This window comes from Cibotium barometz, chromosome 33, assembly GCF_041138505.1.
Source record: "Cibotium barometz isolate CiBa-2024 chromosome 33, ASM4113850v1, whole genome shotgun sequence".
In the NCBI taxonomy this organism is placed as follows: Eukaryota; Viridiplantae; Streptophyta; class Polypodiopsida; order Cyatheales; family Cibotiaceae; genus Cibotium; species Cibotium barometz.
In genome coordinates this window covers 9,702,360-9,774,448 of record NC_141078.1, presented here as the reverse complement: position 1 = coordinate 9,774,448, position 72,089 = coordinate 9,702,360, and the positions used below count along the sequence as shown (strand labels likewise).

The window sequence follows — 72,089 nt, the reverse complement described above, 5'->3', positions numbered from 1 at the left end:
CCTATTGGGAGAATGGCTAGATGGCATTACCCCATTGACCTTTGGAGGATTACATACCCGATTGACCTATTGGGAGAACGGCACTAATTCCATTCTCCTCTTGGCTTATGGAGAATGGCACTACCCCTTCATTATAAAAGGATGACACTAGTGCAATTCTCCTAAAAGCAAAGGGGAGAATGACACTAGTGCCATTCTCTAGTGGCTCTTGAAGAATGAGCAATTGGGAGAATGGCACAAGTGCCAATCTCCCTTGGATTTTGGAGGATGGCACTAGTGCCATTCTCTCTCTCTCTCTCGCTCTCTCCCCCCCCTCTTGCCTTCCCCCTCCCTTGCCTTTGGCATGGAAGCATGGAAGAATGGCACTAGTGCAATTCTCCCGCATTTTGCTAGAAAAGGATGATATTACCTCAATTATATATTGGGAGAATGGCATTAGTGGCATTCTCTTCTTAGCCTATAGATAATGGCATCAGTGCCATTCTCCCACTCTAGATGACATTACCCTATTGACCTTAACATTACCCCATTGACCTATTCGAATAATGGCACTAGTGCCGTTCTCATCTTGGCCTATGGAGAATGGCACCAATGCCATTCTTTCCCACTAGATGACATTACCCCATCAACCTATAAAGGATTACATAACCCATTGACCTATTGGGATAATGGCACTAGTGTCATTCTCCTCTTGGCTTATGGACAATGGCACCAATGCCATTCTCCCCCCTTCATTATAAAAGAATGACACTAGTTCCATTCTCCTGAGAATAGCACAAGTGCCATTCTCCCCCAATGGCTATAAAAGCATAAGAAATTGGGAGAATGTGCCATTCTCCCCCTTGCCTTTTGGCATGGGAGAATGGTTGGTGCCATTCTCCCATGCCATTTTGTTATTGGGAGAATGGCACCAAAGCCATTCTCCTCATAGCCTACTGAGAGAATGGCACTAGAGCCATTCTCTTAGCCTATGGGAGAATGGGATCAGTGCCATTCTCCCCCTCTAGATGACATTACCCTATTGACAATGGAATTACCCCATTGACCTATTCAGATAATGGCACTTGACCTATTCGGATAATGGCACTAGTCCCATTCTCAACTTGGCCTATGGAGAATGGAACCTGTGCCATTCTCCACCAGTAGACATTACCCCATCAACCTATGGAGCATTACATACCCCATTGATCTATTGGGAAAACAACAATATATAGTGCCATTCTCTTCTTGTCTTATGGAGAATGACACCAATGCCATTATGCCCCCTTCACCCCATTGACCGATTGGGAGAATGGCACTAGTGTCATTCTCCTCTTGGCCTATGGAGAATGGCATCAGTCCCATTTTCCATTTCATAGCTTTAAATAAATGATATTACCCCCATTAAAGAGGAGAATGGCACCACTGCCTTTCTCCTCTTGGCTTAGGAGAATGGCACTAGTGCCATTCTCCCCCCCCACTAGTAATGTAAAAGCCAATGGGCTATTGCCATTATCCCCCTTGCCATTTAGAGAATGGCATTCTCACCTTGGATGGCTGTTAAAGGTGTGTTTTTTAACACCTATGTGTTCCTAATTTAATTTTTCATTAATGAAATGATAGGGATGGCGGTTAGAGGTGGGGAGAAGGTCACCATGTTGGTGGGGAATGAAGTATTTGCAATTGGTGCAATTTGTGTAACCGCCATAATGGCTATTGTAGTGGTGTGAAGATTGTGACAAACAATGTATGAGTAATAGTGAAAAAGGGTATCAAGAATGACATGATCTTCCCATTTTCCACTGTGGATGAAATAAACATTGGTGAAGCACTTTGGAGTGTTGTCACAAGTGGCCTAAGAGCTCTGTGCATTGTTTTGGTGTCGCTTTAGATGAGATAGTAGCTCAAGAGGCTACAGGATGTTGAGGCAATGCCTGTTTTCGTTATTGGAAAATGACAACCAAATCTGTGTCTTAGAAGGAGAAAGGTTGTCTTGTGGAATGAGGGCATGACACAGACCATTAGGGAGGGTGTGGTCCTATATGTTTACCCATATGACTCCATAAACTTTGATGTATTGGGTGAAGATTGCCTAGCTGTTGGTATTGAGAAGAGAAACTACAATACATCAACTACCCCAACGTGTGCTCTATGCAAGACATTGGTAGTGGCCTAGTTAAGTGGCGAATTAAGAAAATTACCATGCCGGATGGAAGCCCATTGCAACGCTATGTGCCCATGCCCCAAGACGTTTATACTGACGAAGTGGTAGACAATGGAATGTTGGCACATGACGATGCCCCACCTTCAAAGAAACGAAGGTACCCTTTCATTAAAAGGAAGCCCAAGCAAAGAGAGCCACCAACATCATTGTTCAAAATGTCATTGGAATCATGTTGTGAGAGTAAGTGTTGCCAACATACTGATGGAGACATGTAAATGAGAATATGAAAGAATTTTTGGGGCAGCTTCTTGGAATCTCATACAAACTATGTGTATGACATGTTATCTATGGCTTTGCATCGTGATTTAACAGGGAGAGTATGCTATAATTTCAGGGTGAATGGTGTGGTGGTATGTTACAAATCATGGTATGATATACATGGGTATCAAAAACATCATTTTATCGATACAAGGAGAAGTTTGAGAATGGTGTGCAACAATATGTGCATGGGAATACAAGGATTGTGAGGAGGACTAGGGAGCACACATGTATGGGTAGGGCTCTAATGCAAGACTTTGTGGAAAATAACTCAGAACGTATGCCTCACAAGAGTAATGTTGGATGGTTCTAAAGAGACACAATTGGTGATACCTAAAGTATATACGTAGGTAGACATCCTACGTGAGATCAACACCACACTAAACCAATGGGGCTATGAGAGGCTATCCACATCTACCTTCAGTAGGATTTGGAACACAAACTTAAGAGATGTTGCCTTGGCACAGTGTAGTGAATTCTCTAAATGCAGTTTGTGCAGTGGAATCAAGGCCCAATTGTTGGCAATCACAAAGTGTCAAGAGGATCGCTATATGTTGATGGAGGAAAGAAAGAAGCATATGATACAACAACAAAGTTACAGGAACCTATATTATACATGGCATATGCACTTCAAGATAGAACCTTGCAAATACCTATACATAATCCATGATAAGATAGACCAAAAGAAAATAGTGATTCCTAGACTTTGAGTGAGATTAAAAAACACGGATTCTGCATGGCAATTACAAGTGTCACTAATTAGAATGATGCCACATGAGCATGGTCACTATGGGCACTTCACCCTCAATGGTTTGTGGCTTTCAGACCGCAACCTCACTATTGGCTCCCTATCATTTTGTTTGCGCAACTTGGAGATAATGGATACACATGACCTTAGGGACATGGCTACTACTGGGATTCCGAGAAGCAATGTTCCACTTCGAAATGCTCTGAACTCAAGAAATGCATTGGACTATCATTATACTTCTGAAGGTAGGAAACTTATCAGTATTGGTGGCTCATGTGAATTAGTAGATGACACTCATAAATGTAAACCTAAGGACCATGGAGGCCACAACTTCTATTAAGGAGGTTACAAGTACATGTAGGGATCCCATGCCATCACATGCATGTGGAAACTCCCTCTCTTTAGATGCAAATGCTGCTATTGACCACCCATTCCGTAAGTTGCCAGAGAACTTTCTACTCCAGTTAGATAACTATGCACCAGAGAACAAGAACCGATACTTATTTGCATACCTTTCTCTACTTATAGCAACAAGGAGTGTTTTCAAGACAATTCAATTGGGCTTCTTGATGATAGGGCACACACATGAGGATATTGATGCAATGTTCAACAAGTTTTCTGAGAGACTGCGAGTGGGTCAAACATTCACTTTCCCACATCTCATGGATACTTTTAGAAAATCCATATCATCCTGATTGCCAGCACCATTTCTTCTTACCCCGAGATTCCTAACTTCAAGCATGGAGTGATCTTGGGATATATAGTGTTCAAAAATGGTATTTCTACAGATGAGGAAAAAATCAGTCATTTTGGACTTATCGTCCACTACCCACAAACTACAAGGGAGTTCAAAGATTTATGGGTCATGTTGGCTACTATCGACGGTTCATATTATTCTAGGTTGAGATAGTTAGACCTTTGTACAAGCTACTCATTGCAGATGGAGGAGTGTCAAGAAGCCTATGATCTATTGAAGCAAGCCTTTGCTAGTGCTCCAATCTTGCGCTTGCCAAATTGGGACGTCATCTTCCATGTGCATATTGATGCTTCTAACTTTGCAATGGCTATCTACATGATGGACAAGACATGCTAGTGGGTCATTCAAAACCATTACATTTTTAATTTTTTCATGAATCAATGATGCAGTACAAAGTGCATGCAAAATAACATAACTGGATGCCTAAAGAAGGGGGCATTGAGTTATGGAAGAAAGATAGTGAGGGACACCCATTGCCGCCAAATAGGATCAGCAGATGTACTGTCGATTGGCTGAATTTGTAAGGACCACTCACAAGTAATAGTAGGGATAAAGGATTACATTAGATTTTGGGAGAAGTGTGTAACTAGAATGGGTATTTTTCATAATATCATATTTTACAAAAGTCTTTGATCAAATTCGTTTCTCATGGTGCAGGAAAAAAGTGCAAAATCAAAGGAGAACATACTTTAAATGGTGTTTATAAACACCACCCTCTTCCGTGCAATCCATTGTATCCCTGAACGGTGTTTATCAACACCACCAATTTTTTTATTTTCAATCTCTAGAAACCCGTCACATCGACACCATCACTACTATATTTCCATTCCCAAAATTAATGTAATTTTCTAAAATTATCAAAATAGTCTAAAACTAACGAAATTCATCCAATTTTGAAATTCTCAAAATGCTTCTTCTCACAAATTATCTAATATGGTCTTGATGTGAAGATAGGGAAATATTGAGTGATGACCAAATTTTATCAAAAATTCTTACGTGATTACATGATCCTCAGTTACATGATCATGTAGTAGCCAATGGATTAGAAACATAGGATGCTTCTTGTTGTCTCGCCATTTCGAAGTGCACTTACACTTCAAATTTTCCTATTTTTTAATAACACAAATAGTTCAAGGTAGGTTTTTATGCATTTTTTACTCGTTTTAAAGAATCATTATAGCCAATTTTGTTCCACGAATTTCTTCCCAAATGGCCTAGCACTATGCTTTTTTAAGAATGAATTATTGTTTTAATTCCACTACTAGTAGGTTGGTCTTTGTTCACGATCCAATTGGCGACCCGGTTGGGTCATAGCCAAAGATAGAAAATAATTCATGTTGGCTAGCAATATGTTGTTGAAAATACAAGTGAATAGGATGTGTGTGGGAACAAGCTCTTGGATAGAGGCTGTAAAAGAGGAGATGTAATTGTGAAAGAACCTGTGAAAAGGTTAGGAGAATCTACTGGGAGAGAATAATGGGTAGCATGAGGGAATTTAGGAGTGTGGAGATATTCTGGGAGATATTCAGGGAAAAGAGAAGAGGTGGAGAGAATCAGGCAAGAGGTGGAGAAATTCAGGGAATGAATCATGGAGAAATCAATGGGATTTGATGCTTGATGTAAACACTATAAATTGAGGCATAGCCCTAATGAGAATTTGCTGGTTTTTGAGTATCCATGCCTACATTAATCTATCTGCTAATTATTCACTAATTACGTCTTAATCATTTCTTAATCACTTTGTTAATCATGTTGATTCTAGTGTATGATCCACCCTAGCTCATCATTTTGCTCAAATTTCAACATGGTATCAGAGCCATGTCTAGAATCAACCAGATTTATGAGCCCATTAGTGAATTAATCAGGATTAGTAGGTAATTAGCAAAAAAATCAGGTTTTAGTGAGTTTTTCATCTTCCCCTTCACCCCCAGCCAGTGGAGGGTCTCTAGCATCTAGCACACATCAAATTAGGGCAAAAGCTTCTAGCCATAGCTAGCTAAGCTCCTTAGCTTCAAGCCCATCCACTCCACGCAGCAAACCGCCGGCGGAAGCAGCTGATTTCACGATTTTTGCAGGCGCCGTTTTTCTACAGAAGAATTAAGATTTCTCTTTGCTCAGTTCAAATGTCTTCAATTCCTCTTAGCACAAAGGGTAATCAAGCATGCTCTACAAGCTGGTGAAGACAGAAATCAATTTCATCAAGTCTACAGGGAGATCAAAGCTCTTCATCAAATCTGCAGGTGACTTTGGTAAAACAGAGATTAAGCTTTCATTATTTGGTCAAATCTTGTGTTTCTTGGCTTAATCCTCTACTAGACTCATTGCTATTGATGCCTTTCAAAGCATTTGAGCTCATTTGAAGTGGAAGGCACCAGATCTGAGCTCCCCGCATACTCTGTTTTCTGCACACAAACCAGAGCATTAATTTGCTAATCAGTGTGATTAATCAGTGCTAATCACTGTACTTTGGTGCAATTGAGGGTTCAAATTAACCATTAGGTATCTAATACAGATCCCTGAAGCTTCAGATTGCAAATCGGAGTTGGTTTGATACTCCAACCATCCCGTACAAATTGGTTACTCTCAATTTAATGTAATTTCTGGTGATTTTATGCTGATAAAATTGTTGTAATCATCTATTAAACACCAGATTGAGTTGTAAAAGGGTAGACACTGCCCTTGAATCTTGAATTTGGATCAAGAGGTAAGACCCCCTTCACTTCACCATGAATTCAGCACAGGAAATAGCCAAATTTAATGGAGAACAGTTTTATACATGGCAAACAAAAACCATGTATTTGCTGATGAGGAAAAATCTGTGGGGATTAGTTGAAGGGAGAGATGAATGCCCAGAGAGAGGGGAAAATGAGTGGAAGAGTAGGAATGAAAAAGCATTGGGGCTTATTGCACTCAGTTTAAATGATGAGATCATTCATCATATCACAGGGATACAGTGGGCAAAAGATGCATGGGATGAACTCAATAAATTATTTGGTACACAAGCAAAAAATTCCAAGATAAATTTGTTAATGCAATTCTACAAACTGGACATGAAGGAAAGTGAACCTTTAATCACACACTTGAACAAATATAAAAGTATTAAGCAACAGCTGGCAGCTATTGGCAAAAAGGTAGAAGATGATGAAGCATTAGCTGTACTTTTGAAGAGTGTGGACAAAGGAGATTATGAAAACATTGTAGCAACACTAAAGAATGTACCTGAACTGAAGATACATGAGATAGAAGCAGCTCTACTAGAGCAAGAGAGCAGAGGCAAAGAGAAGAAAGAGCTCGACTCAACAGCAGGAGAGGAAAAAGCATTCTTCACCCGAGGAGGATTCTCTCGAGGACGAGGACGAGGAAGAGGCAGAGTAGGAGGGAGGACCTTCACTTGCTACAAATGTGGAAAGCCAGGACACATGGCGAGAGACTGCTACAGCAAACCCAGTGAAGAAGGAACGACATCGGCAAACTTCATGGAGGCTCCAAGAGAAGTGGAGTCGGATCATCTTTTCTGAGAGAGAGAGAGAGAGAGAACCCACAACCCAATGTAACCTGCCCCAATAAAGTAAAACCACCTCTGAGCCACCGATGATGTAGGCCAAGTGGTAGAGAGATGTATGTGTGAGCACTTTAGTCAAGGTCGCGGGCACTTATAGTAGCCTTGGACACATAGAGAGAGAGAGTGTCAAGGACTATGGAGTTTAGGGATCTGAGGCACTGGTCGCAGGCTATCAAGTAAGAGAGAAACTTGATATAGGGTCCAGGTGTGCTGAGATAACTTGAGGGGAGGTGTGCTAGACACTAGTCGCAGACTATCAAGTAAGGGGAGGCAAACTTGGTATAGGGTCTAGGTGTGCTAGGCGTATTCACTTGAGGGGAGGTGTTGAAAATACAAGTGAATAGGGTGTGTGTGGGAACAAGCTCTTGGATAGAGGCTGTAAAAGAGGAGATGTAATTGTGAAAGAACCTGTGAAAAGGTTAGGAGAATCTACTGGGAGAGAATAATGGGTAGCATGAGGGAATTTAGGAGTGTGGAGATATTCTGGGAGATATTCAGGGAAAAGAGAAGAGGTGGAGAGAATCAGGCAAGAGGTGGAGAAATTCAGGGAATGAATCATGGAGAAATCAATGGGATTTGATGCTTGATGTAAACACTATAAATTGAGGCATAGCCCTAATGAGAATTTGCTGGTTTTTGAGTATCCATGCCTACATTAATCTATCTGCTAATTATTCACTAATTACGTCTTAATCATTTCTTAATCACTTTGTTAATCATGTTGATTCTAGTGTATGATCCACCCTAGCTCATCATTTTGCTCAAATTTCAACATATGTGGTGTAGCAACAATTAGACATTAGGATGGATATTCCATATGGTACTAATCTCTAATCTAACGCACTTTGTCTCTCTTTATTGTCATCTCACTCTTGTGCTCTCTAGGCCTCTTGTAAACAAGTAAAAAAAAGAAAAAAAACAACAAAAGTGGTCCATACCTAGAAGTGAAGAGATTGTGTGAAGAGAGGAAAACCTTTAAATACACACATCACAAGCAAAGTAACAAGTAAATCATACCAGTAAAAGAGCTTGGGAAGGCATGCAAGAAAAAAATTTTGAAATAAAAAAGGGATGGGGAAAGGGAGAGGAAACAATTAGGAGGTGCATACTAGAGACACACATTCCCTAAAACTGAAACAAGAAAGGAATGGGGGAAGGGAGAGGAGAGAATCTTTGATTTTTGAAGAGGAAAAAATACAAACTATTTTTCAAAAATGCCAATAGTGAGGCACCACGATTCTGTTAAAAATGTCGATATAGGCATCGATATAATTGTGGATATAGCCATCGATGTCTCTCTATACCTCATGTTGCAGTGCCACACTCCTTCATCCTCATTGTTACGAGTTGTCCATCCATGTGTTTATTGGGGACATTATTTTTTTAGTTCTTAAGACGGGGACACATGTGTATCCTGTGCCAATGGGTATATATTCGATTTTGATATTAGCTAAATGATCAGTTAGTGGATGGATTTCCATGTATAGGTGTAGTCACATGTGTTTATGCTAACATTTTAGTTATTTGGTATTGTATTTTTATTGTATTGTGCCCATGTATCATGATATCATTGGGATTGATTGATGTGACTTCAATTGATTACTTATGAATTGCTTAACTAATGTAAATTACATTTATAACTTTTAGGTTATTAGCTATACGAGGGTACGGATAGAGATGTCACACAATGTGAGAGTGACGATTGACATGTCGCATGGATGGTGGATTAAGTGGTGGTGTGAAGATCGAGATTGTGTAACAACATTTGAGTATTCAATTTATATGCTATCTATATAGCCAAGGATTATTGTAATGTACATGTGTGAAAATTAATTTATTATGGCTAAACACACATATACAAAATTATTGGACAAAGATTATTATTGTGTTCATACATTAAAACATTGGACAAAGATTATTTTTATTGAAGAAAGCCCTAGCTTGGAAAAAATGCTATTTATCGCTCCAAGGATGAAATTTATGAATATAATTTAAATACGGCATGTGGGAGTGTAGTCACACACTTAGGGGAGGAGATTGCACCGACAAATGAGTGTCTTGTATCTTCTTGAATATTTTTTGTCAAAAGCGCTAAGTAAATTGTTTTTTTTAATGAGTTTTATAGGAGGTGAGTTTTTCCTCTTAAATAGTTTGTTGAATTAAATCATATATGTATTCATCTTGGTACAATTTAATAAAAATCCTAAATACTTTTGGGTAAAAGAAAAGGATCACTTGTGACCTTTTTGGGCAAAAGCTTTGGCTTAAATCCAATTTTAAAATTAAAACAAAAAGGGTGTCATCCTACTCTCCAACAAAACAGCGAACAGAGTAGTAGAAGCTTTATTAAACGCTTAAATGTTATCAAAGCTTTATTTAAGCGCTTAAATAAAGCCTTTATAAAAGGCTTCAAAAAAAAGCATTTAACGTAATTAAAAGCCTTACCTAGTACAAAACGGTGCTGCTCGCATGGATTAAAGAGAGTTTTAGTTGGATTTAAAATCTTAGTCACACCATGTCATTCAAGTCTTTTATACTCTTTCTAGTGGTTTAATCTGTATGGGGTTTTACCCTTTCCCTTCATACTTTAAAGACACCAATATGTATATATGTATTTGTTAATCTTTGGGATGCATGAATATTAGCTTATAAAACGTAAGCTTTACTCAAGCTTTATACAAAAGTTATTGGAGGCTTCAAAAGTCAAAATAAAAGCCTTTGATAAAGTTTGCCAGGCTTGATTGAAGCCTTAATAAAAGGCTTACAAAAGCCTTTCAGGCCTTACAATCAAGGCACACGTATACATACATACATACATACATGTACGTACGTATATATATATATATATGTATGTATGTATGTACATATATATATATGTGTGTGTGTGTGTGCATGCATATATTAAGGGATCACCTCATAAAACCTTTCTTTGCTTAGGCTTTTTCTCACCTTTTTGTGTTAGATTTTTGAGGTTCCACTAACACACTCATAAACTTTTGAATTAACATAGGTTTTTTACTATTTTTCGGATATTTTAGTACTACCGAGTTTGAGAAATATAATGCGCATTATTTTCATTTTTCTTGCTCCTTACAATAAATTATTTTTCTTTTTGGAAAAAAGGTGTATGCATTTTGCCTCGGGATATTCGTTTTCTTTTGTGTACCAAGCTAATTTGACAGGCATTTCCGGTCAAGTGCAATTTTCCAACAAGATGTTAATCCATACAAGATACATAAATCTAACATTTTTGCTATTTTTTTTATTTCCTTATTGTTTCAAATTTCAGATATGGGCCAACGTCCTACTGTTCAAGACCAACTCGATTCTCTTCGTCATTCTTGTACAAAGAAGGAGAGTGTGTACACATATCTAGGAGTTTTATTTTGAAGCCTCAAATGCCACTTGAACCCATCAGTAGGGACAAGATTAGTGGAGGGCATGCATTGCTAGTATGCTTGGAGAGGCAATGCTTACAAGCCCCAACTATCTCAACCAATCAACCCATCCAACTCGTGGGATCATGCGTAAACATCCACAAAGCAACAATGTAACTTATCTCCTCAATTGTTGGCTTCCTCGATGACGGTCCAAAGTTTGAACATCTAGCCCAATGTATAGTTTTGCCAAAAGCCTATTTGACCCATAGCATGGATTCCTTGTCTCTACATCCAATTACTAATCCAAATATCTTCTCCCCTACCATAATGGTTTGAAAGTTTTGTGAAATGATGAGATCCCGTGCATTTTGAATGCTTACAATGATGTTTTCAGACCAAGTTTGGGAGAGGCCTTGGCAACGAAAAGATCAAACTAACATTGGAGCAAGGATTGTGCAACCATGGGTAAACCACTCTGATCGTAGGCCATCATGATCTTTTCTTGAGTTTTCATAAAGCTTGGATCATTGATTGGCTACATTAAGGAATGTATCTATGTAGGCTTGTAATATAGCTAGGTCAATGACAGAGGAGACTACCAAGGAGAAAAGCCAGAAGTCCTTGGTGTTACAACTGTAGAGAGTATTGTTTGTTTTCCTGAAAGAAACTCAAGCCTAATGAGACACCAACACTCCTTCGTTTGTTTGGGTTGTGTCTTACATTCATCATACTGTCCAATCTGAGTGGTGCCTTTTGTGGCTTTGAGAGAGAGAGATGATGATGATGATGATGACAAGTCTTTTAACACCATAGCCAAGCCAATGGACCACATGATCCATATGACAGCACTATGATGTCTCAATCAGATGCCCAATGTGTCAACCACTAAGCCGGGGAAGGAACCACACACAAACAGGCACAGACAGAGAGAAAGAGAGAGAGAGAGAGAGAGAGAGAGAGACCAAAACATTCCTATTGAAAGAATGTGTTATGTAAATTAGTCCCTTGCATACATAACTTACATACTGAATACTAAACAAATGGCTATATATTAAAACTCAATAAATGCTCTTTAGTTCACAAGATTTCTCCCTTTTCCTATGGAGGGGACTACGTATAAAAATTCTATATGCCAGTTGGTATGCACTATGTATACAAAGAATTTTCATATCTCAGATGTCGGATCCTCACCCAGAAATTTACGAGCCCAAAACTTTGTCTTGCTGAGTATCAAGCTGAGCCAACTCATTTTCTTGAACTTCTCCCAACCTCATAAAACCAGCTCGCCTCCACCTTAATTTCTCTGGCCAGTACCTGTAAATGTCAAGAATTGTGAATGACAATTCATGGCCCTCTTTTCAAGTGTTTAATTGCAAGATATGTTGACACAGAGCTAGAGCCTAGAACAATTATGTGAAGAGTAAACCATATCACATACTGTTCTGTTCTCTCTTGAAGAGTTCGACGCACAGAAGCATTCAGCCCATAAGCAATTGAGTTGAAAAGCCCCTAGAACCACGGAAAGGGATGATAAGTTACATAATTATCAAAAACTTAAACCTGCAGTCTTTTCGCAAAATCACAATTTGACATGACAAGTTGAAAATAGATTATTGATGGCATACGCTAGTATGTTTTTCACAGCATCCAAGCAGATGGTAAAATTTAAAAACAGGAACATTTTTCACATATCATGCAACTTAAACAACATGCTCACGAGCAATAGAATTCTCCGAAAAATGATTCAGGTTTGTAGAAAGAAAGAAAGACCTGAAGGGTCTATGAGACCAAAAAGATTTTACATATGATTCATGAGTAAATTGGATGTCAAGACAACATGCAAAATAATAGCTGCCAAAAGAAAATCAAGGCCTATGTACTATAAAGGCCATGTCGTGCTTGTACGAGCACAAAAATCTCATGTGTCCAGACTGATATGTGTCATCCTCCTCATGGGGCTGTTATATCCACTACATGTGTTGGTGCCTCTTTGTGTCCTGATCTAGAGCTAGTGGGTCTGGATCTCCAAGGATGGAGCATCCAGCTCTCTGGAGGGAGATAGCCCTCTCAGATGACTCCCATTGTGTGTGCACAATGTCTCATGTGTAATCTGTGATCTTCAGCTCTGTCTTGCTGTGGAGGGGCCCATGGACATGTCTAATGTGAGTCAAAGAAATCGTGGTGGAGGTCCAGGTAGGGTCATACAGCTGTCTCCTCTCTATGTATGGCCACATACAAGCCTCTCGGTAGCAGTGCAACCCTAGCAAGTACATACCCAAGCATTTCTGATCTATGTAGTGTATCACTTGTGAAAGAGGAGAAAACCCATCTTTGAAGAGGCAGTGAAGTCTCCCCCATATCTCATAATATACAAGGCATCGAAACAAATAGTGCTTCACAGACTCTATCTCCCCAGTCGAGCATAATCTGAATATCCGAGCCTGCTGTGGAGTACCCTCAGCTCATCCTCTTGCAATCTGGAGTTGGTGAGGAGTTAACTGCAGTTAATAGCAATCTGCATGGCATGAGATGTGTGTATAAAGAGATATCCAGGTTTCTAAATGAAATTCTCCTCTTATGACCCGCAGAAAGTGCTCTCTATAGACCTCAAGCTTCGTAAGTATCAACCACATCTGGCTCGTTGAAGCCGTGTCAGATCAAGACAGATGATGCGGTTCATCTCCTGCCTCAAGAGATCTAAGAAGGGGGAATCTAGGCTTTCCATCTGTAGCCCAGATACCATCTGAGAGTACCAAGATTTTTGCTGTCCCTCCCTCAAAAGCTGCCTGGAGGACTCAAAATGCCAATCTCAGAAGCCAATCCCTGCCAGTGTATAGAGATGAGAGATGTTAGTCATAGTCTAGAAAAGGGCATTGAGGACCAAGGGTGCTGCTCCAAACTCTGCTAAAATGATCTTATGGGGTACTGAAGGCTTACTTCTGATCATGTGTGAGAATATCATCACCTGCACACTCTCTATCCTCCTCCAGTCCTCCTCTTCCAAACCCTTACCCCACAAGGAAGCCGTCTGTATCATAGCTGGTCTTATCAATGTGTCAAAAAGCCAGCTCTTTGTGCATGATTACTGATAGTGGGCCTGACAGCGTTCTCTCTCCAAGCAAGCGTTCTCTCTCCAAGCAAGCTGAGGAGGCATATTCCTCGCTAGTTGTGCCTCGGCAGCCAGTTGCAAAGTGAACATGTGACCCATGAAAGTGATTCCAGGTATACAAGGAAGGGAACCATCTCAACTGCCTCGACTCTGTATGAGAAAGTACATCTATCTCACTGTACCCTGATGCGATGCCAGGTGTCAAAAAGCATAATCTTAGTCTCGCAAAGATTCGCGATAAGGTCCTCTCCTCACAAAATGTTTGAAGTGCATCTACATGATTCTCTAATCCCTCGGCTGAGTCTGATATGAGGACAATGTCATCTACACACAGTAAGATCAGTATCACTGCCTAGGCAAGCTGTAATCCTGTGGCCCCAAGCCTGTCAATGAAATCTGAAATCTCATCAATGTATAGAGAAAAAGAGTGGCAGGGGAACGCACAGTCCTATTTCACCCCATCACAGACTCGTACAAAGCCATCACTCTGTATATCACCCCAATAGTACTGCAGGCCTTGCCAGACATACCCCCAGGTGCTCCTACAGGACCCATCACAGACTCGTACAAAGCCATCACTCTGTATATCATCTCTAAGGGAGCAAAGAGCTCATGGAACAGAGTAAAAGTCCCTCCTAAAATCCACAGAGCAACAATGTTACAATAGACTCGCTGCCTCCATGTTTTCACCACCTCGATGATTACTCCAAGAGTGAAGAAGTGATCCAGGGTGGAGTGGTTCCTCCTGAAACCTGCCTGACCACGGCTTGTTCCTTTTTTGTACACGGTTCATGAGGAGCATTTTCTAATCTCAGGAAGAACCAATGCTCATGAGTTTCTTAGTGTCTTGTATGTACCACCACTCAAAAATGGGTTCTATCACTCAGTTGGGACATCTGCCTCTTCTGCCTTTGGAAGCCCAAAGATTAGAGCCTTTCCCTTCTTCAGCTGAAAGTCTACCTGTGGCAAGGCTGGTATAGCTATGCCTCTGAAGTGGAAATCAGTCTCTCCTCAAAGACTACGTCACAACTCATAATAACGTTCTTGGTCTTTGGATCATAGAGCTTAGAACCCTTAGATTGCAAGTTGTATCCAATGAAAATCTACTTCTTGGACTCTGGCACCAACTTTGAACTTATCTCATCTGGAATGTGAACATGAGCATCAGATCCAAAAACTTTCAAAAAGAAATTGAAAGCTTAATAACTGTGAAGGCCTCTTCCAAAGTCTTGTTGTAAACTGGTTTTGTTGGAGATCGGTTCAGGCTGTAGATTGGTGTTACAATTGTCTCCACCCAAAACGTGTGTGGCATGCTCTTGTTGTGAAGCATAGCCTTAGCCATCTACACTATGGATCTGCTAACCTTAACCAGGGAAAGTTTGCAAGGGCGCTTTCAATAAGTTTGGTGGCAACAAAATCTCTCACAATCACCCCCGTCACCACCAAACTGCTTCGAAATCCCTCCATTGTTTAGATTGGTTTGTTCAGATTGATTCAGGTTACTTTTGCAGTCACCCATGCAGAACTAGTCCCTACACCTAAAGCCCATTAATGCATATCTACCAACACTTCCCTCATCTTAAGAAAGAAAGTTCTAAACAAGCACTTAGTACAAAAAACTTTTTTTCCACGTTATACTTAATTAAAGGAAAGGGGTGGGCAAATGGCATACCATCAATGCTGCAGTTCCAACATCCAAACAATACAACCAAAACAATTGCTCGTGAGGGGCCACAAAATCATGTATTCTATTGATCGTTCCAAATGTCCAAGATCCTATCAAAATCAATGGATAATAACCCCATCTGTTCATAGCCTGAAGCAAGTAAACAGAGCTAAATTCAGTACACCATCTAAAAAAACTAGATAGAACTGGACAGCACAAACATAAAAAAGAGAGTGTATTCCGGTAGCCATAAATAGTAACAAGGAAAAAAGGGATTCCTTTGTTTCAAAATGTATAAAAGTAATGTTTAGAATAGAAGCTTCCATCCTTCAATTCCTGCTGAACCTTTGCTGCAGTGATTATTTTCTACTAAGTATATTTTCCATAGAGTTAATTTAATGGCTTTCTTCTTCACCTCCCAGCCATGAGGTAAAGCTTCATGAGAGAGAGAAAGACAGGGTTTATTAATGTCATCAGGGAAGAGGGGAGGGGGCCACGGGGGCGGGGGGGGGGGGGGGGGGGGGGGGGGGGGGTGTTGTTGTGGGGGAGGGGAGATGCAGAGGGCATCCCCCATAACCTAAATAAAGCATAATGAAAATGAAAATCGGATTCCAAGAAGACACTGATGGACAATGAAGGAAAGATATGTCAAAGCCTGATAGAGCTACATAGCACCTTGTCCAGAGGGAAACCCAAACTCATGGCAAAAATGGTCCTGTCCTCAAAAAGGAATGTGTGTTTGCGTATGGTGTTGAATGGTTTCTACTGAGCTTTGGGTCTTTCATGTGTTGTGTGTGTCATCGCCTAAGGGCATCTACAGCAGATAGGTGTTGGGACCTCAGGATAGAAACTCCATGAGGCTGCAATCCCACTGTGTGAGCCCTAATCTGGTGCACTTGTGTCTCTCCTCGTCATCTGGCTCTCGAAGAACCTCTTTAGATGGTTTAGGACACATGCTACAGACGGAGGTGGGCATGCTGGTTGAGGAGTTTTGTTTGGATTTTTCTTCACCTCCTTTTTTCTCCCTCTTTTTTCCTCTGTACAGTATGTGCTGTGCAAGAGGTTTAGAGTTGAGACTGAGGAGCATGCCATCCTTCAATGCCCAGCATACTATGAGATTAGAGGCTGGTTTCACTGCCTATTCAGAGAGGAATTTGGTCCTCTTCATGGAGTCGTCGAGTATGAGGACCAAAGGAGTGTGGCACACTGTCTGCATGAGATACAGAGGCACAAAGATCAACTCATGAAGGGACAAAGGAGGCAAGAAGATTAGAGCTAACGATGGACACTCCCTACATCTTTACTCCAAGGTGAACAGCACTGTGCAGATGGCCCTAAAGAGTTTGTACTCAATGTCCAAAACCGTTTGCATGCATCTCTTTTGCTATACTTTTTTGGTTCATAAAAGAATTGACATCAAATACATAATTTTCATATATTACATAATTGCATACTCTTAACTTACTTTCACATCTGCCTTGACCTCTACTTGGCGTTGCCGATCAGACATTTCCACAGCCATCTGCATCGAAACAATCAATCAACTCTCCGAGTCTTTATATATTACAAAATTTTAACTGCATCATTTAAAAACTAGAATCAACAAAATTGTAATACGCCTTGACGAACTTTCAAGGCCTATTTTATAACTGCTATGATGAATCAAAAGATATCCTTTTAGGAAAACTGTGGCTGATTTGTATACTCCGTAAATATTCATAATCTCCTGAATGGTCTACTCTACACTTATTCTACTTTGGAAGTACATCAAAATGAGCACAAATTTACACTAAAATGGTAAGCTTTTGAGTCATATTAACAAAATACGCCAATCAAAGGGTGAAGGCGTCGACGGTTGATTGTACTAATAATTAAGTAGATACAAAATGAGTCATGACTCAAGAGTCAGGACTAAGCCTTAAGGAGACAGAATACATGGACGGACTCAAATGAGTCAATGACAAAAAGTGCTAAAGCCTAGAGGCTAGAGGCTAGAGGCTAGAGGCTAGAGCTAAGTAGTAAGGCCCATGAATCATGATCGATGAATGATCACCCACGTGAAGAGCTCGCCTCATGGTCATGGGTAGCTTGTGAGAAAGGAGCATCAAGCTCATCCTCACTGGCATGCTGCTCCTGCACCTCATCCTCTTGTTGCTCTTCTTGGAAGACTCAAGATGCTTGAGGCTTGAGGGAGAGAGAGAGAGAGAGAGAGAGAGAGAGTCTAGATTGGAGACATCACTTAACTTCTTAACTATTGGAAAAGGGCCAAAACTACGGAAAGAAAGCTTGGGACAACGTTTGCCCACTTGTTTCAATCTCTGTTTCATGATACGCAAATAGACCCAATCCCCTTCCTTGAAGTGGACATCTCGTCTAGACTTATTTGCATGTCTGCTATATGCTTCCTGAGCTTTGGTCAAGCGGTCCTTGACTGACTCAATGATCTCGAAAAATGCTTCCGTGGTTTTATTAGCCTCTAAATTCTCGTTAAAAGAGAAGAAAAACGGCGACTAAAGGCTGCTTCATATGGAGTCCATCCGACACCAGATGAATGAGTGTCATTCGAGATACCTTGGACCAATGGAAAATAATGTTCCCATTTGGACTGTTGGTCATGACAGTATGACTTGAGAACATCAAAGGCCAACTAGTTAGAAATTTCTGTTTGACCCATAGTGACAGGGGGGACGGAGGGACGTCCACGTGGGACGTGGGAACGCCGTCCCGAGCAGAGAGACCTGCACACCGGACTGGGGACGGCCAGGGGGACGGGACGGAGGGGACGTGACCAAGAGACGGGCGTTCCCCCCTGTGGGAACGGGGGGACGACGTCTGCAGGGGACGGGGACGGCTACAACAGCTAAATCTTCAGGCATTTTTTTTCAAATAAACGGCTACTAGCCGTTAACACTGGCCATTTGAGAGAGAGAGAGAGAGAGAGAGAGAGAGAGAGAGAGAGCAACACAACTATATAATGGGCTTGGAGCCACTCCTCTTCTACTCAAGCCTTCCAAGACTTGAGTTCCTCTCCACGATCTCCCTCTCCTACTCAAGCTTTCCTCTCCACTATCTCCCTCTCCTACTCCACGGTCCATCACCTTCCTCTCCACCCTCTCCTACTCACTACACCGTCCCCACCCACCCCGTCCCCGTTCCCTACCTTTAGCTGTCCCCGTCCCCGTCCCCGTTCCCGTCCCCTGTCCCCATCCCCGTCCCTTGGTAACTATGGTTTGGCCATCTGTCTGCGGCGGATGGAATGCACTAGACAAGTGCAACTTAGTTCCAAAGTTTTCAAATAATGCCCTCCAGAAATGCGAGGTAAACTTGGAATCTCTATCTCATGTTATGGTGCTAGGCAAACCACAAACTAGATATCAATGCTTGAGAAACAGACGGGCTACGTCCTCGGTTGTGGCCATATACCTGCATGGGATGAGCATGCAGAATTTACTAAAGCGATCCACAATGGTAAAACACTGAGTGTTACGGGATCCGGTGGATGCTGGTAGAGGCTCTACAAAGTCCATAGATATGTCGATGAAAGGTCCGTCGGGGATAGGCAAAGGTTGAAGTAAACCTACCTTCTTTGTATGGGGAACCTTGACTTTTTGACAAATCTTACAGGCTTGTACATGTGCATAGACATCACGCCTCATCTTTGGCCAATAAAAGGACCGTTCTAATTTCTCGAGGGTACTGTTGATACCCCCTGTCCTCCAACTAAGGAGTCATGGGCATCGTGGAGAAGAGCGGAACACTTTTCCCGAGTAACGCAGAGACAGTTCTTGTAGAACAACCAACCGCTCTGTACTGAATAGTGACCAGGCTCAGAATTGAGGACCAAACTGTACTGAGTACCAAACTCAGGGGAGTCAACATATTGGTCTTTCATACTTTCTAAGTCCTTCCCCGTGATTTCGAGAATGGTAAATTCTTGGACTGCCTAGATGCTGCACTTTCGACTAAGAGCATCTGCTACTGGGTTATGCTTACCAAGGATGTATTCAATCATACCTCCAAACTGTTGGAAGATTTGACTCCACCTGGCCTGTCGATCACTCCACTGGGCACTTGGCATAGTCTGAAGCCACTTAACTGCTTGGTGGTCTGTTTTCACTGTGAAAGCATGTCCATAAAGAAAAGGCTTCCAATGCTTGAGCGCTGTGATCCCACCCAAAAGCTCTGTCATATACTGAATAATTCTTTTCGGCAACATCCAACTTTCTACTGTAATATGCCACGGATCTATTGTCTTGCTGGAGGACTGCACCTATGGCTACATTGCTGACATCGGTCATGACCTCGACAGGTTCGTCCCATGATGCTAACTTTGATATAGGTGCTTCTGAGGCAGCTTTCTGGAGTGCACGGAATGCATCAAGCCCCTTGCCTATAACTAAGACTTTCTCCTTGCGAGTCTTCACCCCCTTGAGCAAGTCGGTAAGAGGTGCTGCAAGGTTGGAAAACTGATGGACATGGGTACTAAAGGCTTGACAAAGACCTACGAATGAGCGGATTTTTTGGGCGGTCTTAGGAATGTTCCAATCTAAGATCTACTGATCCTTTGATGGATCCAGTCTAATCCCATCGGAACCGATGATGTAGCCCAAATACTGAACTTCCTTAACACCAAAGACAGACTTTTTGGCGTTTATGTAGAGCTGATTATCTCGCAAAAGTTGCAAGACTTTCTCTACATCTTTCTCATGCTGCTCCACAGTGGCTGAGAAGACTAGTATGTCCTCAAGGAATATGAAAACACACTTCCCAATGTGGACTGTGAAAATCTTAGACATCATCTTATTGAAGGTTGCGGGTGCATTTGTAAGCCCAAAAGGCATGACTACAAACTCGTAGTGACCACGCTCTGTCCAAAAAGCTGTTTTTGGAATGTCAGCTTAAAAAATGCGGACCTGATGGTAACCACTCTTGAGGTCGATCTTAGTGAAAAACTTAGCACCGTCTAAATGCTCCAAAATGTACTCTATCCTTGGCATAGGAAATTTATTCTTGATAGTGAGTTTGTTTGATGCCCTATAGTCTACACAAAGGCGTGCAGACTTGTCCTTCTTTTGGACAAATAGGATAGGTGCAGCAAATGGGGAGGAAGAAGGTCGAATGAATCCGGCTCGGAGAAGCTCAAATAACTGCTTTTCTAACTCGCCCTCTAAAGTCTTGGAAAGACGATAGGGAAACCTGCTAGGAGGATCTGATCCACGGACCAAATCAATGTGATGGTCCTCAGGGCGAGAGGGTGGGAGACTGGGCGGGAGATTGTCCCTAAGCATAATGTCCTGATGTCTGGATAGGAGGTCTGCTAACTAAGGGACTGAAGATGTAACGGATGCTACTAATGAGGGAGGGGTTGTTCGAGCACGAACATAAAGGAATGCTCCTTCTGCTTCCTTGCATAGCTCGTTTGGCCTGGAGATGCGAAATCAATGGGATGCCAAGAATGCTTTTATCCCCACGAATCCTGACAGGCTCAGGAAAACCTTTACAAATAGTAAAAGTGTCCTGCCCCCAAACGGGAATAGGCTCGTACTGACGGAACCACTGAATTCCTAAGATCGTGTCACACCCCAACAGAGGTGAGACGATGAAATCTCGTTGAAATGAGGCCTTATGCACTTCAAAGGCAAATTGCTGTGCCTTCTGGGAAATGTGGGTGAGAAGACCAGGTGTAAACCCGTCCACATCCAGATGATATGGGGCTAATGTGCATTTCAATTTATTAGCCAACTGGGGAGAGATGGTGTCTTCAAAACTACCCATATCGAAAAGGACTACAAACTGTCGGCCCTGGGCAAAGCCATAAGCTCGGATAAGGCTCTTCTAAGCAGCATCGCTCTCACCCTCCTGCTTAGCATCAAATACAACGGATGGCATAGGATGCATAGAAGGTAAAAGTTGAACTGCATTTAAGGTAGTAGGCGGGGCTGGAGGAGCTGGGGAGGCTGTGGCAACTGTGGCAGAAGGGGCTTTGGCGGCTTGTGCCGCTTGCCATTTGTGGCAATCCTTCTTACCATGCCCTATAATATGACAGAAAAAACATCTATTTTCTGACTGGTACTTCCTTTGCTCCTCTCGAGGAAGATAACCTCCAGTAATGCTTGCTTTAGCCTTTTCATCAAGGGTTTTCTTAGGTTTAGATTCTTTATCTTTCTTACCTCCTGAACTGGAGCTATTACTGCTTGATTGCATCTTTAGAAGAAGCGTTACCTTTCCCTGTCTGTGCAGCTGATTGCTGCTACTGGGGTTTGGTACTGGACTGAGATGACTGCTTGGGCTTACCCCCGTTCAGCTTCATTTCTTCATTCTGAGCGAGAGTCAGAGCCCGGTCATATGTACTTGGTTCAAAGTTACAAACTGTGAACCGAATGTTACAATCCACGAATGAATTGCTCCATCTTAGCCTGCGCAGATAACCCTAACTGTTGTGCTAAAGTAATAACCTTACCGGAAAACTGAAGCACTGGAAATCCGTTCTGTCTAAGCCCATAGAACTCATCTTTCAGACCGGTCATGTACTAGGGCGGGAGAAATCTGGTCTTCAGGTCATGGAGAAATCTGGTCTTCAGGTCATGGACAAAGATGTCCCAGTCAAAGGCTGTGACACCTGTGGCCTGGTCTGTATGAATACTAGACCAATGCTGCCACCAAGTGACTGCTTCACCAGTGAGATGGGGAGCTACTAAGTGGACTTTATCTTGTGGGTCTGTGATCCTAGCTAATGGAAAATGAGCATTAAACTGATGAATAAATTGATTAACTGATGAATGATCACACTTACCATCATACTTGCTGAAGTTTGGTTGACTCCGAATGACGGTGGTGGATGCTGTTGCGGACTGCGAGCTAGTGACACCTATGACTGGGGAGATTGAGAAGAGTTGCTGATACCTCAAGTGTATGGCCTCCTTGTCCCGTTGGTGCTGGAGTAACATACGTTCTCAATCAAGCTCACGTTGGTGTTCCCGAGCGGCGAGTTCAGCCTGACGCCGGTCTTCATCAATCCTACGTTGGGCTTTCTCATACTCCCGTCTTTCTACTTTTACTTCTTTCCTTCGGGCCTCATCCTCTCTCCTTTGTTGTTCCATCTGAAAGAAGAGGGAGATGTAGTCGGGTGCTGGTGGAGGCAGAGAAGGACGTGCTGCTGCTGCCTCCAAGAGTTGGAGACGCTCCATGAGCAGCTGGTTCGGAGCTCTCACAAGAGCTATGGTGTTTGCTGTAGGCGGAAGAGCATGATCTCCTCCGGGGGAGACGTCTTCCGGCTGATGAGTACTCTCTTTTGTAGACATGATGCTAAAGTCGGTGGTCGTGCGCCGGAACGCAATCTAACCATCCAAGGATGCCCCCACGCTAGGATACGGTGTGTGTGGACAATCTGAATCTAATACCAATGTGATATGCAGCGGAAGTCTTTGTATTGGAAGATCCTATCACACAAATGCTCACACCATCTTCTGTATCCTGAGTTTCGTGAGTTTAGCAATCCACTTTACTACTTCAAACTTTAAAGAGATATGAGAGAGAGATGAGAACTGTACACCAGATCGGGTCCCAAATTACCCACTGAAGGGCTCCCTATCCCGATAACGAGATAGTATTTTCTTTATTACTTTGGAGAGAATGACTGTGGACTGTAGATAAGCCAAATGCAAGATCTCAGAGGATCGGAAGCCTAGCTGAACTGTACACGGCTGTAGAAACACCTCAATGAACTGATCTCAAGCCTATGCACTCTTCCCAAGGGCATGAGGAAGGGCTGCACACCTGAGGCTGAGAAAAGAAGGCGGTGGACTGTTCTAAGCTATGTTACAATGCTGTAAATGCTTATGAATGATAGAATACCTTTACCAGATGACTGGTGTATGCCTGGATGATGCACTGAATGCTGGATACTGATGTAGACTGATGAATCAAGGCTGAAACTGCTGGAAATCTGCAAACGCAGGTCTGTAGGGCTGATTACTGGTGTAGGACTGATGCTGGACTGAAACGCAGACTGTAGGGCTGTTGTGGGACTGTAAACGCAGGGCTGGGCTGCTGTAGATCTGAAAACGCAGGGCTGTAGAGGACTGAACACAGGCGGGCTGGGTTATATGCAGAAAACGCAGATGTGTTTGCTGATTTGGGCCTGTGGATGTGCTGTATGGCTGCGCCTATGGCTGTAGGGACTGCTGAACTGCTGCGTTGGAGAACCAGGGCTGGCTGAAGCAAAACTCAAGTACTCCAAGGGCTGGATGAGACTAGTCCAGGACTGAAGGCAAGAATACTCCTAGGGCTGAGGAGGAAAGCTCTTAGCACACTGAAGACTGAATGAGAAACTAAGCCCTATGCAAGCCTATTTATACTAGATAGGGGTTGGCTGGTCATAATTTAATAAACTTTATGTTTATAAATGACATTAAATGCTAAATAAATACCATAAAATATGGAAAAAATACCAGATAAATCGTAGTAAATTCCCTAAGGCTTCTGGGATGTGCTAAATGATGCACAGGCATATGAATGCATATTATGCAAGATGCAGAGTGCTTTCTGATGCAAACCCTAAGGCTTCTACTGACTCTACATGCATGAATGATTCTCTCCAAGTGGGTTAGGGGACTTGATTGACTGACTGACCTGCTAAGGCTGCGGAATGACCTACGTAGCTCGTGCTTGACGTATCCTGGACTGAGAATGTACAATGGGGTTACGGCATACGACAAATATCATCCTACTGGGTTCTAATAATGTACAAATGTTGCACTGCTGATGATGAGCCAGTTTGTCACCATGCACTGAGTGCAGAGTGCATGTGACATGATAGGACCTGCCCAAGGGCTAAGGGCTAGTGAGGATGAGGTCTAGATTGGCCAAGAGTCAATAAAAAGCCAACTAGAGGCTAAGTATGGCTAAAAGCTTAATAATAAAGCAGTGGGACAATAAAAGACTGGTTATTGCTATATAAGCAAGTTTGGGCTCACTTATGAGGAAGGTGAGATATCCTCGCAGAGAGAGACGGCTCCTAGGCGTGCAAGACCTCAGGGCTAGAGTAGTAGGCACGCAAGCGTACCGGTGGTATGGGACGCCAAGGCCCGCTGTCGGGGCTTGGCTGACTCATAGCAATCTAACGTCAAGCTCAAGGGTGGTTCCGGAAGGGAGCCTATGGCTAGGCGGAGAGCTGCTAGCCACCATCGATCGCAGCCATCAGCATTAGATTCGATACTGGTTGTCTTGACTCTTTAAGGATTTCCAAGTATAAGGCCCTTACATTGATATCACAGACACCCAACCATAAGGGCCGTTCAAGCTCACCCCCAAGCACAGGGGGATAGTAGCATCCGAGACATGGCTCCACGTGCAAAGTCCCAGTGCACACCCATCGAATGTAAGCATGAAGTAGTCTCAGCCTCTATTCCACATCTAAGAAGCTCCCCCTTAAACTAACTCATAAAGTCAGTTTTATAGGCCTCCTATACACCAGCACCCAAATATAGCATGTCTCATAAAAGCTACTAAACCCCCACTTGAGATGCCTAATTCTTAGGCTATGGATAACCTAGCCCAAAAGGTCTTAACCTTGATTAGCCTTCGGACGTAACATACTTCCCCCCTTAAGAACCATCACTGTCCACAGCAATGAATCTAGGAGAGCGACTAATCAGATCACGCATTGACTCCCATATAGCCTGGACCTGAGACCGTCCCTTCCATGTGATCAAGTACTCATAATGGACAGTATGCCGAAACCATCTAGTATGTTGATCTAGAACCATCTCGGGTTCCATGGGAATATACCTGGTCGTGTCTTTGAGCTTAGGGATATCCTCCACAAGCACAATCTCATCACCTTCACGCACACATTCTTTCAAACGAGTGATGTGAAATATAGGGTGAATCTTGATTCCAAGAGATAGTGTTGACCTTTCTTTGTGATCTGGTAAGGACCACAATATCAAGAAGATAACTTTGTAATGCTTGCCACTCCCGATCGTCTTATAGTTCTTTGGGACTTTAAGATACACCCGCATGCCCTCTCCTAAAACTCTCGGGGTCCATCGTCGGTTAGCATAATACTGAGCACAATTGTGAGCACTCTTTACGCTTTCCCTTCCAACTTTCAGCATATCCTACATATCTTGCAAAGAAATCCACTGATGATTGCAACTCGACCCCTCGAAGCCCTACGGCAATGGGCGACTTAAATAGAATGTGGGGGAGAGAGAGAGCTTCAAACCCTAGCAAGCAAACACACATGCACAAGAGAGAGCAAGACACAAGAGAGATGGATGGCTGAATCTTCTTCTATCTTCTTCTTCTCTACTCAACCAACATAACATAAAGATAAGAGTACACACTATATGGGTTAGTACTCAACTACTACAACATACAAGGGTCGGTCAATAATGTGAACCCGACTAAATCAGCTGGCGCTATAACTATGCCAGACTCTAGTAATCCAAAATGATAGTTGCGGAAGCCATCACCCAAGCGGGTCATCAATGTCCACCGTAGCACTAGTTGAGCTTGATATCTCAACACTCCCCCTCGAGCTCAATTCCACACAATGCACTCCAAGTAAGCTCCTAAACCTGTGGAGCTTCTCTGTGCCCAATGCCTTCGTGAAGATGTCAACCACCTGGTCCTCTGTGCTAACATATACCAGATCTACATCTCCTACTAGAACTTTCTCCCTCACAAAGTGATAATGCATCTCAATGTGCTTCGTTCTAGCATGATATACTGGGTTACTGGCCAATTGTATGCTGCTCATGTTGTCACAATATATATAACAACTACCCTATCCACAGGCTCTCCCATGTCACCAAGTAGCTTCTGAAACCAAGCAACCTCACAAGTTGCCATAGCAGCACCCCTGTACTCTACCTCTGTACTCGACAAGGCAACTCTTGGCTGCTTCTTATTGCTCCAACTCACAGCAGCACTCCCAAATGAGATCATAAAACCACTGGTAGATCTCATGTCTGCAATACTACCAGCCCAATCAGCATCTCTGTATCGATGCAGTTGTATCTCTGAACCAATCTCATACAAAAGTCCATAATCAACTGTGGACTTTATGTACATGAGAATCCGTCTAGCCGCATCCAAGTGTGGCTTCCTAGGGACCTGCATAAATTGACTCACAAGTCCAACAGCATAGCTCAAGTCTGGCCTCGTAATGGTCATGTAGATCAAACTACCCACTATGCATCTGTATGTAGTGAGGTCCTCCAAAAGCTCACCTGTATCTACACAAAGCTTTGTGTTCTGCTCCAATGGCACTGAAATAGGCTTACAGCCTATCATACCATACTTAGACAACATGTCCAAGCCATACTGCCTCTGCAATAGCAAAATGCCATGAGGTGATCTCACCACCTCTATGCCCAAGAAATACCGCAGCTCACCCAAATCCTTCATTTCAAACTTCTGCTTCAAAAGCATCCTGACATCATGTATGTCTGCATCACTATCACCAATGATAATCAAGTCATCCACATAGATGACTAATAGCATGATCCCTCTATCTGTCTTTTTCACATATAGTGAAAAATCTGCATTCGATATCTAAAATCCAATGGTAACAAGATACTCCCCAATCTTGTTTGACCATGCTCTGGGTGCCTGCTTCAAGCCATACAAGGCTTTGTTCCATACAGCAAAGAAGCCTCCTCCTCTGCTCTCAGCCGCATAGAGCTGAACAAGGTCATCAAGAAGGACATTGTGAGACTGGATACTCAGAGAACCTAGCATTCCCGCGTTCTTCCCTAGGGATGAAGATGGCCTTCTACAAAGATCATCTTCTTCGCTTGACAGAGGACGGTTTCATCATACACCCGCGCTACATGGACACACATCTATCATTTGGGATGCGATGTGCGATTGGACAGATCCACACCTCATCCCATAAGTTGAGAGTGGAGAAAGCCAGATATTGGCCAGGAGCAGCTCCACCAAAGGACAGGATATGCCATCTTTGTCAAACAGAGGCCCACACTATATGTCAATGCCCGGTATACTATGAGATCAAGGGGACGTTCCACAGCCTCTTCCGAGACGGATTTGGACCACTTTCTAGGATCATGGATTTCCCAAACCAGAGATGCATGGGGCTCTTCCTTCTAAAGCTCAATAGACCCTTATTGATTGCTGCCCAGACTAACTGCACCCACCCGAGGACCAACACAGAGAGCATTCATTGACTTCTTCCAAACTAGAGCTCTAAGAGCAGATCCACCCACTACACTCGAGCTCCAGGTTGATGCAGGAGCCCAGCCGAGAGGAGTGACACTAGACAGAGCCATCAAGCTATGCAAAGCTCGACGCCCCCACCCACGCTCGCATCACCACACGACAATCAAATCCATCATTTCCCACCACCACAGGACTTTCTCACGCCGGCTCAGCTTTATAACATTGGGTACGATGATGCAACACCCTATGCGGGATATTTTAGGGTGATGTGAGAACTTGACACTCTTTGTATTGGGATCAGCTTTGGCATTTCAGCTCTTATTCCTTTCTTTTATTTTTAGTACCCATGATGATGTATTCCATGAACATGATGTAATCTTTTGGTCTCATAGGTCATTTTGGCCTTTTGTAGACGTTAATATAACTCTCTCTCTCTCTCTCTCTCTCTCTCTCTCTCTCTCTCTCTCTCTCTGATACCAACTGGGTTATCCGGTTAGATCTTCTCAGCCTCTAGACACATTGCACATGGATCACACCTCCGGAGCTCCCCACGAAGATGCACTTCTACAGAGATCACTTCCTCACACTCACTGAGGATGGATTCATCCAGCAGCCCGGCTACTTGAGTGTTCACATGTCCCATGCCATGCGGATTGCAATTGGCCAAATACGGGTTTCATCCCACCGCCTCAGAGTGGAGACAGGTAGAGCTGAGCGCATCATCAAAGCCGGGAAGCTCATACGGAGACCTAGAGAGGAGAGGATCTGCCAACTATGCCACACAGAGGTTGAGACCGAGGAGCATGACATATGCCGCTGCCCAGTATACTATGAGATCCGCGGGAGGTTTCACTCTCTATTTCATGAGGGATTCGGTCCACTCTCCAGGATCATTGACTTCTAGGACCAGCATTGCCTGGGCCTCTTCCTGCTGAGCTCCGCAGACACAGGGACATCTTCTTGAGAGAGCCTCGACCACAGCCACCCCGCCCCCTCCCTCGCCAGCAAACCATCACCAGTTTCTTCCGGACCCAAGAGGTGGAGGACACCGACATAGTGGATCTTGTGGACCCTCCACGAGCTGCTCTAGACCTACCTCGCCCAAGAGGAGTTACCTCAGACCGAGCCTCTGCACTCCAGGGTGCCCGACGCCCTCGGCCCCCCCGTCGGCCACAATCACCTCATCAGCTCCAAATCCAAGACATGCTCCACCGCCATCGAGCTACCTTTCCACGTGACATAGCTGAGGGAGACCTCTCGGCCATACTGATTAGCCCCATGCTGTATCACCCTAGTGAGATAGCTATGTTTATGTTTTCTTTCTGTTTTATTTTCCATTCCATGATGAGATATGCCATGGACATTATTGTATCGCTTTGGTCTCATAGGCCCATTGGGTCTTTAGTAGACGCTTAATCTTTCTTTCTTTCTTTCTCTCTCTAAAATCTTTATATTTACAAAGAGAACTCTTTCTCTCACTTCCCTATGCTGTTATTTAAGCTAAGAGAATTACAAAAAAGTGTGCCAATAAGAAAGACGATTAACCGTATTGGACCTTACTCAGTTGCTAAGAAAACCCTAGTCCCCCTAAATCCTAGTTTTGATACCAACTTGGAAATTGCAAAGATATGGTGGATCGTAGGTAAGTGATCAAATTCATGATTGATTAAGAGGTTTAATTAACACTAATGAGAACTAAAACAAACATAGGATGAGCATAAACAAAGCTATAATTTCATTGCTTAATCCCCTCTAAAATGCAAACCATACTATTAAGGCCATGATTTGATAATTAATAAAAGTCAAGAAAAGCAAATCAAGATAGAAAGCTCAAAACAAACACACAATCTTCATTACATCAATGTATAGCTCTCAAATAAAGCATTCAATTCCACAATCATATCCATGAGAATCTCCATCAAATCTCCCAATATCACTCCACCTCTACATGATTCTCTCAATCACATATTCACCTTTTCACCAGCCAAATAACCTTTGGAGATGCACAATTGATCTCACAAATACCATATAAATAATGTTTGCCTAAGGTCCTATAGACCTCTACACACATGCACACACAAGGCTCATGGCCTCCCCCTCAAACACACACCCGTCCATCACCACAATTTCCAACAAAATATCCTCATGTGATCTTCCTTCATCCATTGACTTGCTCTTTAGTATCCTTTTTACTTTGAAGCAGTAACATGATCAGGTTTTTTACATGTTAAGCTTTACTGTAATGGCTTTAAGAGTGTCTTACACGAGTAGCATAATTAAGCATTCGAATGACTTGAAAGTATATCACTCCATTGAACAAGATCGCTCCCCACAAAGGAACATAAAAAGTTAAGAAGCGAACAACCTACAACAAACACATAACTAGTCAAAAGATTTTCCTGAGATAAAAGCTTACATTAAATAAAAAACAGATGAAGAAGCTGCATATGTGACCTTGCAGTATTGGCCTGGTTTAAGTTATTTAAAAAAAGAGCTTGCATAATACACGATGATTTTAACCTAAGCACTGTAAAAACAGCTAAGTATCTTGAAGTTTGAACTAAAAAGTTTCAACATCAAGTGGGACTTCAACATTGCCCACTTTGATGGTGTTGCATCACCAAGAAGTATTTAATGGACCAAACATCCAAACATAGACATTGGTTTTTCTTAGGTTCTTGATCGTCAAGACTACCTACTCAACCAACTATGGCAGCAGGTCATCAGCCTGCGCCCGTTCACCCACTCACTCACACACACACACACACACACACACACTTTTGGGTTGTGCACACTGCACACGATGTGCATTGCACTTAACATATGTGTTTGTATTTGCTCAATCAGTCCCATAGACTATATTTTTGGTCTCCCAAGGACGATAAAACAATCATCATCATCTCTCTACACTCATTGAGAAAACCTCCCTTCTCAGCCCCACACTCCATACTGCAGCCCAACAAGCTTTCTTTTCACAGTCAAGCCAGTCAAGAAAACCTGGAAGGCACCACTTCATATAATGGATGGAATGATGACGAATATAAGACCTTGCGCCAAAAGAAGAATGAGGAACTCTGTCATCACCAATCACACCCCAGCCAGACAAAGAGAGTATAGACCAGAAACGAGAGTTTATTGCAAGAACTGCTTCATATTCTATACAGCAGTACTCCAAAGATTTTTGGCTCCACTTCTTGATAAGAAAATCAACCTCCCCCTTCACTGATCTTGTCACGTGGCAAGCCCACTCCTCAATGTAGCCGATCAGTCCCCCAATTGATATCACAAATATATGCCAACCACCAAGTCTTCTCCCTTTTTACTACCAAGTCTTTTAACCAAAGGGTATTCAATCCAAAGTATCACTCATGATTCTAGCCGGGCTTTATGATGAGTTCATTTTTGAGGCCTAGCCGACAGGTGTGCACAAAGTACAAGAGCTCTAAAGATGTAGACGCTTCATACATTAAAATCACAAGGGGAAAAAAAAAGAAAGGGCGGGGGGGGGGGGGGGGGGGGGGGGGGGGGGGGGGGGGGGGGGATGGTCGTTGCTCTCTAAATATTGAGGTGACCTATGCACGGGCATACTTCACTTGTAAGGATTCTTTTTTGGACTTGAAGGTCCCTGGGAAGTACCTGAGCTGGTGTGTGAACGATACCCTGCATAGAAGCCAAGAAACACAAAGTTCTTAAGACTTGATCCAAGTTAGATCTAGTGGTGTTGGATGGTATGAGAATCAAACTGGGTGTGAGTTCTTGTTGCTGGAGTCCACAACCGTGCACTGATTAGTGTGATTGGGTTTCGTTTCAAGCACAAATATCTTGTTGGAAGAGCTGATTCACTAGTGCCAATGGTCATGAACTAAGGAAGACAACCAATTCTCATCGATGTCCACAGCCACTGGCTACTTTGGTGCAATTTAAGCTACCTCTCGATAGCAAGAGAACTTTGGATCACATCACCATTTGCAACCAAATCCACTTCCTTGATCATGGTATTGCCATTTGTGACTAGATCAAGAGATGGCTTGATTGTGGTTTAGGGTTGAGAGTTTTCTCTCTAACTATTGAGATGACCTATGGTCAAGCGTACTTCACTTGTGTGGGAGGATTCTTTATTGGACTTGAACATAAAGTTATAAGGACTTGATCCTAAGTTACCAGCAAGCCCACAACCGTGTTGATTTAGTGTGATCAGGTTTCATTTCAAGCACAATTGTTTGCATATTTGCGTGGGGTGACAATGTGAGCATGACTTGTTTTTGGACGTGGGAATTGCCTAGATTCATGCATATGAATATCTCTGGTCTTGAGGATGCCTAAAATTTTCCTACGACGTGCTTGTGGGTGTGAAACTGACTTTATGGTTCCCTCTGTGCACTTAAATAATTGGTCTTTTGGGTTTTGCATAAGGTAAGTATGAAACTCGTCTCTTATTTGTCTCTTTATTTAATTACTTATGTGCTTTGATTAAGGCTTTTAAACCTCAGTTTTGTAGGTACTTAAAGCTAAAGAAACAGCTCCAACTATCAATGAGTTGGACAAAGTGTCCTCCCTTCAGCCATCATAATAGAAGCATACAGAGTTCGAGGTGTCCTTATGCAGGAAAGCCATCATTACAAAGAGTTGTACGAAAGCCTTCTGCACTGCCAATGATTGTACGGAGGTGTAAGCTATTGTCTACAACTATACAGCAACATTTGCAAAGGTTGTATGCAAGCTACAGAAGGGGCATGACTACCAGAAGAGGGCATAGGGATGGACGGTAGGAATTGGACAAATGTGTAGCAATTAGGAGCAATCCATCTTCAATTGGTAATAATTGGACAATTGACAGCAATTGAGAACAACTGCCAGCAACTGGAAATAACTGGACGATTGGGGAACAACTGGAAGCCACTGGGCTGCAAGTGGAAGCAATAAGGCAGCCTCGGCACATAATCGTGGTGGTCCACTAGCAAACCGCAACAATTGGGCAGCCTCACCACATAATCATGGTGGTCTAGTAGCATTAGTCACTATGAAACAGGCTGTGGGTAGTGTAAACAAAGTGGCATTGGACAATGTGAACCACGCTGCCGGAATAGCAGTCTCTCCAACAAGAAGACCACTTGCTAAAACAGTCCATACATGTGAGAATCCGTCCATACTCATCAACTCGTGCCATCTGGACACACCTGTTGTAGCTGCCCAACTATTTGCTCACACACCCCAACATATTGTCTTGCCAATTCAAGCATTTATCCATGCAATGAAGCCACGTGATTCTGGGTTGCTTTGGGTGTGGACTAATCAAGTCCCGCCACCCAGCACCCTTGGTGTTCAGTGTTGGTCGGTCAGCTTCCACAGATGCCCACAGTCGCCAGATACTTTTGGCAAGAAGAGCCTCTTTGGAGTTGGTGTCCAGAGCGCACGTGCACACACACACAATTTTGTTACCTGCATCCATGCTCCATTTGCATTGTGTGTGTGCCTGTGCGCGCGCATGTGCATGTGCATGTGCATGTGCGCGTGCGCGCTCTCTGGACAATTTGGATTGCTCGTAACCAACTAGTTTTCAGTCGGCCTCAATTGACAAGTATCAACATTTTCTGTCAATCGTTGCAACAATCTCTACATGATTACTATCAGCTACAGCAGTGAGATGAGTCTCATCTGAATTTGTTTTTCCACTGTTTTTAGTTTTCCACATCTGTGAGACCTCTATTGCTTTGAGGGGGTCTCTCTCTGTACATTTGACCTAATAGAAAAAGTGGTTTTTACCCCCCCCCCCCCCCCCCCCCAAAAGAAAAGTGTCTTAATTAAGTAAATTTCACATTCTAGTATTCCACATGACCCGCCGGTTGCAAAGATGATACTCAGCAGCCTTGTAAGTTGTAACCCCATTGCTTTGACAGAGCCCCGACAACACACAGAGGGCCAGAGCCCATTATTGCTACATAGAACTAGTCTAGCATATGCCCATTTCATCTTCTATTTCTTTATTATTGTGACTTTTAGGGATGCTCTTTGATCATGCAACACTCACTTAAAGCGCATATGTATATATATATGTGTGTATGTATATATATATATATATATATATATATATATATATATATATATATATATATATATATATATATATGTATATATGTATGTATGTATGTATGTATGTATGTATGTATGTATGTATGTATGTATATACATATGTATATATATGTATATATACATATGTATATATATATATGTATATATATATATATATAAGTCATTGTTGTAACCAAGTTTACGGTGATTGTGTATAGCCCAAAAAAAAAAAAAAACACCACCTTTCCAGCGTTTGTTTCGTTTTGTACCCAGCACCAAGCACCTGCCTGTCCATAATCGTTTCCAATCGAAGGAATGATTGCCAAGATTAATGAAGTACCTAGAGGTGGAGTTTTTAGTCAGAATAACAACTTGAAAAGGGTAATACAAAAGAGACATTTCTGAGCACTGACAAATTAACGTAACAACAAGAAGCAGCAGCAATATCATGGGCTGGTTTGAAGTACTCCACAAGAGACATTTCTGCAAGCCCTCTTAGTCTGAAACATTTTCTTTTCAAAGTCCAAGCATGAAGCATGTAGCTGAATGCAGCTAAGGTTGATTATACAGATCTCCCCCCCATTGCAAAGGTGAGAAGTGGGACAGTCCCATCGTGCACAGGGGGCCTGGATGGCCCCTGCTTATATGTGCAACATTGTCTGTAACCACCCTTAGCTGGCTACACAAAGCTCCCCACCCATGGGATGGGTAGGGAAAGACTGCCTGTCCATCATGCACAGGCAATTTGGATGGGTCCCACCAGCTGCCAATGGGCGCACCCTTGTGGGTAACTAACCTGAAGAGCAGTTTACAGTCACAGTAAGAGCTCAAAAACATCTCAATTGAAATAATGGCTCCTCTCAGTTATATTTATTATATATGAATCATCAAGCTTTTACAACTCATCTACAAGAGCAGCACGCCAGAGCAACATGAGCCTCTTAGCCAAAGAAAAAGAAAAAGAAAAACTGGTTGACCTCAACATGTGATCCACTTAGAACCTTGAGGGAAATCACCTACAGAAACAGAGGAAAGAACTCAATGCAGCGGCACTAAAAGTCTACTACAGCTCAGATATCACAGCTCTCATCAAGAATTAGCATTTCCACATGATGTGATCAAAACATTAGTATGCTTTGTTTCAGAAAAACTCTTCAAATCACACAAAAAACAAAAAAAAACAAAAAAAAAACATACCCCAAACATATAGATGGAAAATCGGACCAAGTTCTTCGACATCTGTCTTGTGTTTAACAACAGTTCGGTGGAGAGTGAAGGCTATTGTGGTTGTCCAAAGAAAAGATGCCACAGAAAAGAACTGTGTTGTGTAGCCTTGAACATAACACAGAAATCCCTTGCCTGGATCACTGGAGTAATTTACGCAATTGAATGTAATATTAGCATTATGATGTCAAAACCACAGGCATAAATCAAATATTTAAATCGAATCATTCAATGCTGTGCAAGAAAAGGCAAATGAAAGAGGAAAAAAGGAGGAATGATTATAAATGTTACAGAGGGCTAAAAAGGCTTCTGAGACCAAAATCTAATACGTATGAATTCATCATAAAAGATGCCTAGAGCATCCCCTAAAAGCTCTTGTAACAAAACAAAACAAAAAAAAAAAGATGCCTACAGCATCCCCTAAAAGCTCTTGTAACAAAAAATAAATAAAAAGCAATGAATTTAAAAATGTCATATGAGTGACACACCCGAAGACTTAAACATAGTTAATGTTAAGCATATCCATCAGCCATGTGTGCTCCATGGTGTTTACTTGGTCTATCTCTTACCTTAGAGGACCGCCACTTGCACACCATTAGCAAGTGGGTGTCACACCCCTAATATTGGCAATCAGTGGTTCAATTTTGGGGGACTACCTGTGAGAGAGAGAGAGAGAGAGAGAGAGAGAGATGGGAGAGCAACAAAATGCTGAATGTATTAGAATAATGAAGTTGTGTGTACACAACCACAAGTACAAGGCATAATAATAAAATGATGTCCATATGGTGTCCTTTCACAGCGGGTGGTAAGGGCAAAAAACCCTTCAGTATGGAAGGTAAAAAGTGCCCCTTATAAGCCCATAGTCACACCTAGCAGCACAACTATGAGTTTTCCTACATGTGAGTCAAGGGTTCTCTACCCGAGAAGTCTCCCAAAAACTAAATTAAATAATCCTTGTGTGTGTTTTCCACTTTCTAATGCCTTGAGGTTATAGAAGGCTCCAGTAAACTAAAGTAGGCTATCATGAGTGGTCAAGCTCTTATACATGAGAGTTCACGTGTTGGTGTCATTGTGTCTCTTTTGAGCACATGATACAGTCTAGAGTCAAAATCACCATGGCTACCCCCTACGTGTGGATAGGATTAGTGTGCCATGCGTCATCAGTTCAGTGTGTCTGTGTAATCTCTCAGGGTAAAAAGATAAGGCTTCAATCTTACAAAAGCATGTATTGAGTGAATGCGCAACCTCTCTCTCTCTCTCTCTCTCTCTCTCTCTCTCTCTCTCTCTCTCTCACGGAGACCGAGAGCACCAGGCTACCAGACTCCCAGACTACATCAGAGGGATATCACACAGATACGGGCTCGACATCAACACCATATCCAGGAGTAGCTAGCTCACTTACACTCACACCCGGAGATCATGCTCCGAGGTATTTTTGCCTCACCATCGCCTATGTATCACATATTACACCCCCATTATGGTACTGGTTGGAGCTAGACAGATCTGCATTGCATTCTTGTATACCCTGCGCATATAGGTTGCATACTGAGCCTCTAGCAGTAGTGCTCCATCCATCACACCCCCCCACTAGCTGAAGGGAGAGAGTTAGAGTTTCATGTGGAAGACATACACAGAGAAGAAGGGAGAGAGAGAGAGAGAGACATGTGGGATAAGTCAACTCACAGTATATGAGTGTGTGACTCCCCTATCACACATGTATATTTGCTCTAGTACACATAGTGCACTTAGTACATTAAAAGTACTAAGTGTACTATGTACTATAAAACTTATGGGCTTGTACACACTATAAGGGTGGGCATAATGCCTTTATCCCAACAACCTCCCACTTAAAGGCAAAGTGTCCTTAAATGAAGGAAAAGAAAAATCAGCATGTACATGATAATATACAAGGCCATATCAAGGCTGAAACTGGCCTCATCCAATGCCTATCAAGTGTCTGCAATGAGCAAATCGCTCTGGAGGCAAACTCTTTGTCAACAGATCAGCCGGGTTGTCATCCGTATGAATCTTGACAAGCTGAATTTGCTTGTTCTCTATCACCTCTCTGATGAAGTGATACTTCACATCCACATGCTTCGTCTTTGCATGAAAGACAGGGTTCTTTGCCAACTGGATGGCACTCTGACTGTCACAATGCAACAATGGAATATCCCCTGTATAACCCAAATCAACCACTAACCGAGATAGCCATAATGCCTCCTTGCAAGCCTCTGTGGCTGCAATATACTCAGCCTCTGTAGTAGATAAGGCAATGCACTTCTGCATCCTGGATATCCATGACACAACACCTCCTGTGAATGTAACACATAACCGGTAGTAGACTTCCGGTTATCTGGATGACCGGCATAATCCGAATCCGTGTAACCATGCACTAACGCATCCTGTTTGCCAAAGCAAATGCACATATCCTGTGTGCCCTTCAGGTATCTCATGACACCTTTCACTGCTTCCCAATGCTTCTTGCCAGGTTTGGCCATGTATCTAGTAACCACTCCCACTGCAAATGCAATGTCCGGCCTGGTAGCAACCATGGCATACATGAGACTGCCACAAGCTGGAGCATACAGAATCTTGGCCATATCAGCCCTGTCACTATCCGACTGTGGGCTGTCCATAGCACTGAGTTTCACATAAGGAGGCAAAGGAGTACTAGTCTTCTTCCCCCCTTCCATATTGAACCTCTGCAAAACTTTGCCAATGTATTCCTTCTGAGACAAATACAACACATGCTGATTTCTGTCCCGAAGTATCCGCATTCCCAAAATGTGATTTGCATCACCCAAATCCTTCATATCAAAGGTCTGATGCAGCCTCTTCTTCAAGGCATCCATCTCTTTAAGAGATCTCCCGACAATCAACATATCATCAACATACAAGATGAGGATCAATAGACTGCCATCCAAAGCTTTCTTGGTGTATAAGCAGTGATCTATGTCACTCCTCCTGAAATCCTGGGATTTCATGAATGTATCAAATTTATGATACCATTCCCTTGGTGCCTATTTGAGCCCATAAAGACTCTTTTTCAGCTTGCATACAAGCTTCTCCTTTCCATTCACTGCATAACCCTCTGGCTATTGCATATATATCTCCTCATGGAGATCACCGTGAAGAAAAGCAGTCTTCACATCCATCTGAATCAAATCCAGATCATCATGAGCAACCAAAGCTAATACAGCTCTAAGTGTGGTCATTTTGACCACTGGAGAGAAGATCTCATCAAAGTCCACACCATATTCCTGCTTGAAGCCCTTAGCCACTAACCTGGCTTTGTATCTTGGCTTTGCATCAGGTGCAACTTTGAGCTTGTAAACCCACTTGCATGGCAAAACCTTCTTGCCTATAGGCAAATGCACGAACTTCCATGTTCCATTTTTGTGCAGAGAATCCATCTCTGACTTCATCGCACGCTCCCATAGATCTTTGTCTGCCCTCTATAAAGCCTCCTTATAACATGAGGGCTCCCCACAGTCAGTGAGCATCAAGTAGTCAACCCCTGGAACAAACCTGTCAGGGGCTCTGGAGGGTCTTGTGGACCTCCGTACCCAATGACCATCATTTGCAGGTTGCTGTCCAGCCTGCATATCACCTATTGGTGGGTCCTGTTCCTTGCCATAAGGTTGAAAGATCATGCCCGGTATCTCCTCTAATTGTGGGATATCCATAGGGATATCTTCTGCCATCTCTAGCTGTCCATTTGGACCATTTTCAGCACCATTTAAGGGCTGGTTTTGTTGCTGTAATGGCTGATTTACAGCCCTTGGTTGTTGTCCATGATGTCCATCATCATCAAAGATGACTCTGCCAGGCTCCTGTTGCCTTGCAGGCTCCTTATACATGCATGTTTCATCAAAAATGACATCATTGCTGCGTATAATCTTTCTATTCACTGGATCCCAAAGTCTATACCCCATTTCACCTCTGTCACCATATCCTAGGAATATGCATTTGTGAGACTTAGGATCAAGTTTGGTGCGTATTTCCCTGCGTATGTGCACGTACGCAACACAACCAAACACTCTCAAGTGCTTATAGGACGGGGGCTTCCCTGTCCATACTTCCTCTGGCACTTTCCCACCAAGCCTCGCGTTAGGTGACCTGTTTATAAGATGAACGGCTGTCATAACAGCTTCAGCCCAAAAACCATGAGGTAACGCAGCATGTGACAACATAGAACGGACCTTCTCCTGAATGGTCCTGTTCATCCTCTCTGCTGTCCCGTTTTGTGGAGGATCATAAGGAGTAGAGAGCTCCCTCTTGATGCCTTTAGCATCACAAAAGTCCTGAAACTGTTTGCACATATACTCTCCACCATTGTTGGAACGCAAAGCCTTCAGTGTTTTGCCAGTTTGATTCTCAACAAGAGCAACAAACTTCTCAAACACTGAGAATGTATCACTCTTCAAACGAAGAAGATAAACCCACACCTTGCGTGTGGAATCATCAATAAAAGACACACAATATTTTGCCCCTCCCAAAGAAAGCTGAGGCATCTCACATACATCTGTATGCACAAGCTATAACTGAGCATCTTTCTGTCCAAGAGCTTTCTTGTGGGGGCACTGGAGTTGCCTGCTATATATACAATGCTCACAAAACTGAAAACTTGAGAACTTTAGAGAAGGCAAGTAACCAAAACGAGACAATTGCTCCATTCCTTTGACACTCATGTGTCCCAACCGACTATGCCACATAGAGATTTCTGGCAGCTCGGTTGCATTTACATTACATGGTGACAAACACCAGCATGCATGAAGTAAAGAGTGTCCACCTTAGAGCCTCTGGCAACAACCAGTGAACCCTTACTAATCTTCCACTTTCCACGACCAAATGTGGTAACATAATCAACATCATCAAAGAAAGCAGGTTCTTCTTGATCTCAGGCACATGCCTGACATCATGGAGCATAAGATGTGAGCCATCTGAAAACACAAGCCTCACATCACCTCTGCCAAGAATCTTGCATGCATGGTTGTCACCCAAATAAACTACTCCTTCATTGCCAGCAGTATACCTGACAAACAAGTCTCTGCAACCTGTGACATGAAAGGAGGCACCTGAATCAATGATCCATGAGTGCATACCATGACCATCTCCTGCAAGGAGTGAATGGGCATCAAGTGAAGACGTGAATAGGACTTCATCCTCACTGTCACCTGCATGTGACACATTGACTTCTTCAATCTTGACTCCACTTTTGCCCTTTGGCTTTGCATCTTTGGCTTCATCTTTGTCTTTGTCTTTTCCTTTGCCCTTTTCCTTTTGATCATTCTTCCATTTGTAGCATTGCTTTTTGATATGTCCCTTCTTGCCACAATAATGGCATTCCAAGTCCTTTTTGGAGCGGGCCTTGCTCCTTCCCCGTTCTTGGCTTTTACCCCTTTGCTGGGATCTCCCACGTGCATTCATTGCATTGGACTTTCCAACAAAGTTCTTCTTCCTGTTCATCTCCTCTTGAAGAAGAGCACCCTCCACATCTGCATATGACAGCATAGCATTTGAATTGCTAGTGGCTGTCCTGAATGTGTCCCAACTCTCTGGCAAAGTGCATAAGAGATAGGTGGCTTTGAACTCATCGTCCATTGCCAACTTTTGATTGATGACCTGGCTGACAACACCATTAAACTCATTTAGATGGGCTGTCATAGACGCCCCTTCCTTCATTTGAAGACCTATGAGTTTCTTCAACCAATACACTTTACTTGAGGCACTTTGCTGGGCATAGAAGTCCTGCAATCTTTGCCACATTCCCCAAGCTTTCTTCTCTTCACGTATGCTGAAAAGTAAAGTGTCTGACACAGACAACATGATAGTGGATCTTGCTAGCTCATCCATATCTTCCCATTCTTCAGCAGTAAGAGAAGCGGGCATTACACCCCTTTCTTTGATGGGCTTGTGCTACTTCTTCTGGAGCAACACATTATACCACTGGGTTTGTCAAATGTCATAATTATGTGAGCCTTCAAGCTTCTTGATGTGAAGCAATGAAGAGCTCTCACCTGTGGTTGCCATAGCAATATGCAACCTTTGTCAATGCCTGACTCCCTGCAAGATGTGCAAACACTGCACCAAAGCACACAAAGTGCTCACAGTTGTTCTCCCAAAGTTTATCTCCCACTGCAGAAGCACGAATGCAACTCTCCTCCCACTGAGTGTGAAAATCACCAAAATCTGGTTGCTGCAGATTTATGACAGCACCTTAGATGTGCTCTGTTTCCCTTCCAAAGTACTGTACAGCAGTACTAAGTGCTCACCAATGATGTACCAAATCTGTACCGGCAAGTACAGCAGCTGAAAATGAGCCTTTTCCTCACTCAAATCAATGTACAACCATGCCAAAACTCGTACGAAGTTGTACCAAATCTGTACCAGCAAGTACATATCACACATGTATATTTGCTCTAGTACACATAGTGCACTTAGTACATTAAAAGTACTAAGTGTACTATGTACTATAAAACTTATGGGCTTGTACACACTATAAGGGTGGGCATAATGCCTTTACCCCAACACTAGCTCAATACTTTCATAGTTTATTTCATGTTCATTTTATCCTCTCTTTTTTCTGGACATCCAGAAGACAGGACATCCAGAAGACATTGACAGTTGTACATTGATTTGTCTCATAGGTCGAGTTCGGCCTCTAGTAGACGTTAATACAGCTTTCTCTCTAGCATAAGAGGGATGCAATTGTGCATCAAAATTTATGTGTCTGACAATTATTATCCTTAAGGGCCTCCAACCGGGCCCTCGTATAACTTGCCTCCTTACATTCAGCAACTCTACGAGAGAGCCAAGTAACAGCAGTATCCACTCTATCATTCCCCGGTGATAAAGCTGCCTGAGATTGCAAGACCCCTAGCAAAGATTGCAACAGTATCCGCTCTTGCCTCCTTTTCGAGGCCTAATGAATACCATACTAACGAGCAAGGTGTTGAACATTAGACAAAAAGCAATCCTAGGCTGACATTCCCTACTGTATAAAACATAGCTGAAAATTATCAATCAATTGCACCATGTATCCATGAAAGACCTCATGATCAGGAAAGTTGTGATTGAAGCGCAAAGGCAACCTCCAGGCTCCCAAGCAAAGTTTTATAAACATCCATAGGCTGATGCATTATGTCCAAGACCACTAAGAAATGATCTGAAAGAACATGCTGCCTCTCCACAGCCACTTTCAATATCTCAAGCAAAAATAAATGATCATGCATAACATACATTCTATCCAACTTGCTCCAAGTACCAAGATACTGGCAAAACTGAAAAGTAAAGCCAGAATCATAAGGATGCAACCAGGACCAAATGTTTTGTTTAAGGACTAGAGACATAAAAGAGTCCCAAACCCGCCTTTCCGGATTATCCATTATAAAGTGAGGCGAATTAGCTTGATCAGCAGACGAGCAAATATTAAAATCCCCCATGAGAAAACCTGGTTTTCCTAACCTCAAACATTGTTTGAATCTCGCCAAAGAGAACAACGACCCCTACTGAATGGGACGCATACACACCAACCAATCAAAGAAGTTGTTCTTCATAAGTGATCTCCACAACCATAAATCTACCATGTACATCTTGATGCACAACAGAAGGCTGAAAACGATCATGGACAATCATCATCACCCCTGACTAGGTCGAAGGGTGTCCATTGAAGAAAACATGAAAACCTCTATGTATAAAGCCGCCACCCACCTGACTATGTTGTCTGTGCTCAACCACACAAAGAACATCTCATTGGTTAGACAACAATGTTTGCCACAAGACATACTGCTTCTTACGGGAGGAAATCCCCGCACATTCCAATGAACCAGCTTCATAAAGACAAGAAACAAATTCAATGAGAGCCTTGTTTCGGCCTGCCCTGCCTTTCATCAGCAGCCAAGGCTGCACACACATCACCCATATAGTCACCCAAAACTGCAAAAGCATTTTGCAAAACCCCAGAAGATGGTTGAACGGATGAAGAGGGCTGATTCCATTGTTTACCTCTTTCACTCATATACCTTCTATCCCAAGGGGTGACAACACGGCCCTGTCTATCAAAAGCCAAAGGAGAAGAAGGGTCATTAGCCCTGGTAGATCGAGGGCACAAATTATATTGCATAGGAAGAGATCCACGTCCCTAGACAGAAGGCTGACGGTCCTGACAATGAGCACCACCCTAACGTGAAGTAGCCCGGCGACCATAAGTAATAGAAGGATTATGCAAATTCCGGATTTCCCCTTGGCCAAATGTGTTACGACCCTGTGTTTTTCCCTCTGGACAACAAGCAAGTGGGCACGGGCACGGGATGGATAGTGTGGACAGGCATCAGTTTGGATGTGAAAAGGAAACTCAAACAAAAGTGTGGCAGCCCAAGTGTGAAAGGGGACAAAAAGAGATTTTTAAGGTTATAAGATTTTTAAACCTTTGATGGCTTAAAATATTAATATATATTTATAAGCATGCGTTTTGCAGTTGCTTTTGGCATTTTTGATGAAAAGCATATCGCCTCTTTAAAAAGGGCAAAGGGTGGCGGATTGGAGCAAGTCGCCGTGTCGTGGCGCATGGTGAGATGGAAGGCGCATCTCCTTGAGCGAGAATTGGCACGTGGTATGTACGAGCACTACTGCACGTACCACAGGCAGTTGTGCTACCAGGCTGCTGCTGCGTACGTGTGCTACCAGGCTCCTGCTACGTACGTGACCAGGCAGCTACCAGGCTGAGGAGCAAGGGCTACAGGCGGTGGTGTTACTACTGCTGCTGCTGCCTCCGGGTGTGCTGCTGCCGCCGCCGTCGGGTGTGCTGCTGCTGCTGCGTATGGACTACAGCCGGGCAGCAATGGGCAGCATCGGGAAGCCAAGCGGGCTACCAGATGGGCAACCAGCAATGGGCAGCCAGGCAGGAGTTTATCTTCTGCTAGTCGGGCAGCCAGGCAGGTTTCAGGTAGAGGCTACACATGTGGAAGAAGTGGCTGCGCATATGGGCTGCAGCTAGCAACAAGAGCCAAGCAGATGCAGGAAGGTTGCATGTGTGGAAGCAACCAGCAGAGACATCTCAAGGCAACTGTTGGATTGGACAGCACGACCCTCTCTCTCTCTGGGAAGAAGGTGAGTTGAAGGAGGCACCGAGGGGCTAACAGCCAAGGGGTCTCTCTCTCTCTCTTCGCAAGCAGGCTTTGTTTACGAGATTTGGATACAGAGGATCAAGCTAAGATGCGCAGGATGATGTTCTTGGAAGAGATGTGTTATTGCTCTTCGTCTTGGACTTATGTGTATTCAGGGATTGCTTGACACGTCCTCTATCTTTCTCTCTCTAGGTGTTTGGCACCGTGATTGGATGGTGCATATGTGGATTTATCTGTCATGGAAACAGGACATTGGTCTTTCGAGAACAAACAGGACTTTGGTATCGAGGAAACAGGCCTATGGTTTATGGATACAGGTCTATGGTTTATCAGATACAGGTCTTTGGTTTCATGTGGAAAGCATGTCTCTAGATTCATGTGAACAGGTTCTAGTTTTCTCGAGGTTACATGCAAGCTGTGACTATAGGAAGGACATGTGGTTTGGTACAGCCCTATTGCTGCCTGGGAAAGGGTTGTGGGATCCATGATAGCGATGGAGAAGACCTTTTCAAGCAGGGAGGTGTCGTACAGGTGTGCCTCCTCCATGGAATGCTTTGCTGTGATAACGAGAGTTCTTATTTAGAAAGTCCTGGGTGAAAAGCTAAAAGGGATCCTATTGGTAGAGGACTCAACAAGTTGTATTTTGTAATCAAATTTGTTCAAGTAAAGAAATACCGCAAGGGGCGCCACTGTGTTTTGGGGCCAATCGGTGTCCTTGTACGATTTGCAGGAGCACTCTAGCTCCCTTGTTTGTTTTCCTTTTCAAAGTTCCCATGGGTGATGAAGTGTTTTGTGTGCGAGTGTTTGTTCCACCGCCCGTCAGATTTCTAAAGGCCGGTTTCAAAATGACTGATCCATTTTTTTGCCTTTACAACTAACCACATCTTTCCAAGAAGCCTCCTCCAGAACTACTTGTTTTCCTCTATCCTCAACTTGGTGTACATCAACATGTTGTACATCAAAAGTATTGTCTTTGTCCTCCACAACCACGTAAGAAGCCTCCTCGCCCACCTGAGACTCCACCTCAACAGGCACTCCTTGATCAGCTGCACTCAACCATGAAAATGCCCCAATTGACCACATTTTTTTTTTCAAGAAAGAGACTTCTATTAAGTATGAAAAAGGCATACAACAATCACAGCTATAAGCCCCAATCGACCACATTGAAAACAGTGTCCAGCAAAAGCTCCCCAACGAAGCTTGAAATGCATACATCTCATTCTTGGTGACTTAAGGCGCAACCATGGAGGACAGGGATGAGCGGTACTCCATAACATACATAATCTATTCCAATTGTTGGACCTAGAACGGGGCCGAACCAAGACTTTTCCCAAAGATTGCATTGCCTCATGCAACAAAGGCCAATACATAGCACGACAATTCTCCACCTCCACACATTCCTACTTAAGAATTTCCTAAAACTCAGCCAAGGGTCTCCATGGGACAACATGCACCAACTGGCCCTCAAAAAGAAAAGGCACTTTCTGAAGCACCAACTACCGAGCTTCAAGCATTTTAAACATAATTTCAAAAAACCCCTTGGGTCCATCAAAAATTTCATCTACCACATCTGACTGCAGAAGGGAAGTCAACCACTGACGGATCATATGCATTGGCGGCAAGGGCCTTGTGAAAAAGAAAATTACAGCCTTCTCATGGCAGTGTTGGGTGTTGGACTCACACACTCACAGACACAAACCTGCACATTAGGGTTAGGTGCAGGGTAGACAAGCTCACACACATAAATGAGAGAGAGAGAGGGAGAGCCAAAAGGTCAACCCTTGCATGTGTGCCACATCCATATAACATAGAAGTACAAAATATTATATGTTAAGTGTCCTTTCAAACTTGATGTCCAAGGGGAAAAACCACATGGGAAAAAGTGCCCCTGTATGAGAGTAAGCCCAAAGCTTTGCGGAAAGCTTCAAACTTTTCTCGAGGTAAAGCCTTTGTGAATAGATCTGCAACATTATCCTTTGTAGGGCAATAAGATAAACTGATCTCCCCTGCATGTAGCCTCTCTCTGACATAGTGATAATGAATCTCTATGTGCTTGGTACGTGCATGAAATACTGGATTTCGTGCCACGGCCATAGCACTCTGGCTATCAGTGAGAATGGTGGTGGGTGTTTGCTGACACTCACGAAGATCAGCCGATAGTCTCCTCAACCATACACAATCTACTGTAGCTGTAAAGACTGCCCTGTACTCAGCCTCACAAGTAGATGTAGCAACAGTGGGTTGCTTTTTACTCAACCAAGATATGCATGAACTGCCAAGAAAAAAACAATTCCCACTGGTGGATTGCCTAGTATCATAAGAAAGATGCGTTTGACTGCTTGCCAATGCTTTGTGCCTGGGCTGTGCATGAATTTGCTCAACAAAGACACCCCAAAAGATCTATCTGGCCTCGTGTTACACAAGTAAATGAGGCATCCCACTGCCTGGCTGTAAATGCCGGCCTCAAAAGGCTCTCCAATATCATGCATAGTAAGCCGTACACCTGGTTCTACCAGAGTAGAAATGGGCTTACATTCATCCATGTGAAACCTTTTTAGCAAACTTTTTATGTACTTAGTTTGCTGCATAACAATGCCATCATCTGTATGCATAAACTGTATGCCGAGATAGTAGTGTAAAGGCCCCAAATCTGACATATCAAATTCAGCTTTCAAATCAGCTTTGAAATCTGAAATTTGTGCTTTGCTTGTACCTGTAATGAGCATGTCATCTACATACAAAATGACTATGAGAATATCGGCATCAGTTTTCTTCACATACAATGTGCTTTCAGCTGGACTATTCTCATAACCTTGGCTGGTTAGATGAGCATGTATCTTATCATACCAAGCTCTTGGAGCTTGCTTTAACCCATACAATGCTTTGTGCAACCTGCATACTTTATGTTCCTCACCAGGAACTACAAAACCAATGGGCTGATTTACATATACTTCCTCCTATAAATCCCCATTTAAGAATGCAGTTTTGATGTCCAATTGATGCACTTTCCATCCTTTATGTCCAGCCAATGCAATCACAGATCTTATTGTGGTCATTCTCGAAATAGGAGCAAAAGTCTCTTCATAATCTATTCCCTTTTTCTGGGAGTAGCCTTTAGCCACAAGTCTTGCATTGTACCTGTCAATAGTACCATCAGATTTTCTTTTGACTTTGTACACCCACTTTGTTCCAATTACATGCTTGCCTTTAGGCAATTCCACAAGATCCCATGTATTGTTCTTCATGATAGAAGAAATTTCAGCTTGCATAGCTTGCAACCAATGCTTATCCTCATGTGCTTCTTCATAAGAATAAGGCTCTTCTAAATCAAAGAGACCACCCATTACGAATGCAGACTCCTCACGATTTACATTCAAAGCATGGCTGGAACTAGCCCTTGTTCTACCTGTGAGTGGAGCTGCAAGTTTGCTTTCTTGCAAAGTTTTCAGCAACCATCTTGGCACTGACTTGGCTATGTCTATGGCTGTTTGCTCTTCCCTGACAAGATCTTCCACTTCTTCCATAGAAGGGGGCTGAATGGCTGGCTGTTCCACATGTTCTACGAGTGGATTTTCTTGTGTAGGGGCTGGCTGATCTGAATCCCCCCTAATTACAATGGGTAAAAGTCCATCAAACATGTCATGTATGCCTGTATCATTGCTTTTATACAACCTGTACATGGGCTGTTCTGAATTTTCAGCAAATACCACATCTCTACTGACAAAAATCCTTCGTGTAGTTGGATTATAAAGACGGTATCCCTTGCTCTCATTGCTGTAGCCCACAAAAATGCATTTAATTGCTTTGTCATCTAGCTTTGTTCGGACTTTAGCTGGCACATGTGCATATGCCAAACACCCAAATGTACGCATATAATCCACTGTTGGCTTTCGGGTATACCAAGCCTCAAATGGTGTTATGGTTTTCAAAGCTTTTGTTGGACACCTGTTTAACACATGAGTTGCACACATTATAGCTTCCATCCAAAATTTGTGAGGCAACTTTTGTGCTTTCACCATGCATCTTGCCATCTCCATTAGAGATCTATTTTTCCTTTCAGCTACACCATTCTGCTGCGGTGTATAAGGCACAGTACATTGGTGTTTGATGCCCTTTTGAAGCATATAATCCTTGAATGCATTTGACATGTGTTCTCCACCTCTATCTGAGCGGAGTGTTTGGACTTTACATCCACACATATTTTCAGCCATTGCTACAAAGTGTCAAAAGCATGTAAACACATCTACTTTCGCTTTCAAAGGGTAAGCCCAAGCAAACCTGGAGTAGCCATCAATGAATGTGACAAAGTAAAGATGCCCCCCTATGGATGGTGTCCTCATCGGACCACATACATCACTATGTATGAGCTGTAATTTACTTTCAGCTCTAACAGCTCCATCTTTGGGGAATGGTTTTCGTTGCATCTTTCCCAAAATACACCCCTCACATACATGTCTTGGTGGAGACTCAAGAGGCGGCATATTATCAACCATATGATGCTTCTGCAAAAGCATCAAACTCTGAAAATTTACATGCCCAAAACGAGCATGCCATAGCTCTGCATCATGCATAGCAGGAGTGTGGGCAACCACTGTATTTGCATCATAAGTGCGCTTGTCATAGCTGTCCAGCTTATACAAGCCTTTGTATCGTGTTCCAGAAGTGACTATTTCATAACCCTTTGATGGGTCTTTTACCAAACACTTCCCGTCTTCAAATTCAACCTTTAAACCTTGGTCATTTATGGCTGAGACGGAGAGCAGATTTTTCTTTATCCCTGGAACATACAATACATTTTTCATACATATGTTGGCACCATTGGCTGCAATAAGTATGACATTACCAATTCCCTTTACTACTGGATATGTAGTATGATCTGCACATGATACAGTGCGGCCATTTGAAGCATAAACCAAGTGCTGAAATACATCTTTGCATGAAGTGATGTGGCTCGAAGCACCACTATCAAAATACCATGATGCATTCTGTCTGTCAGATGCAATGCAAGACATATCAGTGTCTGAAGCACTTGGTGTGTCACTAGTGCATGTGACCAAAAAAGTGTACTCTTCCTAGATTACATTAGCTGATTGCTGTGCTTTGTCATCAAAAGAGTCTGCTACTGCATTGCCTACTTCTTTCCTTTTCTCTTCTGCAATCCGCTTCCTACATTCACTGATGTAGTGTCCAGGCTTATGGCAGTAGTGACATTTGCCGTTCTTTTTGGGCTTGTTTGCATCCCCTTTGTCAGACTTTTCACCACTAGAAGAGGGCTGTCCATGACCAGCCTTGCTAGACTGTTGTCCCCCATGCCTAAAGCTCTTTGCTTTACCCTTATCCTTGGCTGTGAATGCCTTTTCTCCACCACGGTTGCTTGATAAGTTTGCTCTTGTTTGCTCTTCCTGCAAGAGTAAACCCACGAGCTCTGCGAAAGTGACGGGATCAGCACCTCCTCTCATTGAGAGGTTGAGAGAGGTGTGAAAGCCCAAGTAGGAAGGCGGTAAAGAATGAAGAGTGTTGGTGACCATCTGTCTCTCTGGGATAACCTCATCAATGTTGAGCAATTGTTCCTGCAAATCTTTCACTTTGGTGAGATGATCGGCCACGGAGTCACCCTCATCCATAGAAAGAAGATCCAATTGCCTCTTCAAGTAGGCAACTCTTGCCTCATTGCGTACCTGATACATTGCTTCCAATGTGTCCCATGCAAGCTTCGATGTCTTGCATGAACGAATGTGCGAAATAATAGTCCTTTTCACTGAAAGGGCTATCAATGACATGGCCTGTGCATCTCTAGAGTCCCATCTCTTCTGCTCTTGTGTGGGAGTTGGATCTACATCAGGAGCTCTTTGAGCACCTCCCCTTTGAGGCGTGGCTGGCTGTATGGTAAGTGGGCGTGTGTCATCACCACACACGATGCCCCAAAGCCCTTTGGCTACCAGCAAATTACGGATCATGAAACTCCAGAGGGAGTAGTTAGATCCATCCAACTTGTCCTCCTGGGTGAGCACACCAAATACATCTGTAGCATTCTGTGCCATGTCAACAAAATATATCTGCAAGCAAACCAAGCCAATGTGCACTGCCAGGCAACCAAATGTCCTGTGCAAATGTATGCCTGCAAACCAAAGCAAATGTAAACCTGCACCAAATTGTCCAATTACACACAATGTGTATACATACGCGACAAATCGCAGCTGTAATGCCCAATTACATGCTCCAATCTGAAAATCCCCAATTTTTATGCACTCCAATCGCTTCAATGTGCATTTAATTGGCCAATTTCCACAAAAGCCCCAAATTTCTGCAAGTGAAAGAGGTTCAATTTGCTGATTTTGACCTCAATTTTGAAAACCCCCAAATTTTTGCAAATGAAAGAGGTTCAATTTGCTGATTTTGACCTCAATTTCGAAAACCCCCAAATTGCAGGCAAAGCAAAATGCCCAATTTTTTTTAATTTGTCCTGAAATTGAGAAATCCCCCAAATTGGACCTGCAATTTTCCTTTCAATCTGACTTGCACGGAAGTGTCTGCAAAATCTGCATATGACCTGCACTGGAATGGCTGCAAAATCTGTATTTGTATTTGACCAAAAATGTGTACAGAGAAATACCTTCAGGCAAGGGCAGCAAGCTTGGAGCAAACAATCGAATAGAACTAACGGGCGTTGGAGGAAGCCAGCAGGGTGACGGATGGCTGTGGGCAGCCGACGTGGAGCTGGAGCTAGAGCTTACGGAGCTGATGGGATAGGCGGAGGCGGCAGCCGTAGGCTAGCTGCACGTGCAACTACACCAGGGCCCGGCGGCAGCGGAACACTGAACGGGCGGCAATCGTCAAGTCGTCAGCTGGGCTGGTGATTCGGCAGTCGTCGAGTCGTCAGCTAGGCTGGTGATTCGGCAGACGGAGGCGCGCGTTTAGAGCAAGGTAAGTCGGAATGGGTGGGAGCCGTCACCTGGGCACGAGTCGCCGGCGGGAGCGAACGGATGGACGAACGGATGGACGAACAGCCGGAACGAAACATGTCGAGACGGAGCAAAATGGGGGATCGACGCTGGGCGACGGCGACGGCGACGGCGACAGCAACGAAGGCCGGAAAGGAACAGCACACCGACGTGGCTCTGGGCGACCGGATGGGAGCGCGGAAGGCGAGGGTGGCCGGAAGCGAGACGGAGCTGGGCGGCCGCGGTGGGCTCCCCACTGGTGCCGCCCGTTCCTGATGACCGGACGGAGGAGCGCCGACGGAAGCAGGCAGTCCGGCGACAGAAAAACGCAGGCGACGGACGGAATGGCAGTTTTTGACGGAATTTCGGCAACAGAATTCCACAGTCAACAGCAGTTTTTCTTGGGGCAGAAATCCACAGGCAGCTCCCAGCTCTGATACCAAATGTTGGGTGTTGGACTCACACACTCACACACACAAACCTGCACATTAGGGTTAGGTGCAGGGTAGAGAAGCTCACACACAAAAATGAGAGAGAGAGAGGGAGAGCCAAAAGTGTGGTATCCACAAAATGCAAGTCAACCCTTGCATGTGTGCCACATCCATATAATATAGAAGTACAAAATATTATATGTTAAGTGTCCTTTCACACTTGATGTCCAAGGGGAAAAACCACATGGGAAAAAGTTCCCTTGGTTAAGCCCTGTTCACACATAGCACTACCATAAGTGAGCATATGCCTACAGGCAGGCTACCAGGACCTGCAAAACACGGAGCGTGTCCATTGACACTTCCAAAACATCCTCTTCAGGACAAGTAATCCCAATCCAACTGTGCATCATTACAAACATTGTTCGACCCATCACCCAACAAGGGCATATTTGTCTCCGAGGTTGCTACCACAACCATAGCCTCATCTTTATTGTCACCGCCAGAACATTTCGGCCTCTTAGAAAGGCCTAGCTCACGAAGTTCATCCTCTGTCTCGCCTTTGTCAATGTCACAACCCAAAGCAACCACTGCCTTGGTAATGAAAACTTCATTGAGAGTCGACATCTCTCCCACTTTCTCCTCTCTCTCGCTCTCTCTCTTTGTGCTGAAAGCCTAAAACAGCATGATACAGCTGTACAAAACCCTAAAACAGCAGCCCAAAACCCTAAAACAGTGAATAACTGCAGTAAGAGAGCAATTCGAAACTCTAAAACAGCAGAAAACAGCAATTCAAAACCCTAAAACAGCAACAGACAACAATTCAAAAACCTAAAACAGCTCTCTCTATCACAAGCATCGACATCTCTCTGTCTCTCTCTCATGGGGGATGATCTCACCCCAGCACAAGTGGCACAAAGGCGTGAGGCGATGGTGACAGTTCATGAGGCTTGCAAAGCAAGAGAGTGGGCTATCTACAAAGATGGTACGGTCATTATCACTGAGCGCTGTCCCAAATAGGGACGCGGGATCTATGAGACCAAACACCTGAGGTTAGCAGTAAGGAACTGCAATGGCACCTTGTGGTCGAGTCTAGGAGGTTTGAGTGAGATTCTCACATGCAGGGATGTCATTTTCTATAAAGAGACTCATCGGAGCCCTGAAGGGGGTTTACCATACATAGCTGGGTATTAGTGGGAGTTAACTTTCCGAGGCGACACCCGCACATCAACACGAGTACGTAGCTCAGGAGGGGTAGCTGTCCTTTTTAGATCCCATCTCCGACAGATTCTCAACATTTCCTGAAGAATGAGGATGCAAGGGATCTTTGGGTGCGGCTACAGCTTAACAGCGGTGACAGAGTCATCCACATTGTTGTGTGTTATTTGCACCGAGCCACTCCCCTTACGCCACAGAGCATGGAAAATCACCATACTTAAAATTATATGGGGATATTATGGAGTTCTGACAACTGGGGGAAGTCCTCCTACTCGGGGACTTCAACACCAAGACGGGGAGTCAACACGTCGGTAACTTTGATGGACAGAATTCAGCAATCTTTCGTGATGAAGATAACGCACAAGACTGCAACCCCTTCTGAATGCTAAGGTGAATGACTGAATTCTATGCTTGGCTATTTATAATGCCTCTAGGTCCTCAATGCTGGTGGTCGGTTTGCTCAAGAAGGGGTCAGCCTGCAGCAAATACTCCCACGACCTGTTTATCACCTCTTTTTGGGGAGCACTTTTCACGCTATGGTCTGGCCATGATCTGGCCACCGCTGTTGGGCTGGCTGCCTGCTGTCCAGGCTGCGCCTGGCCTGCTGAGGCTGGCCGACAGGCTGGTCGGCTAGCTGGCCAAGCCCCCATGGGCTGGCCGACAGGCTGCCAGGCCCTTCCTTGGGATGGCCGACTAAGCCCTAGCCACTCTTGGCTGGTGAGCAAAGGCTATGCGCCTCTTGGGCCCTTGGGGTGGCCTAAGGCCTACCCTATGCCCATGGTCAAGGAATACTAATCCCTTCCTAGGGTAGCCCAAAGGGTTTCCCCCTTCTCCTACATGCATCTACATGCTTCCTACAAATGCCTCGTATTCGGCTGCTCAAAACACCTGACATCATCCCAGAAGGAGACTCAAAGTACGGACTCGCACTGCTTCATGTGGAGGACAATGCACACCTAACCAAGACCATGTACGGGACTTGTACACCTGACCTTGGATGCTTAGAGTGGAACCTTGACTGACTTGTCCAGGACTCGGGCTCACATGGGACCAGTTTCAACTCGAGGTCTTACACCTACTGTATAGATATGTCCACATGGCATCCAAGTGCAAAATGCACGTGACATCCCCTTCTGCTTAACTTGACAAAAGCTGTGTAGCCTCCAAATAGTCCGTCGATCAAGCCGGATAGTCATCGAAGAATTCTTTGTCAAGCCAAACTGCTTCGTGAGTCCCTCGGTCTTGAAACTTCGTGAGGAACTGTTTTTGTTTTCGGCTACAGCCATGCTTGAAGCGATGCAGAAAAATCTGCTCGGGAACCATCAGTTCAATTTCGTCAACTATGTCTAGTTCCGCTTCGTCTTTAATCTTTGAAGGGATTCAACCTGCATATGGTTTTAGCCAACTGACATGGAACACATCATGCATAGTCCAGCTCGGAGGTAACTTCAACTTCATCGACACCCTCATTTATCTTTCTTTGGATAGGAAAAGGTCTGAAGCTTCTAAAAGATAACTTTGGACATCGCTTGCCCACCTATTTCAGCCGTTGCTTCATAATCCAAAGATAAACCCAATTTCCTTCCAAGAACTTCACATCCCTTTGATCTTTATTGGCCTGTCGAGTGTAGGCCTCCTACACTTTAGTCAGCTTATCTTTACCTAATTCCAAGATCTCCTGGTAAGACTCGGTCAATCTGTTCGCTTCAGGTATTGAAGACGAGGTTCTGGTCAATAGGGATTGGAATGATCTTCCAAACGCTGCATAAGGAGTCTTGCCAATAGCTAAAGAAAATGAATCATTCAAAACTGCTTGAACTAAAGGCAAATATGATTCCCACTTATCTTGCTAATCGTGGACATAACACTTCAGCACGTCGAAGGCCAACTGGTTGTAACTTTATGTCTGGCCATCTGTCTGTGGATGAAGCGCACTAGAAAGTTCAGTTTAGTACCAAAATTGTCAAACAACGCCCTTCAAAAATGACTGGTAAACTTGGCATCTCAGTCAAACACTCTGATCCTAGGAATCCCACCAATCGGGTAGTACCGATGCCGAAAAAACAGGTGGGCAACATCTTCGACAGTCACATTGGCCTTGCATGGAATAAGCATAACAAATTTATTAAATCTATCAATAATAGTTAAGCACTAAGTATTATACTTATTCGGACTAGGAGGCAAATTTGTGACAAAATCCATAGAGATATTTTGGAAAGGTCCTTCGAAATGGATAAAGGCTGTAAAAATCCTATCTTCTTCCCACCACGAGGAGCTTTCACTTTCTGACAAACATCACAACGTTGCACATTTGTGAACACATTTTGCCTCATTCTTGGCCAATAGTATTGCCTTTCTAGTTTCTCCAAAGTCGAATTCATGCCCCTGTGACCGCCAATGATGGCATCATGGGCATCATGGAGGAGCTACCCTGAACAACTTCATGACACAAAGTCGGCCCTTGTAGAGAAGCCAACCATCTCATATCAACATTTGGCATGGTCCTATGGCATCCAAATGTCTATTCCCACTATGTACCGAATTCCTCAGAATCCGCGTACGTGTCCTCCATATCATCTAGTCCCATACCAACAAGGTCTATTCTAGTGTTCTAAATCAAAGTCACTATTCCCTTCTTGCTCAAAGCATCGACCACTAGGTTAGCCTTTCCTGGAAGGTACTCAATCATGCCACCAAATTACTAGAAAATTTGACTCCAGCGGTGCTGACGGTCACTCCACTGTGTGCTTGGCATTGTCTAAATCCAACGCAATGCCTGATGGTCAGTGTGAACCTCAAATTCTTGCCCATAAAGGAAGTACTTCCAATGTTTTAAGACTTGAACTACTACTTAGAGTTCCCGATCATAGACCGAGTAATTCTTTTATGCAGGTAGTAACTTACGAGACATGTAAGCTACTGGATGGCCATTCTATTGTAAAACAACTCCAATTGCGAGATTACCCGCATCGGTAATTACTTGGAACGGCTCATCCCACGAGCCCAGCACTAGACAAGGAGCTTCTCACAAAGCCACCTTGAGGTTCTTGAATGCCTCCAAAGCTCGTGGAGTCATTCGGATCCGTTGCCTTCTGGTCATGACACCCTTAAGCAGATCTGTATGATCCGCCGAGAGGTCAAAGAACTTGTCAATGTGGGTGGAATTGTTAGCAGTTGTCAAAACCCCATAGGATCTCCTCGTAGAATGCTCCTGGTACAAGACTCAAAACCTGCGAACAAACCAAACAAACATGAAGGGGGTGCAGGCCTGACTCACCTCCCAACCTTGACAGCCGTGGGCAAGCCCACAAGTCTCGGTTGTCCCCAACCACTGAGCCACGAGCTGAGCTAACTAGATGGACGTACCGACCAATCTCTACCTCGTGACGTCCCATACCGCCACGAAGCTACCCTCGCGGGCCTCGAGCCTGCTACCGGCCTCGGCTTCATAAAGCAAGTGCACGTCTGCACTAGATCCAGGCTCCTGACCATAGAGCTCTCACAAAGACACGTGAGACTCTATGAACTAATGACTAACCTTGGCCATTCTTTTATAGGCTCTTAACCGGTCATCAAGCGTCCACACTTGGACGCCCGCCCGTCCATACTTGGGTGCCCGCCCGTTAGTCTATCCCTAACTCAGCTCATCAATCAACCTGCCTAGCTCCAAGCTTCCCCAAACCTCGAAGCTAGTCTTGTGTGCGTGTAGCACACGGTAGATACACAGTGCACATGACATACTCCCCTTCTTCTAAGAGCTCACTCCTGAGCTCACTAAAAAGCCACGGTAATCTCTCTGAAGAGTAGTCAATATCTCCCATGTAGCGTCCTCCTCAACATGATCCTTCCACTTGATCTTGTATTCCGTGATAAGCGTATTATGCAATCGTCTTTCACGAAATCCAAGAATCTTTTCCGGTTCGTGTGGAACAAATGTCATGTCCTCGACATCTATGATTTCTTGAGAAGTAACTAACTGGTCTGTTCCACCCAGTATTTAAGTCTACTAACATGAAATACAGGATGAACTTTCACATCAGAAGGCAAATCCAATTCATATGCAACTGAACCAATCCGTTGTGTAATACGAAATGATCCACGGTATCTAGGGGATAATTTCGGAGATCGACCTGTCCGTAAAGTCTCGGAATCTTTGGGAACTCACAAATACACCATCGTTCCTTCAGAGAACTCTCTGGGTGAACGATATCTATTAGAATAAAATATGTCTGTCTTGAGCACTTCTAATAGATTCTTTCGCAACTTGTAACATTTCTTGCATATCTTGCAAAAAATTACGTGCTGCATCATGCTGAAGTCCTGAAAATCCCACTGTAACAGGTGATCTAGGTTGAAAACCATACATAAGCATGAAAGGACTAAAACCTGTACTCGTATGTTTAGTACTATTATACGCAAATTTTAACATAGGAAGATATTCCTCCCATGAACTTTGTCTTTTGGAGATATATGCTCGAAGCATGTCCTCCAAAATTTGATTAACTCTTTCAGTCTGGCCATCAAATTGAGGATAATCTGAGGAACTCAAATTCAAAGTTGTTTCCAACTTCTCAAAAACAAGTCTCCAAAAGTCACTTGTAAACTTAGAGTCCCTATCACTGACTATGTCCTGCGGTAACTGCGATAATGTCCTGTGTACCCCAGGGTGTCCAGCATAAGGGGCGTCGTGACACTCCTTAAGAATCTTGGACCTAATGTTCGGGATCTGTGGTACACAAATTTTGTCATTACGGAATAGTAAACCATTCGGAATCATCCACTGACCTCCTGCAGCCTGAATGGTAGGCTGCTCAGTCATTGAGTCTTGGTCAATCAATGAGCTCCCGTTGTAGATCTTCTGCCAAAATGGACCAAAATAACTATCAGTCTTGCAAAGTCCTCTCAATGACTGAAATAAGTCAGTAGTAATCTCGGTGAACAACAAAGTATTCACCTCTCTAATTCGACTAAGCGCATCTACGACACTATTCATGAACCCCTTTCGATAACGAATCTCAAAAGCAAAATCTTGCATTAATTCAACCCATCGAGCTTTCCTTCCTCTCAAATCATCTGCATCACACACATACTTGATTGACTGATCATCAGTCAATACCAGTCAATACCACAAACTTGAAGCCATATAAATAATGTCTCCACCTTGAGAGCGTGAATATGGCATAAAGCTCCTTCTCAAGGGTTGGCCAACATAATTCAGTGTCGTCTAGCTTTTTACTTTCGAAAGCAACAGGTCTACCATCTTGAAATAGAGCAGCCCTGACTGCATGGTCACTAGCATCAGTTTCAAGAACATAAGGCCGACTAGGATCGGGTAATGCTAAGATAGGTGCTTCCTTGACTTTATCTTTCAAAAGTCTGAAGACCATATCCAGATCATTATTCCAAGTGATAGGCTGATTCGACTTACGTCCACGACCTTTCAACAAGTCGGTCATCGGTAGTGTGAGCTGAGAGTACTCCCACACAGATTTCCGAAAAAAAACAACAAAACCGAGAAAAGAACGAAGTTGTTTCACTGTCTGCGGTATAGGCCAGGCCATAACCTTCTGAACTCGGTCATAGTACTCAATCCATCTCTAGTGATCTTGTGTCCCAAGTAAATGATGTCTGTCATGAAAAACTCACATTTACTTAATTTACCATATAGTCGATTCTCAATCGTGAGGTGTCTAACGTGGTCCTCAAAAGTACGACTATATAAAATATCATCCAGGAACACAACCACAAATTTTTCCAAATGTTCATGAAAAAGATCATTCATCATTTCCTGGAAAGTGGCTGACGCATTGGTTAACCCAAAAGGTAATACGAGAAACTCGTAATGGCCATACCTAGTCCGAAAGACGGTTCTTTCGACATGCCTTTCAAGAATACTTATCTAGTGATAACCAGTACGTAAATCTATCTTTGTGAAATATTTCGCTACCGCTAACCAGTCAATCAAGTCATCTGATCTGGAGAGAGGATAATGGTTCTTAATTGTCAGCTTGTTCAATCTCTTGTAATCTATACACATTCTCCAGGTGTTGTCCTTCTTTCTCCTAAGCAACACAGGTGCACCCCAAGGTGATTTACTTAGACGGATCTGGCCCATCCTCAAATAATCTTGGAGTTGTTTGGCCAACTCATCTTCCTCAGCTTAGCTCATCCTGTAAGGTGGAATACTAACAGGGTGAGCACCAAGGACCAGGTCAATACGATCATCTACTACCCTTTCAAGTGGTAAGCCTCATGGCAGTTCCTTAGGAAATACATCTTGAAACAAATCAAGTATCTTCTTTAATTCGTTGCTTTCAAACACACTTAATTCATTAACATCCATAGTAGGTATTAGAAATGACGAAAGTGGAATCAAGACACAATGGAAAGCAGTATACAAAGAAGAATCCATTATATTAGCAAAATCAACTGTATGTACAAGAGGTCCCTGAGAGGGATGTATACAATCACCTAAGATTCTATACTAAGTGTTCCTATGTTCAAAAGAAAAAGTATGACTAGACCAATCTATCTGGACTTGAGTCTTAAACCACTTAATCCCTAATAACAAGTCTACATGCTCTAGATGCATAATATAGCACTCCAGAGTATCTTCGTAGTCCTGAATCCGGATCGGTAGCTTCTCCACCTTTCGATCCCATACTTGCCGACCTGCAAAGGGAGGCATACCTCATAGATATGATCGCTGGGTGTTGTGTCAAGACCCAATTTCTCCACAAGTTTGTAATTAACAAGATTGTGTGAGCTTCCAGGGTCTAGAAAAATGTGGATTCTATGGCCATTCACTTCTCCATAAACTCAGAGAAGATCATGCAAGCCAAAAACTTAAGAGTTGAACATACAATCAAAACATGAACTAGGGCGAGAGTGTGCAGTATAACTGACGTACCTGTCAAAGACGACTGGTTAGCTGCCTTTGGCTTAGGTCATGCGTTGGTCTTTGCACCCTTTTGCTTCGGACACTCGTTACGCATGTCCTTTTTCTTCGCAAATGAAGCAACGTCCCTCCTTCTTGAGCTTCAAAGCCTTAAGGAGACGTTTTTTCTTTGCTGGGGTCGAAGTAGAATTCTTCAAAGGTTGGTCCGAAGACTTTCCTTCAGTCGTGCTAGCCATCGGTGCGGGGAACTTCCTTTTGTGCTTGTTCCCTTGCTCGGTCACGGGTTTAGACTTGGAAGAGACCATTGTATCATCATAGATACGAGCGGAATGAATGGCCTCATCCAAAGTTTTGCATTTGTTGTTTTTAACCTGTAAACGGTACGAGTCGAGTAAACCAGCTACGAAGAACCCCAAAAGAGTAGTAAGATCCATCTTCGTAGCTTTCATTTGCAAGTCCCTAAATTTCTCGAGATAGACCTCATAAGTGAGGTTCTGTGAAACCCAGTGCTGATCTGCTAATCCACTGCACTGAGGTATTAAAAATCATAGCCTTAGTCTTGCCCAAGTTGACCGTGAGGTCCCTCACCTCCGTGTAGGCCTATAGTGCATCCAAATGTCTCTACATCCCCTCTGGAGAGTCTACTATAAGGACTATATCATCATCATATATAAGCAATGGTATAAAAATTCCTGCCAAGGAAGCACCTCTCCCCTCTCCGCTATCAATAAAATCTGAAACCTCATCAATGTATAGCCCAAAAGAGTCGGAGACAAAGGGCAGCCCTGGTTCACCCCTATGTTGCTGTAAATCAAGTCTGAGTTTCCTTTTGCAGTCTTCACTCTGCCAATGACCGACTCATATAAAGTATGTACCCCCCAAGTGAGTGTTGCCGGTACCCCAATGTCATACATCCTCTGCACTGGCCCGTGGTACCATATCAAAAGCCTTGCGAAAATCCACTGATGCTCCTCTCATGTTTCATGTTCCTGATATTCCGTGATGAGATATCCATGGACAGTTTTGTATCACTCCAGTGAGAGAGTTTTGTTTTGTTTCTATTTTATTTTGATGCCATGGACATGGGCCCATTGGGTCTTTAGTAGACACATAATATGACTTTCTTTCTCTCTCGTTAGAGTAACCATGACCACCAGGCACCCCTCATTGCCACATCCAAATGGCTTGCTACTTCCACATCCCCGGATGTTACCAGCACTGCAAGACAGACCTAAGACCTGGTAAAGGAAGTCTCCTTAGAGACCCGATGTCAGACATCCCAATGAGAGTCAAGCATGCCCACCGTATTGATCTCATTGGATCTCCAAAGGATATTGTCAGACAATGGGTACACCCTCGGGTGCTATAGGGTTTTTATTTTTATTTTACAAGTATGCATAAAGGGCTCTATAATTCAGATACGCTCCAAAACTTGGAATCTAAGCTGGTCCTACTTCATTTCACATCACACTTAAAATTACAAGAGCAATATGATCAGCATGATAGGTAGAACTTACCCAAGGAGATTGAAAAAGCTGCAAAGCAGGTCCTGTCACATTGCCATACGGTTAGTCAGAATCAGCTCAGATCACCTAAACTAGTAGATTCTTTTCCATCTTGTTGATTTCACTCTCTTTTTTTTGGAGGATAATAAAATAACTTTTTCAAAAAAAAATGCCATGAGAAGATACCTATCCCTATTTTTCGCGTGTATAAACAAATTGTAACATGTGGAAGCATAGAAAAAATTTTATTTGTAACTCCAAGAGAGAAGCCAGTCCATTACCATGCAAAAGAGAGACAGAATAGAGAAAGAGAATAGAAAGCACACCGTACACCAGATGGGGTTCCAAATACCCACTAAAGGGCCCCTCCCAAAGGAGTGTTTGCTTTGATTGCTGCAATGAAGAAAGAGTACAAAACAGGGCTGAATCTACCCTGAAACGGGACTGAACCAGTTACCTCGGTTAGGGTTGGATTAATCTCCTTACAAGCAGCAAGACGGTGGCCAGAGATCTCCCAAATAGAGGGCCGCAGTTGACAACCTTGTACCTAGCATTAATCTTTTTGCAGGCTGCTGTTAGTAGAGAGGGCTCAAGCAGAAGCTAGACATGAAGATGGGAAGAATGAGAATTTCGCACACCTTTAAACAGGGGCTGGGGGCTCAATTGTCTAGGCCAACTATAGTGTAGGACTGGTCTACTTGGGAAAACGTGCAAGTTTCTGGCCAACTAGGGCTTATGGGCCCCCTTGCCCTTGGACCTTGGCCGATGGCCAATGTGGCTCTGCCCATAGGCTGCCCACAGCCCTTCTACACTTGCCCTCTTACCTCCACATAGATCCTTCTCGTAAGATCCTTCTAAGGATTGTCCAAAGAAGACTACCACTCCACAGACTACCACCCCAGCCTCCACAGCTTCCGTGGTGAGCCCCGCTCCCACACAGACCCCAACGGCCGTCCCTAGTTCTTTGGATCCCAATTCTTCGGTTGGTGCAATCGTTAGCCGCGAGCTCGAAGATAAGCAGAAGGGCGCCCAAGACCAGGAGTATGAGCGCAACAAATTGCTCAAGACCTTTGGCTACATAGGCGGCCAAAGAGTCGTCATCTTGTTTGACAGGGCAGCACGGAGGATGTGGTCATGGAACAGGCCGTTTCCTGTTTCTTGCTAACTTCGGTAGACAAGAAGGTTGAGGGTTTTAGCACAGCCATAACGACGAGCATCAAGTTTGAAGCTCAAGGTGCCAAGCTAATGATTTAGGGCATTGAGTTTGTGTGAGACTTTATGGTTTGTGTGAAGGTTTATCTGGCATGTCTCTATCTGATTACAGGACATGAGTTTATAGGATTTTACTCATTTATATGGTTTATAAGGGTACTTGTTCACGCTTATTTACAAGTGGGTGGACATGTGGGGATTTGGACAAGGAGCATACACATAGGTGGACCTAAATTTTCAATGACATGAGTGAACACTTCAAGTGAGTGCCCACTTTTGCATGGATCATGCGAGCTTGTGTGTGTGTGTGTGTGTGTGTGTGTGTGTGTGTGTGTGTGTACACTGTATTTTTTCAAATCATCCCAAAAAGAAATATAAAATTCCACCGTAAGGCCATCCCAGCCAGGGGACTTGTATTTGCTGAGGTGGAACAATGCATTATCAAGTTCTGTGTCAGTAAAAGGTCTCTCCAAGGTAAGAGCTTCATCCATTTCCACTATTCCAGAAACATATTGGCGAAATTCAGTCCTAGCCTCAGTCATTTGATTTGATGGGGAACTAGGAGCGGAGAATAATTTCTGGAAATAATTCTGGCATTCATCTTGGAGATCAGAGAAAGAGTGCGTCCAAGAGCCATCTAGCTTCCTTACCCTTAGGCATGAGTTTTTCTTTCGAGTAGCATGCAAGCCCTGAAAAAAGGCTTTTGATGAGCAACCCTTATCCATGAGGGGCTTCATTCTTGCCCTAATCTGCCATTTGTGCAATTTCCTCTTGCAAATGATCAATGTTTCCTGGCAAGAAAATCAGTTGCCGCACTCTTGGAAGCATGGCATAGTCAAACTTGTGCCCAAAAAACATATGTGTGACCATATGTCAAATTGGAGGCCTATTACTTTGATGCCTGTAGTTTACAAACTCATTACCAAAATGATTGTGCATAGGCTTCACAGGATACTGGATGCGGGACTTCATCCTCATCGGTATGGGTTTGTGACGCGAAGACAAATCCATGACAATATATCCAATGCCTTGACTGCGATTGAATATGCTAAGTATTCGCATCAAGATGTGCTTATATTACAGGTGGATATTGCTAAGGCATTTGACACTGTTCAATGGGATTTTATCTCTCAAATCATGACCGAGTTGGGCTTTGGTCCCAAGATGGCAAATGCAGTTTACTGGCTTAATTCTGGCTCTACTTCTCAGTGCATTCTTGGGAGTCATCTGTCTCGGTCATGGACATTGGGTCGATCAATTAGACAAGGCTGTCCTCTTAGTGCTCTCTTATATGCCATTGCGACCCATCCCCTTTTAATGTATCTTGATCATCTTACAAACACAAGACAGATGACTGGTCTTAAAATCCCTGGAGCTGCATCTTTTTTGGCACAAGCATATGCTGATGATTCCTTCTTTATGCCACAAAATTCTTCCCGAGAAGTTCAAATGCTTATGACCACTCTTTCATTGTATGGCTTGGCAACGGGATTGCATGTCAATTTTGACAAATCTAAATTACTTCCCCTGAAACAATGTAACTGGCATTCTATTCTTTGGCCAGGTCAGGTAGTGCATTCCAAAGATGTAGTCAGGCATTTGGGATATCCTATAGGATGGCATATCACCAGGAAGCAACAGCTAAAATGGATCTTCCAAAGACTTCAACATAAACTGGAATACTGGAAGATTTCTACTTGGCCTCTTCATGTCAGGCTCAGAATAGTACAGTCCATTGTAATGTCCTATGTCCAGTTCTATTTGCCTTTGCTGCATTGGTCCTCCAGGGATATTTCAGCCTTTATGTCTCAAGCTATGGAGATGTTATGGAGGACAAAAACTGCTGTGAAAGCATTGAGACTGATGAAGATGGAAATGGTGTGCTCTCCTAGGATGCATGGTGGACTTAATGTCCTCAATATAAGATATCATGTACTTGCAAGGAAGGCGACTATGCTGCATACTTTTTTCCGCCAACAGCAGCCATGGACTTGTATGCTAGCATCCATGTGTGTCAACATGAGGACTTGTGCTTATGGTCATTGGATTACTGATCATTGGGAGGTTGTCATTGGGAGATTTGTAGGGAAGATAACTGGCTGTCCTCCCTCTACTGCTCTGATACTTGACTCGAAACAAGTACTTTCTAAGGTCAAATGGGCTCCTGATAATTGCTCGGGGACAAACTCAATACCTGTTCGGGCATACAATCTCATGAAATTGGGAATTAGATACATACATGATGTGGTAGATGATCAGGGCTATGTCTTATCTTTTCCTCGGGCCACTGCTTCCTATGCATTGGGAATGCATCATAGGTCTATATGGAAGAAAATAGCTGATTTATTACATCCTTTTCTAGCTGTTCCTCTTGTGGCTGACACAGACAGGCTTACGGATTGGCAATTGCAACCCTCTGCTACATGCACTCATCCTGTTCCTCTTCCCGCCTTAACCTCCATCAAAGCTTACAGGCTTCTTCAGCCTGCTCCATGGATTCAGCAACATGCTGATTCTCTGTGGCATATAAGGAAGCCCCTCTCATGGTGGCGGAAGAATCTCGGGATGTTATGGAAGTGTAAAATGCCATTGAAACAAAGACTTTTTCTTTGGAGATGTATGACAGGCACATTGTCAGTGGGGGTCACACTTGCTAAACGTCGCATTGCACCATCCACATGTTTAAGATGTCAAGCTCCTTCAGAGACTGTTCTTCATTTGCTTTGGCACTGCCCGTGTTCTAGGATCCTCCTCGAGAGAATTTCAGATTATCTTCGGCTCCGTTTCCTGAGTCACAGATTTGGGAAACATTTCTGGCTCTTTGGCAGATTTTTGAGGTCTTTGTCTCAATACTCACTATTTCTCTCTTGGGTGAGATATTGGGCTCTTTGGACAATCTGGAGTGAGCATAATTTGGCATACTTGGGTAGGAAGATTCACAAGTCATATGAATCTTTCCGAGCCTCATTGCGGCAATTCTTATATGATGCCTGCCATGAGGGTGATATGGATGCTTCTTGCATAGAGCTTTTCTTTTTATGTTTCTAATCTTTGGGATACTCTCCATTTCGGAGACCTCCCATCATGTAAATTTATGAGCATATAAATATACTGCACTGGATATTACTAAAAAAAAAAAAAGCGTGTACACTGTACATATATATACACACACACACATATATATAGCGACTGTTTTTAACTTCTAAAAGAGGGGCTTTTGATATTTATGGAGAGGGTACCACTTTTAGCAATGAAAAAAGCAAGTACGCGCTTGATAAAGAGGAGGTCAACTCGTTTTAAGAGGGGGCAAGGACTGGTTGGCAGCAGCTGGGGTTGAAAGCACCATGCAGGTCTCCTCTCTCCTCTGGCCTTACAGCGGCAGACCCCTCTCTCTTCTGGCCGACCTGCAACAGCCCGTACAATAGCCGCCAGTAGGTACAGCTGCTGGTCGTACAAAGCATCTAAGCACAGCTCTTCTTCTCTCTCTCTCGTCCGCCTACGCTGACCATACTGCGGCTGCCTTCTGGAGTTAATATAAGCGCTGACCGTACAATCGACTACAGCCAGTTGCTTTCTTTGTTCTCTCTCTGTTGTGTTAGCACATTCATCCCCAGTTTCTGCTAAATAGGAGGAGGTTAACTCGTTTTAAGAGGGGGCAAGGGGTGGTTGGCAGCAGCTAGGGTTGAAAACACACATGCAGGTCTCCTCTCTCCTCTGGCCTTACAGCGGCAGACCCCTCTCTCTTCTGGCTGACCTGCAACAGCCCGTACAATAGCCGCCAGCAGGTACAGCTGCTGGTCGTACAGAGCATCTAAGCACAGCTCTTCTTCTCTCTCTCTCGTCCGCCTACGCTGACCATACTGCGGCTGCCTTCTGGAGTTAATATAAACGCTGACCGTACAATCGACTACAGCCAGTTGCTTTCTTTGTTCTCTCTCTCTTGTGTTAGCACATTCATCCCCAGTTTCTGCTAATATTTGGTGTTCCTTTTGGTCCCTTTTCACGGCCCTTGATTGTGGGCTGGCCACCCCTATTTTGTACATTTTTCTGGGATTTTTCCCATGTCGGATGCCTTTTTACCAGTCGGCCAGCATCACCATGTCCAGTCAGCCAGGTGCTCTTGTCCAGTCGGCCAGCCAATCTTCCCTATAAATAGGTGGGCTGGCCTCTCACTTTTCTCATAATCTAGTCTTTCCTTTTGCTCCCTCACTTATGAGACTCATCCTGTCTCTTGCTTGGGACTGTATCATTTCAGTATATTCAGCATAGTTGCTCCATATCTATCTCTCTCTCTTGCACTCTCTGCTCAGCACACTCTAGTGCTTGTTTGTTTCTGCTCTGTGCACTCATTCATGGTATCATCGCTTCCAATCCAGCGTTCTCTCTGCTGCCCCAGATTTTTCCCTATCTACAGCCCCTTCACCTCTGCGTTTTTCCCAGATTTGCAGCCCTCTGGTTGCTGCGTTTTCTGGACAGTTGTTGCTGGTCGCTCTGCCTTCACTTGGGCTTCATCGCTTTCAGCCTGAAGGTACTTTTTTCATCAGCGTTTTTCTCTACTAGGAGTGTGGATCTGGTCGGCCTGTATTTTCAGGTCTACAGCCCCTTGTTTGGCTGCGTTTTCCTCTCCAGAGGACATTACCTATTGCAAAGGGGGTCTTGTGGTGATTCTGGCTTTGGTGGCAACCTTGGTACCTATGTGGTGGACACTCCTTCCGAGATTGTGCATTTTTCTAAGATTGAGCCCAAGCTCTTGTGATGGCTGCCACCACTTGTGGGGTGTGATATGATTCTCAGCATCAAGTGGTTCCAAGAGCATATTGCCATTCCTGATTGGCGGCACGACACCTTAACAATTGTTGACAATGTACCTAAGCCCGTCATGATATCACCAGCCTCAACATTTCCCACTTTGAAAGGGGTCTAATGGACTCCATGACATCTGAATATTTAGAAAGTACTGGGGATTATCCTGGGATACAAAGGATCGCACTCCTAAAATCTAGGAGGCCCCGAATGGAAATTCGGTTTGCATCATTACATCTATAAGCTAGGCAAATGGAAGGACTTGCTGAAGCACTTTTGGCAAAATGTCTACCAGTTGGAACATTTTTAGAGATGAAGTTTATGGGAAGAACCATCTTTTAAATTAATACATGTGGCAAGACAGTGGATCAAAGTGAGACAAGTGGCCTCACACTTGTCACCTCACTCGCCTAGGGGCTGCTCGATCCTCATGCGCACCTCGCCAAGTCCTGTCCTTTCTATCCGCGGCCTGTGCCATGTGTCTTGCACGCACTGTGTCATGGATGATGAGGAGGTGGTGTCACAAGCCTTGGTCGAACTCCAATGTAAGATGCTTTAACACCACAAGTCATCATGGCTGTGTGATCAGATTTTTAGCTCACATTTGGGAAAAGGTCTTGAAAATTATGGAGTGTGAACATCTAGGGTTCTTAGTTCAGCTTTAGACCTACAGTTAGGTCTTGAGATTTTTTTCATACTATATAGGTCACAGTCAGGGGTCGGCTGAAAGCAGATCTCCACCATCGAATCTGCAAAAATTAAAATTGGGAATCTTTATCTCTTTAGCTAGCCTTTCAACATCATCACTAGCTTTCTGCAAAAGCTGAGCTGTCAGCATTTCCTGTCCTCTCCTGTCAGTATCAGTGGCAGAAAGTTGATCTGTCAGCATCTAGTGTCCTCTCCTGTAGTGGCAGGGCCAATGCTTGCCGCCCCCACAACTGTGGCAAATAAGGGCATGGAAGAGCTGCACTTACTACTCCGCAAGTACAATTCTGAGACAGGAATCGATGCAGCTCGTTCATTTCCTCCACATGTCATGAACAGCTGGGAGGAGGAGCACAGGCCGTGATGGCATTCTGACAAAATGTGACGTGTGTAGATCTGCTGAACATGCCAGTTCAGAGAGCTGCCCGATCCAACAGGAATAATTTTTCCTCCACCAACCAGCGATCGTGTCCTCTGTTGTCAGTGTAAGGGCCAGAATGCTCGCCTCCTGCACCAATGCAACATCTAGGGAAAAACAACACAGTCTGCCAATCCGATCAGAAAAACAGGTTACCACGGCCATGGCTTCCCATTTTCCAAAACTGGAATGGCATTCCAAGTACTGTTCACTGATACAAAAATCACAAAATAGTTTTTCTGTACAATGAAGAAACATGTACATACCATGAGCACATAAAAAGACATGGGTACTTACAGAGAGGGATAGATAGAAAACCAGTTGGAAAGAGAACTTCCGGAGCTCCTTGAAGAGGAGGTAGCACAGAACGATGAACCCCGATCCAGCAAATGAAAGGGCCGAGGCAAACACGTTGATGTTAGTCAAGGCTTCCGTCTGCTCTGCACTCAACCCTGTGATCATGGTTGCTTTCCTGTAAGCCCTAAGCTCTCACAATGCAAACTTCTTCAGCGCCCACATAAGAATTCTTCATAATGTCTTGAACCCACTCAGATTTTGTGGGGGGAGCGGACCCATGACAAAACTGGAGTCGCATGAGCTCCTCTTGGGATACATTAAGACTTTAAATCCTTTTTTTTCAATAATAAATATCAGCTTTTAATCCCCCCCCCCCCCAAAAAATGACCCGTTCGCTGACGTCATCATTCATTGGTTCTCGTATCCGTGAGAACTAAGGCTGCCTCTTCCCCGTGGATCATATGGTTCTTGAGAATCCTAATAACCCAAAAAAAAAAATGTAAGCACTAATAATCCCTCATATGTCATTAGATATTTTCTTGCGTTATTATTGATTGCTATTCATGTTTAATTGTCCATTTATGGTTTCTAAATATCGTTGAATCCCTCCATTGTCTAGAGGAGCTATCTTTGTAAGTGTGGAGGTATTTGTACTGAAATTTTGCTGCCAAATTTACTTTTCAGCATTATTGGACCACTACAAGTTGTTTTTTAGCACTTCTAGGAAGTTCTGGTTTTTAAGTGTTTGTGTTCGAACTTTGATTATCACAGTGTAGTAGAGCATTTTGGTGTCTAGATAGTGATTACACATGTATTGTTAATTGTGGGTGTATATACATGTACTTTGGTCATGTGTTGTGATTTATTGATTGTGGGTGTATATACATGTACTTTGGTCATGTGTTGTGATTTACAGATTGTGCAAAAGTACCACTACATAGGAGTTACATCAGATACTTTTGTGTTGTAGGTTGCATACAGATATTATCTATTTGTAGATTTCTACTTGTTGTAAGCAAACGTGTATGACAACACTAACCAAAATTTCGGTGAGAAGCTTAACAAGAACAACTTCCATGCGTGGAAGTTTAGAATGACCAATTTCCTAATGTGGGAAAAGAATTTTGGGACTATGTCTGGAATTGCTTGATGAAAAAGCTATTCCAGCATTGATAAAGGCGTTCAAAGAGTAGAACCATGGTGCAAGGAAAGTCATGTATTAGCTTTCAATCACTCTGTGAGACAGACACTATATAGGGTATATATAAGATGCCAATACTCCAGCAATTGCATGGCAAAACTTGGTGAAGATGTTCCAGACAAACATAAAGGCAAGAAAATTGCAGCTAATACAGGAGTTACATACAATGGAGAAGAAAAACATATTCATCAAAATGAGTATGCATTGAAGATTAAGGGTATTGTTGAATCACTTGGATCTATTAATGTCTTAGTGGAAGAATATGACTTGGTGAGCATCTTTTTGAATGGGCTTGGTCAATAATACGCCATTCAAGACACCTATTATTGAATCTCTTCAATCTATTAATGTCTCAATAGAAGACGATGACTTGGTGAGCATCTGTTTGAATGGGCTTGGCAAATAATACAAGCCATTTAAGACCTCTATTGCTGTAAGAGAGAATGTTTCCAACTTGTGGGCTTTATTGTCTATGTTAATCATAGAAGATAAATCTTTGGGTGAAGACACTTCCTCCCAAAGTAAGAACACTTCAGAACAAGCATTCTACTCAAATTCAAGTAGAGGTAGAGCTAGAGGTCATAGTTGAGGCCAAGGTGGTGGCCATTTTGGAAATCATAATTATGGACAGTATAGTCTAATGATTCACAGAGAAGCAAACACACACACACGTGGAAGAGGCTAGTCTTAAGGCATATGGATCTAGAGAGGCTACAAAAATTGACAAAGACAGCAATCAAGATTAAGTTCAAAGGATTGCTTTTATTGTGACAAACCAAGTCACTTTGTAGAAAAATGTTGCAAGAAGTAGAGTGACATAAAAAATGGCAGGTTGCAGCAAAATAATTGTGCATCTTCATGAAGCAGGCTGAAGATAGATGTGAGCATTTGTTTGTTATGTAGCACATGTTGAATTCAGTGACTATAGATGTTTCTATAAATGGTGATGATGTATGGAATGTGGATTTGGGAGCCTCTATCCACATGACCTATCACAGTGAGTAGTTTAGAGATTTAAAAAATCTAGAAAAACTAGGGACGTGGCTTATCCTATTTGGCTAATGTACTTTGTGTGTCTCTAACAAAACAAAGAATTTGGTTTCTATTAGGCAGATGATTGAGCAGGGTTTGCAGGCATGCTTTAATCCTGAGGGCTGCCATGTTCAGGACTTCAACAACAAATGTTGTTTGGTTGCAAAGGGTAAAAAAATGGACACATTATTTACTTTAGATGTGTAAGCATGCTTGAGGTCAAAGCTGCTCTGTTTGCATAAGGTGATGTAGGTATTGTGGCTGATATAGATATATGGCACAAACGTATTTAGAGACAATTCACATACAAGTACATTCCACATCAAAATGGTGTTATTGAGAGGAAAACTAGGTACATTGCAGAGGTTGCTTATGCATTGATGTGGCTGAGAACAGCATGACTCACCATATTTAGGCTAAAGTAGTTGTGACTACAGCTTATATTATGAATAAGACCCCCACAACGGTAGTGCATGGTGTGACTCTAGAGGAGAAATATACTGGTAGAAAACCAGATTTGACAAACTTGAACGTGTTTGGATACATTGTATATGTAGAAATTCCTAATGAGCTACATAGTAAGTCGATCCAAAGGCTGAAAAATATATGTTCATTGGTTAACATATGCTATAATCATGTCACACATGAGATGAGGGTGAGCACGGATGTTGTCTTTGATGAGATGAGCATTTGGTATGTTGCTGTAAAAGACTTGATTGGGACTAATGTATAGGAGTAAGTGTTGCATAGAATACATGTCAGCAACAATCATAGAGTCATTGAGTGGACAGAGAGAGTTCTCTAGCATTGGGTCTATTAATAGACCAGGGAGTGGTAGACTACATTAGAAAATCAGTCCTATAGGTTCAATAAGTGCATCACATAACGGTATAGAGAAGGTAGATAAGTCTCTTGGTATGCTGAAAATGTTGCAAAAAGCAGAGTGATAAAAAATGGCAGGTTGCAGCAAAATAATTGTGCATCTTCAAGCAAGCAGGCTGAAGATAGATGTGAGCATTTATTTACATGTTCAATTCAGCGACTATAGATGTTTCTATAAATGGTGATGATGTATGGAATGTGGATTTGGGAGCCTCTATCCACATGACCTATCATGGTGAGTAGTTTAGAGATTTAA

At 43.4% G+C, this 72,089-nt stretch overlaps 1 protein-coding gene across 1 annotated transcript; it reads right to left on the bottom strand.

Annotated features, from left to right (window-relative positions):
- Positions 1-11,866: 11,866 nt before the first annotated feature.
- Positions 11,867-69,053, bottom strand: GCR1 (G-protein-coupled receptor 1). Its single transcript, XM_086772934.1, has 9 exons — positions 68,719-69,053; positions 61,296-61,327; positions 35,139-35,308; positions 34,184-34,281; positions 30,136-30,237; positions 17,149-17,205; positions 15,690-15,833; positions 12,347-12,417; positions 11,867-12,222 (listed from the first exon to the last, which is right to left on the bottom strand). The coding sequence occupies exons 1-9, from the start codon at positions 68,881-68,883 to the stop codon at positions 12,108-12,110; spliced, it is 954 nt and encodes a 317-aa protein (XP_086629060.1). The 5' UTR covers positions 68,884-69,053; the 3' UTR covers positions 11,867-12,107.
- Between the last annotated feature and the right edge of the window lie 3,036 nt (positions 69,054-72,089).

Coding starts and splice junctions, on each gene's coding strand:
- GCR1 (XM_086772934.1), bottom strand. CDS start 68,883: ATGATCACAGGGTTGAGTGCAGAGCAGACGGAAGCCTTGACTAACATC. Junction 34,282..35,138: donor TTTCCATCTATATGTTTGGG/GTATGTTTTTTT, acceptor CTCCACCTCTAG/GTACTTCATTAATCTTGGCA. Junction 30,238..34,183: donor ACGAAACAAACGCTGGAAAG/GTGGTGTTTTTT, acceptor TGTTTGTTGTAG/GTTGTTCGCTTCTTAACTTT.